Here is a 72,089-nt window from a genome sequence, read left to right on the forward strand (position 1 = left end):
ATTTGCCTTTTTTTTTTTTTTTTTCCTGGTGGAGAGTTAAATTATTTGTCAAATTCTCAAGTTTTCTATTTGTAGTACTTAAAAATCATAGCGATAATATTCACCTATCAAAAGGTGAAGTCTGTCTGTTTTTCCACCCCTTGAAACTGGTCTGTCCTCGGAATTGCTTTGACCTATAAAACATGGCAGAAGTGACATAGTGTGAGTTCCAGACAAAGGCCTCAAGGGATTCTCCAGATACTGCCTTAGCTCTCATGGAACTCTGAGACCACCTTGCTGTGAAAAAGCCATCAGAAGAAGGCCCAGCCACCTCATTCTTTGCAGCCGACCCAGCTGGTGACCCAAACATGGGAGTGAAGCCAGCTGAATACAGCTATATGAGGGTTCCTAGGTAAGACCAGCAGAACCACCTAGTCAAGCCACAAAATGTGAAAAATAATAATTCAGTGTTGTTTTAAACCACCAAACTTTAGGTTATGGTATGTGATGTAACAACAGATAACTGATTCACCAAAAATCTAATATACCTCAAAAAGCTGGATTAGAAGCAGAAAGTAAGTTTACTTTCAAATACTTTTTCCTTTGCTACTTTTGACAAATGTGTCAAAAAAGGAGACTCTTTATCAATGTTTTAATGGTATCTTTCTTCCAATCTCAAAAGGAGGCAATATTGATTTTCAGAAAAAAATGTGTTCTTTTACAAGGTTTTTGTAATTTTAAAAATACTTTTGTAATAATTTTATTAAATAAAAATGATATATAAATGGTTTTTTTGTTTTTTTGTTTTTTTGGTTTTTTGTTTGAGGTGTCAACATTTCCAGGATCATTTTGTCAATACAAGAGCTCATGGGCCTAAATCCGTATTCAATTTCTCTGGGTTAGGTAGCCGTTTTGCAGGTAATATTGGCTCTGCCCTATTATTCTTCTGAATTTTCCTTTCCCTTGATTTTTCCTCATTGGCTTGGAGAATTAAGGAATCCTTTGGGGGTAAAATTGATCTATACCATTGTAGGAAATAGAGCCCAAATCTGGGAAATCGTGTGCTGTACATAGCACAAGAATTCTCTATCTTAGCAGACTACAAACCAGGATGCAACTATTGCTCTTAGACTGGCAGTTACTTTATTTAGCTGCCTTGTAAGCTTATCTCCTTATTTCTCTTCATCCCCCTTGAAATACTGTCAGTGGAATTTCCTGACCCTCTCTATGCAAAAATGTATAATTTCCAATTTGAGCTTTTCAAAGCTATCATGGGGAAGGAGTCTCCCTCCAAGAAATTGATCATTTTATGTTCACTAAGTCTTGCCTCAAAAGTGGTTATGTATCTATATCACCTATTCTATATCTTCTTTGCCCTGTTTACTTCCAGTCTGAATGCATATGATATGAATTTAAATGTGGTCTAATCTAAGCAGAAGGTGATCGCAATTCAGTTGTCACTTATGATTTAAAGATACATGGTGTTGATTTTCAGCCCATGATTTATTCAACTGTTATGTGACATTAAAATACATAGCTTAGTTTTGCACACGCGTTTTCATTAAAATGTTTTTTAATCCTTCAGTTAACTTACCACATGGTCTTCTATTAGATTTTCATTGTCAATGACTTTATTGATTTATTATTGTGTGACAGAAGTTTGATAATTTTAAGACAAATTTAAATAAAAACGTCCCCCTAAAGTTTAGAATGTTAAACAAAACAGAACTACTTGGTGAATATCAAGTTGAGGGAAAATAATCTGACACCAATAAAATAAAATAAATCATTGACTTTCTCATAAGGCTTTCTCCCCAGGATTTAGAAGGAATTTTAACATTTTATTCTAAACTTCTAGTCCTTCTATCAATTTTCTTTGTAGGTGACACTTTTTCCTCAGTATGCATTGCATGATGAGCCATTTTAATAATGATATGCATATCCTGAAATAACGTATTTCCATACCCTTCTGAAATTCTTTCTTTGACAATCTCCAGCCCTGGTTTGCCTTCCTCCTTTACCTTCTCTATTTTTGTCACTGGGACGCTGAGCATTCCTAAAGAAAGTCACAAAATTATGCACATCCTGCTTTGTCTTCCTAATGAACTTTCTGTATTTCTTCCTACAGTAGAACCCTGATTTTTTCGGGTAGCAATGTGTCTAGCTAATATAATCTATTTCCTAGCTTACCTTGTGCAGTTCTGGTAAATTAGATGTGTGCTGAGAATTACTGGAAAACTTTTACTTTTCTGTGTACCCCCTATTCTCTACTTCCTCCTTATCTTCTTCCTGTCTCCAAGATAGAAGAAAGACATGAGGTGAACATGAAAAGCTAGAGGTAGAATGCCATGTTGAGACCATGTAGGGGGACCAACTGGTTTACTTGAGACTAAGGAGTTTTCTTAGATGTGTAACTCTCAGTTTTAAAGCCAGAACATTTTGGTCATCCTGCTATGATGTGACCATGAAAATGTCACACGCACTTAGGATAGCAAAAGAGAAAGAAGAGAAAGATAGAAGGGTGATTCCTGATGGCACTCTAAATGTACTGTATAAGCCACGCCATCCATCCAGGCTTCTATTACACAAGAGAAATAAGCCCTTATGTGTCCAACCATTGGATGTGGGTTTTGTTACAGAAGCTCAAATACGATCTCTAACTGCACTAGCTCCTTGGTGCACTCTGGTTTACATGAAGCACATGACAGTCTATCTGAATGGTGTCATCTGCAGTGGGGCAGCACACAGCCTATGCAGCACCAAAATTACACTTTTTTAAAGTTGCAAACCTCCTAATGTTCCAAGATGATTCTCCCTTGCAGATGATGCTGTTTCTCAAATACCTTCCCTCTCAAAATTTCCCAAACTATATTCCCTTTTTTTCTTCCATGTGATCTCTTAGAAAAAAGAATGATTTCTCCTTTTCAGAGTGTACCTCTCCAAATGTGACATTGGTAGCTTTCCTTCCCATCTCTTCTGGGGTCTTAATTTATCTGATTTGATTGAAAATATTTAGTTTTATATTTCTGTGATTGCAACAATAAATTTGATGAAACACTCACATAAAGACATGATCCTTGGGTAAACTAGTTTACCTCCATGTTAAATACTCCAGTGAAAAAAATGAAATTTGAAGGGGTGTTTGAGTGGCTCAGTTGGTTAAGCATCCCACTTCAGCTCAGGTCATGATCTCATGGTTTGTGGGTTCAAGCCCTGTGATGTCAGCACAGAGCCTAGAGCCTGCTTCAGATTCTGTGTCTCCCTCTCTCTGCCCCTCACTCACTTGTGTGCTGTCTCTCTCTCTCAAAAAGTAAATAAATATTTAAAAAAATTATTTCAAAAAATGAAATTTGGAATAAGTTATCAATGAGCTAGTTCACCTGAATCATCCAAAATTTAGATCTATATTTTTTGTATATGTTTCTTAATAATACGTTCTTAGCAAATATAGAATCCTCTATGAAAAAAGAAACAAATTAAACAAAAGCCCTTATTTAAAGTTAAAGCTAAACAAAAAAACCTTTTTCCTTTTAAATTTTGAATTAGCTACAAACACTCAGAATTTAAATCAACATTATTGCAATAACGTACTTCATATTTAAATTTTCCCTGCCTTTCCCAACATACCATCCTAGTGGAAAGTAAAACTTTAGAGGTAAATTGAGAGGGCATCTTCTAAATCTCATTTCTTATGAAGTATTATGCTAGAACCTGATGTTTTTATATATTTGGAAATGTCATATGGCTATCCGATAGGCTAGAGTCAGAGACATTCTTATTGAATGGAAGTTTCTAATGTGATAAGAAATATGCAATGGAGAGAAAAGACACTTGTAAATAAATATAAATTATCATTCGGTCCAATGATCTTAAAAGTTTACTTAACTTCTGTCTCATTTTTCTAATTAGTTCTCAAATGGATGGTGAATACACCACAGAAAAGTAGGATGGTATAAATGAAAGTGTGTTGTTTCAGTTCCCCAGAGTTATTTAAATTGCCCGAGAGACTAGATGAAGAGAGGGACAGGAGAAATCATATGCAGTATTTGTGGAATACTAGATTCATTTCTATCATATAGTGTTTTACTTATTGATCATTATATAACAAACCACTCCAGAATTTAGACGTGTAAAATAGCAATCAGGTTGATACCTCTTATAGTCTGCAGTTCCACTGGGCTCAGCTGGATAAATCTTGCAATGGGCCTACACAGGGTCCTTCATGAGTCATAGTAAACGACGGCTGTGGCTAGAGTCATCAGAAGGCCCAAGCAGGATGATGGGCTGGCTGGGCCTCTCTGATTTTCCAGAGGATCTCAAGGCCTTTCCGTGTTGCCTCCTGGTGTGGTATCTCCACATGGTCTCTTCAGCAGGGGAGCCAGACTTCTTGAATGGCGGTTCCCAAAGGTGACCATTCCAAGGCACGACACAGAAGCTGCCAGTCCGCTTCACATCTAGGTCAGCAGAGGGTATAGTGTCACTACTGCCTCATTACATTGGTTAATGCAAGTCGCGGGCCAAACCAGATACAATGTGAGGCAACTACTTAAGGGTGGAGAGTCCAGTAAGCATGGTTCCTTGAGGGCATTTTTGGAGGCTACCTAGGATATGTATCATGAATAGCTAAAAGGAAAGCATAAAAATGTTGCTTCCTTTTTCCGGTGTGGAAATCTATAGATGTGTCTTTTAGAAAATACTCTTGGGGTGGTAGTTTCTAGTTTACCAATCATCTCTGACAGGATGTTGTGTTTCATAGTTAAAAGACTTGTTATTTGGGTGCTCTTCAACCAATTCAGTTCTAGACTTGGGATGTTGGTCACGTTTTTCCATCAGATGAATTTTCAAAAATAGAGGAGGCTTATTCAAAATTATGTGAAAATAAAAGGAATGATCTAAAGGAATGATCACATATTAGGCTAAACTGAAGTGTGCTAATAAGAAATATGGGCATGTAGATAAAACTGACTAGTAAGGAAATTATGAGTTACCTCATGGAGGTCATTTACCATCTAGCCTAATGGAGAAAAAAACAAAACAAACTTTCTGGGTAATTAACCACCCTGCCACAGGCCTCTTGACACTACTATTTTACACGACTCTCCCTGCCTCCACCACTACAGCAAAATATAAATGAGTTCCCTGGCAACTTGTGTGGGATGAGAAGTGTGGGATTCACAGGAGCCTTTGTGACCTTAGGAAAATGTTTTCTAGGATGAGTTACTCCCACAGACTCTTCCTTCAGTTTATTTTTATGCTTTCTAGTATTAGTCCTCCAAATTGATACAACCTACCTCTCAGAGGTTGCTGATGCCAAAGTAAACTGGTGTAGCAAATAACAGAGTCTTGGAAAAAGGCAAAATAAGGTATGGTTTCTAGAAAAGCGGAGAGATTAAGGACAATAAATAAAATAATATCTCTCATTTACCAGGGGACCTATCAAGTTGACAAATTGTGTGCACCAAATGAAGACATTAATTCTCATATTTCACTGAAATTTTATCAAAGAATTCATAGTACATAGACATAATAAAATCAGGGAGGTCCATCTTGACCAATGGCATTTTGCATTATTTCAAAATTATTATATGTAATTATTGCCATTTTCACATATGACACAAAAGTCGGGAATATAACTTATTACTAAGTCAGTTTCAGCTGTTTCAGATATTTAAAATGTGGTTCAGAGAATACACAAATGACCTTTATCAGGATAAGAGATTTGATAAAAGGGTGATAGTGACTTTGTGGTTGGACCTAGGCATTTAAACTATGTATAAGCCTTTAAAATTAAAGGTAGGATAAAGCAGTTATGAGAATCCAAGGGAGGAACATATTTTAGAAGATTATAGTTTGTTTCTTTAAGCTCCTTGCTGTCTTTGGGAGGTGGACAAGGGTATGAACTTCAGATTCATACTATCACGTGTACTATAGGCATAATTTTAGGGTCTACCGAGAGTTTTCTGCTCTATCTAGGAGCCTGTAGGATAAGGTAGAGCATTGTAGCCAGCTACTCAGTAACCACAGCTAATGAGTTTTTACTCCAGTTAGCTTGTAAATCTGCAAAATATATCTTATTTTGGAGTTTGTTTAATCGCTTGAAGGAAAGGACTATACCTTACAAATCTTACAAGCAAAAACTATTTTTAGGCTTGTTTTCCACAACAGAAACAAATACAGCTGGCAACAGTAATTTTAAAACGTAAAGCTTAAATAAGCATTCTTTTAAAGAGTATTTAAGCAGACAGCCCCAGCTGGATATTCCTATCATTATGCTTACTATGTCAAAGACTTCTATAGTCCAGGGCCACATCAGGTCCATTTTAAGTAACGTAACTTGTGCATATTTGTGTAAACAAAGCACTGTTATTAGCAGTACTATTAAAATAGTCTGGGTGAGGTTTGGTAGACCTTCATATTTATTTGCAACTTCTGCTACGGTCTTGTTTCATAGTGCGTGAGATACATTATTAGCAGTGGACAGAGTTCTTTAAATTTGTGGTAAAATTTGAAAGACTGCCAGCAATAACTCTTTTCTGGACTCTTTCCTGATGCAACGGAACTAACCCCTTCCTTTCAAGGATAGTGTGCAGGATACCAGATGGGGGAAAAAAATAGTTTGATATGGGAGGCTAGGTACAGCCAACTCTTGGTCTTTGTAATAGAGAAACTTTCAAGCTTGCTGATCCTACCAGGCATTTTGGTACACCAGTCAGATGTGCTCTGGCCTGCTGCGGCTGCTGCTTTGACATGCATGAACTCACCAGGCTGCCACTTATGAGAATCAGTGGTAAATGTGGAAAACTAAAGGTAAGGTAGAGCTGAAATATGTGAAATAGAGACTGAGTTACTCTGTAGTACGGCATATAGCAAATAAGCTCAATGTTTGGGGCAGTAAACAGAGTTCTTTAAATTGTTGGCATTGTCTGAAGATCACCAGCGATGTTTATTTAAAGAATTACTTTGTCAACAAATCTGAATGACCTACATTAGTTAAACTAGAGGACTAAAACTAATCTTTTGAATATTCATAGCATTTCATTTAAAATCATCATAACTTTGGGGCGCCTGGGTGGCTTGGTTGGTTAAGCGTCCGACTTCGGCTCAGGTCATGATCTCACGGTCCGTGAGTTCGAGCCCCGCGTCGGGCTCTGTGCTGACCGCTCAGAGCCTGGAGCCTGTTTCGGATTCTGTGTCTCCCTCTCTCTCTGCCCCTCCCCTGTTCATGCTCTGTCTCTCTCTGTCTCAAAAATAAATAAACGTTAAAAAAAAATTTAAAAAAAAAAAAAAATAAAAAAAAAAAAAAAAAAAATAAAATCATCATAACTCTAAAATTAAAATATTAGACTTTTGCAACTTCTAGATATTGTTAATTATTGAAAACAAAAGTTGCAAATAGGAGGATGTTGAAATATACTTCTACCAATCAAAGAAGGAACCGAAGAGCACAGAGGTATCTGGGTGGCTCAGTCAGTTAAGCATCCGACTTCAGCTTAGGTCATGATCTCATGTTCGTGAGTTCGAGCCCCATGCCGGGCTCTGTGCTGACAGCTCAGAGCCTGGAGTCTGCTTCAGATTCTGTGTCTCCCTCTCTCTGCCCCTCCCCTGCTCTGGCTCTGTCTCTCAAAAATGAGTAAATGTTAAAAAAAAAAAAAAAAGAGAGAGAGAGAGAGAGACAGATTACAGATATTATCAAAGACCCAGTTTCCAAATTTATAATTGTGCTTTGGAACACCTCAATCAACTTGTGAGAATATTTTCATAGACCTTCTGTTTTTGACTGAATAAAATTCTATTTTGTATCCAGTGGATCAAAACTGAGAAGACCTTGGGGCACCCCGGAGGGCTCAGTCAGGTAAGTATCCCACTCTTGATTTGGGCCCAGGTCGTGATCTCTCAGTTCATGAGATTGAGCCAGAATTGGGCTCCACGCTGATAGCACAGAGACTGCTTGGGATTCTCTCTCTCCCTCTCTCTCTGCCCCTCCCCCGGGCACGTGTGCACACACTCTCTCTCTCGCTCTCTCTCAAAACAAGTAAATCAAAATAAATCAAAAAATGAGAAGACCTATAATTTTGCAGTATCTAAATCTAGTTGAAACTATCAAAATACACATAAAGAGAATGTACATGATGAGCTTTGTCTTATAAAAATGTTTGTGGAATGATGTTACTTTGAGTGAGGTTAAAAAGAGAACACACCTGTGAAAAGATTTGGGTTGAAAACTTTGCACATTTCAACATAAAGATTTTTAAATTGAGAATATATTTTATTTATTAGAGTTTGCTTTGAACTTACTAGGTACCTCAGCACTTACAGAGAAAATTAAAAAAAAAAGTCATTGGGGTGCCTGGGTAGCTCAGTTGGTTAAGTGTCCAACACTTGCTTTGGTTCAGGTCATGATCTCTCAGTTTGTGAGATCAAGCTCCAGGTCAGCCTCTGCACTGACAAATCCCAAATCCTGCTTGGGATTCTCTGACACATGTTAGATATATACATGTACACATGTCTAATATATGTCTAAATACATGTCTAATATACATGCATATGTGTTTTTTTCCCAAAAAATGGAGATTTCAGGATTTTGGTGAGAGAGATTTGAAGGCAGAAATATGGTCTAGAGGAGGTGGAAGAAACAGAAAACATCATTGCTTCATATCAAAAATTGGGGAGATAAATGGATATTCTGAAAAGAAAGGAAGGCTAAAGTAAACCCAAGTTTCCTTTGCCCTTCAACGACACCCCCAGACTTTAAGAAACTGTGTTCATCCTGCCACAATTGTGTATAACCTACCACTAAGCACAGCATAATGCCAGGTACATTGGAATGCTATAAATAAGTAATTGTCAGAATGAAAGAACAGACAGGCTTCACATGTAGGGAACCTTGCTAAGTGCTGGGAATGCAAGGCTGTGTAGGGCAAAGACCCTGCTCTTCAGAAATTTTTCTATTAGGAAAAGCCAAAAGCCATAAAAGTGTAATGTGAAATAAACTTTAAAACAAAAAAATTCTAAATGAGTCTGAAGGTTAATTAAAGCTCAGTTATCGTTGATGCTATTTCAACCAGCATTCTGAGATGGTTAGTTATCATAAAAAAAATAGGCCCACTAAACTAAGTTTCTGTAACTTCTCTATTGGGCAGAAATTATTTTAATTATTGTATTAGCAAATAGCTTAATGGAAATGATAGTTTAATGTACATACTTATTTAAATTTTTTCTCTAAACATATAATATTACAGCCATGAAATGTCATTGAAGGAGTCAATGACTATAAAGCTGCATGGCAAACAAGCTAAGTGGTAATTAAAATTGCTTAAGCAGGGGCGCCTGGGTGGCGCAGTCGGTTAAGCGTCCGACTTCAGCCAGGTCACGATCTCGCGGTCCGTGAGTTCGAGCCCCGCGTCAGGCTCTGGGCTGATGGCTCGGAGCCTGGAGCCTGTTTCCGATTCTGTGTCTCCCTCTCTCTCTGCCCCTCCCCCGTTCATGCTCTGTCTCTCTCTGTCCCAAAAATAAATAAAAAAACGTTGAAAAATAAAAAAATTAAAAAAAAATAAAATTGCTTAAGCAAATGTAAATCAAACTTGTAGTTTTTTAAAAAAATCAATTTTAATCTAATTCTGGAGAATTTATATCTTCTGCCTTTTTTGCTTGTGTTTTGGAAAAGTATCTCAGAAGTCACAAAAGAATGAACTAAATGTTAAGATAAACAAGCTTCAAATGCCACGGATAGGCCAGTAATAAACAGAACGGAAGGGTAAGCACAAGTACAATCTATTTGGTTATACGCTTTTCTAGTTAAGTGGGATAGCTATACTTGGCAATTCCAGAAAAACCAGATGGGAGGCTGGTTTAACATTTGGGAAATAAACATTGAAATTAATGGAGAACGGGAGATGGAGAACTCATGGCTTTAGCATAAATAATAAAATAATAAAGATAGCACATTTTCTACTCTGTCAGATGACAGTACATTTACCTTCCCAGCAGAAACCTGGAATCTAAATAACCCAGGTCCAAGTGAGTGCAAACAACTGGCCTGTCTTGTTCAACAGTAACTGCCTGTAGTCAGGCCCTCTAGGACAGTTTATCTGATTCTACAGTCTGACCTCGACCATGGACTCTTTCCCTTAGAGTGGCCTCTGCGGGTCATCCAAGTGTCCAGAAGGGCAGGAGCCTGAGACCGATTCATGACTGCTTTCAACCTCCACCTGGTGGAGGCCACGTCCTTTTCATGAGGCCGATGGGAATGTCGCGCTACAGCCCCACTATTTTTTATTCTTACAATATTCTTCCCAGTCCTTTCCTTGCTTCTCTCAGTCTCAGGCTGAGAAAGTAAAAGCATCACCGGAATTTAATGGATTGAAAGGGAACCCAGACGACTGAAGAATAGGACGGGTCTGGAGTGGTCTTTGGAACAAGGGGGTTAAGACGGCGGCAAGGGGCAACTCTCCCAGCTCAACTGCCCTTCGTAGGAGCCGATATGGCCCCCAAAGCCAGCGAGTCCTCGGCCTGAAAGACAAAGAAAGGCTCGGGGCCGAGTGGTGACGGGGTGGGTGGGGGCAGCGACTCGCGTGAGCTCGGGGACGTGAGAACGCAGCCCCCGCCCATTTCTCCTCCCCCCACAAAGGCGGGGCCCGAAAGCCACCCCCAGTAATGTTCCCCCGCGAGGCGGGCAGCGGGTCCAGGCGCCCGCACACGCCCAGGCACCGGCGGCGATGGGCCGGCGCGCAGGGGGAGGGGAGGAGTAAGGGGAGGAGCCGGCGGGCTAAGAAAGGCCGAGCGGTCGGGTGGGGGCGGGGCCTGGGCTGGAGGGCGGGGCCACGGAGTGGGGCGGGGCGGAGCCGGCCGAGTCCCGGGCTGCCTGAGACAGTCACTGCCCTGACGGCGGCGGCGGCGGCGGTTGGCTGGTGGGGGTTGGGAGGAGCACGACCGAGGCTGCTGGGGCAGCTGGAACTGGCAGTTGCCGGGGGCCAACAGGAGGATCCGGAGCTGAGAGCGTGCCCCAGGCCGGGAGGAGGAAGAGGCTGCAGTTGGAGTCCCGAGAGCGCTGGCGGCCGCGGATTCTCAGAGGAGCAAGTGTCTGAGGCTTAGAGTCCGCAGCGGCGGCGGCGGCGGCCACGGCGGCGGCTGGGGCCGAGGTAACCGAGGGGCGGCGTCGGCGCTAGAAGCGAGGCCCCTTCTCAGGTCGGAAGCTCGGGGGGCTGTGGCTGGGCTCGAGGCTGACTCACCCACCCACCCTTTCCAGTCTCCGTCCCCTTCGTTCCGCCGTGGGTCCGGTGGGGGCGGGAACGGCGCGAGGGGTGGGGGCGCAGAACTGGGCGCCGACTGGAAGGCGACCCCTCATCTGGGATTGGCAAGGGCGTCGGGCACCCCCTCCCCCTCCAAAAGACACACCCCAAAATCTCGGGGCGGGGCGTTGGGGCGTTCCCAGCCTTCTGGAAGGGAAGACCTCGGTGTAGAGGCTGCACCTCCGTCCGTGGCCTCTCCGAGGTGGCCCCCCTGTGGCTCCTTGAGGCTGCTCAAACCGAAGGTGGTTCCCGTCTCTGGGAATCCCGGAGTTCCTTTTGTCTATCAGCTGAAACTAGAGGCCGGAACTGTGGGCAAACACCCACCAGCCCTGAAGCATTCTACTCCTTATCCCTTTTCTGTCTCGGAAGGAATTCTCCCCGGCAGCCTTTTCTCCGGCCACAGTAGTAGATTCCATTCCTCACCCCCATCCGAAACATTTATCTTCGGCGCAGAGGAAGGAAGGATTCACGTTGTACTTGTATTTGGCTTTATCATTCGTGTTAAGATTATTCCCATCCTCCCCCTCTATTTTTTTTTAACCCATTCCCATCCAGCCGCAACCATAGTAATCATCCCCTAGATTTTGCAAACTATCAACAAAGAAGTGTGACTAGTCGAGTAAACAGAGTCCTTGACTGGCTGGACTGTGCAATTTAATAGAGCTTCCTTTAACTGGCGCTGTTCTACCAAGCTTGTCGGAAAGACCTTTTTGGCTAGAATTAAGGATGTTACTGTGTGCTTTTTTAAAAATCCAGGGTAACTGGATTAAAATGTAGCTGCTTGGGAAGCATAACCGTAGAGAAAGTAAAATACAGAAAGGAAAGTGGAATTATGATTCTGGGGGTAATTGTCCAACTTTTTTAAAGTGCCGAAGATGAAGTATATGGATTTTCTTAAAGTATATGGGTTTTTGAGATTATTTTAACTGGCAAATTATATCCTTTTGTAAGGTTTTAAGTAAGTAAGCTCTTAACATATAATATTATGCACTAAGATATTTTTGTTTTATTTGAGTTACTTGTAGAAATTGTTGATTTCCCAGATATCTTAAAGCTAGGAACCTGTGAACAGGTTCATTAAGAATCAGCTCTCCAAAAAAATGGCATTTTATCAATACTTTGGATTAAGGATGTGTTAACAGTGGCCTGTCCTTTCTGCCACATAAAAGACCCTAATCTAAAACAGTTCCCTCCCTGGCAGTTGCCCAGATGCCTGAAAATGGCAAGGTCTAGTACTTTGAGTGACTATCCTTCAACAAGAAATACAGAGCTACCTATCAACTGTATACGTGGGATCGCTTTGATGGCATTTACTGTAATGGACATCTTTTCTGCATCTAATTTTCAGATACAGAATTAACACTTGGAATCTGGAGAAGCATTTTGTACACATTGAAAGATTGGGCATTATCTTTAGTTTTCCAGATGTATTGTCTCATCTGCACACTTGAAACATCCACAATCACATAAACTCCAGATATAACCATGGAGTTATGTGACCCATCAAGATTTAGGAAAAGTATTGCCACGCTTTGGAACCAGGCAATTTTCCACCAGTTCAACAATTAAACTAATATATTTTCTGCTGATAATCAAGAGTAAAGAGCTAAATAAAGTCATGCACATTCGATTGGCAAATGGCATCTCTGGCTGTTGAGTTTTACTGTAACTCGTTACTGTATCATTCAGAGTCAACTTAATATGCAAGTTATGTCCTAATGGATGTAAAGACCTGTGTTGACGTATCCAGGATCTAGCGAATGTTGAAGATAAGAAACCTATTATGACTAATCCTTGGGAAGAGAAAGTCTGCAAAATGGCTCAAACGAGTTTACTGCAGGGGAAGCAGTTTTACTGTAGGGAGTGGGTTTTCCACAAGCTTCAGCATTGCCTCCAGGAGAAAACTAACTGCTGCAATAGTGCTGTCAACACACCATCCCTTGTAATGAATTCTGGGAATAATGCTAGTGTTGTCTCTGGAAAAGGAGCTGCCTGGGGTGTGTTGTTGGTAGGAGGGCCTGGCAGTGGCAAGACAGCCCTATGTACTGAGCTGTTGTGGCCAAGTTCACCTACGAGCTTGCAGAGAGGTTTACATCGCCAGGCTTTGGCCTTTCATTTCTGCAAAGCCCAGGACTCTGATACTTTGTGTGTTGGAGGGTTTATTAGAGGTCTAGTTGCCCAGATCTGCCGCAGTGGACTACTCCAAGGATATGAGGATAAGCTAAGGGATCCAGCAGTCCAAAGCCTGTTACAGCCTGGAGAATGTGAAAGGAACCCAGCTGAAGCATTTAAAAGGTAACAATAAGAATGCCATGATTCTGGTTTCTAAGCAAAAATTCACATGTTTTCTAGGTTTTTTGTTTGTTTGTTTTAGTTTTTTGTCTGTTTAAATTTTGTGGGGTACCTGTACTACTGTGCATTTGGGGATAATCTGTAGTTGTAAATACACGTGTTACTTTGAGTATCGAAAACAAAATTTAAGCTTTGAATGTTGCACAGGATATGAATTAAAAGTATGTCTTTTCTTTTACTTCTTCAGTAACAGAATATGAAACAGAAACTTAATTTTTATTTCAAACTTAGGACAATTGCTTATTTACTTATTTATTTTTCTAGTATTATCTATAATTGGTAAAGGATATTTCTTATGGTAGAAAAAACCATTTAGCTGCTTGGAAAATAGGCTGCATTTTCAGGGAAGGCATATTATAAATGGTGCTGAATTTAGAGGAACTCTCAGCGTAGAATCTAATCTTTTTTGCTTATAGTAGTCTTTCTTCAAGTTATTTTTGAAAGAGATCATTGGCCATTGAGAATCTGAAGAAAATCTATGTTTGGGATTTATTCCCCTATCGAGAAAACAAAAAGTTAAGTAGTACTTTTAAGTATATGATATTTATAAAATAATGAAAATCTGGCATAATTTTACTACTTTTAGTGAGTGATATGAAAAACAACTTTTTTTCTAACCTCAATTAAGCATTTTTCCTTTGGTAAATGGAGTGGTCTAGGAGGGGAGTAAGTTGCTTTTCAGAGTTGTTGCAGATTCAAAGTGTATTCAAGAAGACATGATGCCTTGAAAATAATTTTTTGCCTATCAACTCTCTGCTTGTTAAAAGAAGCAGGCAGATTGTTATTTTTGTGCTTGCTATTGACTCACTGCTGCTTGAATTACTCATTTTGTGTATACTTTTATTTCTACACAGTAAGTAGCTCTTAGCAGGTGGAAGTTTGTTCCCCAAAGATGTAGGTATACTGTGCGATGGAAGTTAGCATATGTGTGTGTATATGTGGCTGTATGTGTCTGTCTCTCTGTGTGTCTCTAGGAGTCTTTTGAGTAGGATTTGAATTGCTGTGAAATGAGTGATATTTATTTTTATGATGTCCTCAGATTTAATGGTATGAAAAACGTAAGTTTTAAGTGGTGTTGAAAATATTAACAATAATAGCAAACGCTATGTGTCAGTGTTCTAAAAGATTTACGAATATTAACTTACTTCATTTTCATCGCAATCCTATGAGGTAGGTACTGTTATTATTCCCATTTCATGGATGAGGAAACTGAGACACAGAAAGCTTTGTAACTTGTCCAAGGTTACAGTCTTGTATGTGGCAGGCAGAGCTGGGATTTGAAGAATGTGTGCATGTATACACGTTTGTAATCATAGAAATTCTTTGAAGGACTAGAGGGGGAGAGTAGATTAGAATTTGTGGAGGACAGGGGGGTGTGTCACAGTTGTGATTTGAGTGGAGTTTTCAGATTGCCCATATAAGTGACAGAGTAGTAGTCTGGAATGATCTTTATGGATAGTGGTATGGAATTCAAACGTGGGAGGGGTATATTAAAGTCAGCCAAAGAGATGTGTCTTTGAGAGGTGTGCTATTCTTGCAGATTTTTTAATGTTTAAGTGCAGTCCAGTAAAATTCAGGGCAAATCTCTTATCTTTTGCTCTTAGCCACCAACATCAGAGTTAAAACTATTCAATCATTTTTAAATAAGAAGGAAATCCGTTAGGTGATAACTGGTGCACAAATAGGAGATACTGGCTTCAGTGGACAGTTTTAAATATGGACTGTGTTTATTCAATAACGTAGTCTTCAATATGTAAACCTTTACCTTTTAAGAGACTTAAAAGTCTCTGGGCATAAGCGGCTCTTTTCCTATTGACTTCCTACTTTTTCTGAAGATACTTTCACTAGTTGAAGAGCTGAATTTTCATTTCTTATAATTTCATTTCTTAGAAGTTACTTGGATTTAACACCTTAGAAAATCAGTTTCAAAGAGCTTAGCTAACTACGTTAAACTTAGTCCAACTAAATTCGGTAATTATACATTTTATTTTATTGAAATTTATATGTAAATTTCTAATGCCTTTAAATATTTAAAATCATGTCTAATTGTACATTTTTTGCTATATTCTGATCTTGAGCAGACCTTTCTGTATGGTATCATAGGTTTTCCTGAAAAAGGTCCGTCTACTGAGATGGTCCTGGTTTTTTGTTTTTTTTTTTTCCTGTGTAAATTTTAGTTATCAAATAATTGAAGAGAAATGAGAAGCAATTAGAGCTATATGTGAAAACCACACCGGTGCTGATTTTCTGATTGACAGAAGGAGCTAACCACTTTGTATTCCCAGGCTGTACTTTGGTAGAGGAAGCACAGCCTTTCTTTTTGGACCATTTTGGTGATCTTAATCTCCTTCTGGATCTTTCAAAAGCCTGGGTTACTTTCTTTCTTCATCATTAAAGTAGTTAATCATTAAATAAATTAGGTAACTCTGATACTGTAACAACTGTTTCTGATAATTCATAGAGTACATTTCCTCTAAGACTCTGAAGCTTTCATATAACCATAGTCAAATGCAAGTATGAGAATACAAATCACAGTTAAAGAGAAATATTTTTGCATCGTCTATGGCATTAGATAATCTAAGCCTTTACTTTTGGATAGCCAAGATTTTATTGTAGGTTCTATTACAGTAGGTTCTATTTGTGATTGATTTTTGTTAAATAAGGCCTTAGAGATTTTTAATAGGAATCTTATTTTGTGTAGGCAAGGAGAAATGTAATTCAACAGGTAGATAATCATTGCTTTCAAGAAGTTATAATATTTTGAGAGAGACAGAGATCAAAGTGATATGATGGGAGATGAAATATAAACAAAGAAAAGTAAAATCTTTTTTTGCTTTTGAAAAAAAATTCAAAACCCACTTTATTCCTTTTTTAACATCTATCTAACACTTGATAATATTAATGGTTTCATATATTCATTTGTAAAACAATTTAATAGTAATAGAAAATTGATAAAGAGAAATCTTAGTTCTTGACAGATGAACAAAGTTGGGGAAATTGCAGAGAAGTGATTCCGTAATGAATGCATTTTATAAACTTTTCTTCAGTTTTACTTCCTAATTATTTACGTAGTTTTTATGTTTAATGATACTGTATAGAATACGTAGTGCCACAAAAAAACTTCTTACATGAAATCATATACCTACGTGGTAACTTGTTAATTGCTGGTGTATTGAAATCACTTTCTCTATGATAAGAAAAATGAGAGGAATGTCATTTTAATCTAGTTAAATGCTGCTACTTTCTTTCCCCTCTGACATGATATCACAATTCTTAGACATAGTAGTCACAAAATTTATTCTGACTTTCATTAATTCTTACAGCAAATATTTGAGAGCCTTTGGTGTTTTAAACACAGTTGAGCTGGAAATATTTATTGAGAACCTTCTGTGTGTTCAGTTCAGTTGTAGATAAATCAGTGAGTTGAACAGACAAAATACCCTGCCTTCATGGAGCTTAAATTCTTATTATAATATTTATCATATTTCTATAAAGAGAAATAATATTTGGGATAAATGCCTGTTACAGTGTTCATGCAACACATAAATGTTTTAAGACTAGTGTAAGGAATTATATGATCTGCTAAAGGGAATGATGAATGAAGACCTATTAATTTCTTTTTTTCCCTTTTCCATTTTTCTATCTTGATTAGTTAAGGTGCGAAGCTATTGTTACTGTGTTTAGATTTTTTTTTTTCTCATTTCTGTTGGTGGAACTAAGATGGTCTAATTGATGACAATTAACATTTTTACCTGAAAACCAAAGGCTGATTTCTTTCCTTCTGCCTTTCCCTTCACACTCTTATTGCAAAACTTTGTATATTTTGTGTATTTTCTAGAGTTTGTGTTAGAGTTTCCTGGTAGTCATATAACTGTAAGCCAAATCCCAGTTATTTTTGACAGAAGTATGAAGGCATCTAAGTTTAGGGAAAGTGAGAAGGAGTGGAGTAGTTTCAGATCTTGTGACTGGTTTAGAAGCACAACTGAACATGATTATTTCATTCAACTAGAAACTCCTTTCTGAATCTTACTATCATAGTTATTGCACCCATGGATCTTCTTGGAGATTTAAATGGATGTGGAACTGGGAAATACAAATTTTTGCTTCTGGTAGACACTATTCTCTAATTTTTATTTCTAGTTAAAATCTGCCAGACCAGGTTATTAGTTTTCAATGTGTGATGTCAATTTTCCAGATTTGAGTAAAAAGATTTTGTTCTGTGTAATGTGTAAGTGGAATAAAATTGTGATGAAGAATTAGGTAACTGACTCTAAACTTTGAGAGTTTAGCCAAAAAAAAGTTGTGTTGGTAGTGAAAGGCTTGTTAAGTGAAAGTAACTTGTTAAGAAAAGAGTTGGAAACTGGAAGACCAAACTGACATTTGTGTTTTTTGTCAAATAGGAACCCTCAAGTGGTTGAATCTTCTTTCTGATTTTTTTATTTCCTTCTCCTTGAACATTTATAGTTTTTCACTTGTATCTGTTTAGATTTTTAGCTTCTTTAGTTAATTATGCATATATCTTCTGTTATCTCTTCTATTAGGCATATGCTTCTTCATGACGTTATTCATGACTGATTAATTTTTTATATTTGTGCTTTGAACAGCACTTTGCATGTAGTAAGTGCTAAATGATTATCATTTGAATGAGGGAATAAAGCTACTTACCTATCTAGAATATGTTTGAACCTAACTGAAGGATAGCTGAAGCTCTTGCATAAGGAAGGGAATTGAAATGTTATATTGTTTAGGTCAGTTTTCAGTGTAGACCAGACTGGTATAGTGATTATTAATTTATTAACCTGCCGTTGTGTACTCTTTAGCATGTATGAATATGGCATTGGTCCAGATAGTTTTAAGTGGCCAGATGTCTATCTTCTGTCTCAACTGGCTGCAAGTATTTTTGGCTTACTCAACAAAGGGACTAACAACAGAATGAGATTGGAACGTGTGCTTCCTTTTTACCCTCCTTTGTGGGGTATTTTCAAGGCAAAATATTCCCTTTCCATTGTCTGTCTGGTATAACTAGTACTATTTAAGATAGCCATCATTATCCATTCTTCAATATTACCAGATTAAAAGATCTCGTAAAGTGTCTTTGCAGTTCACATTTTAAATGAAATAAATGAATTAATATAATTTTCAAAATCAAAATTCTACATTTCTTTTAGTCTAACATAGTCATTTTTCACCAAATTGTTGTTTCCAGCTTTTGACCATGTTATTTTTACTTTAAGATGGACTTCCATTCATTCAGAACCTCCCACTTTCCCTTCCTAAAACCTTTTGTTTCTACCCTTGATGGGTTCTTTTTTATGCTTCATATCTAAGTGCTGCTTCCTTTGGTTCCTGTTGCTCGTACTCCATAAAATTTGCTGAACCGTTCCTCAACCTTTAATCACTTATTCTATAATGGCATAACGTATTCCTCCATATTTATGTTATTTAGTATCAGTCACATTTTTAGTTCTGCTTGGCCATTCTTCCATTTACTTCTTAGTAACTCTGTTTGTGTTTTGTTTTGTTTTGTTTTGTTTTGTTTTGTTTTGTTTTAGACCAGAGAGAGTAAAGTTATTCCCTACAGGTTGAATATTTTTACCCAATTCAGGAAATTTCATACACACATCCAGATTTCTAGTTTTTCTCGGAAAAAAAGTGGAAATTTTGACAAAATTAGGTTCTCATTCTTTTGAATCAGTAATCTAGTGGAGCCATGTTAGCTGCTGTCTTCAGGTGGGGCCTACTTGCCCTAATTTGATTCATCCCCCCAACTCTGTTATTCTATTCCACGACCACTTTACCTGTTCATATGTGCCAGCCTGGCTGCTACTGGCATTTTCAAACACAAACGTGTTTCCTAGTACTCTGACAAAAAGTGTATTTTTTTTTATTTCCTACCAGATCTTCATATTATCTCTAATTTGTGTACGCAAGTCCTACTACTTATGTGTCACCTCATTTCTTAACTTACTGAAGTCTGACTTCTATATGTATATATTCACAGAAAGATGTTTGTGCAGAGTAGCTTCTGAACTCATTGCTCACTCTATCTTAGCCTTAGATGATACATTCTAGAACTTTTTTCATTATCTGTAATTTCTTCCTTTCAAAATCCTCTATGTTCTTTGGTCTCTCTCCCTCTAGGTACTCTCTCGGTGTTTGTCCATCGAAGCTTACTTAGATCTTCTCTCTTTATACATATTCCTTCAATAATTTTATTTATTTACATGGCTACCAGCGTTCATATCTAGTATGATAGCAGTCGAATCTGCACCAACATATCTAATATGATAGCAACCAAATCTGCGTCAACAGCTTTTATCCTCGCCCTAATCAACATGTATCTTTTCACTGGAGTGTTCTTCACTAACCTTGCTGTGTTTTTCAAATCAGCATCTCTTTCAGCATTTCTATTCATTGGCTCACTCATTTATTTCTGAAACATATTCTGCACCTGCTCTGTGCCAGATAAGTGGTCAGTGTCAGGGCTAAAGTTGTAAGCCAAACAGTTAAGTGGTAGGGGCAAGAGGGAAGTACATTGAACAAATAATCACAAAAATAAATGTAGAAATGCAGGCTTAACAAGTGCCAAGATGGAAGGATACAGGATAAAAGCATATAATCTGAAGCCTGATCATTATTTGGAAATCTGGGAAAAGTGACTCTTTAAGTTATTTCTTAATTCTTGTTTCCTAGACTCTGCTTAAAAGTGTGATCTTAAGATCAACATTATCAACATTACTTTTGGAGGTTATTAGAAATGCAGAATCTGAGGTCTGTTGAATCTCAGTCTGCCTTTTAACCCATTTCCTAAGTGAGTGAATGCTGTGCACATTGAAGTTTAAGAAGCACTGCCCTAGGCTTGTTTCTAGAGTTTGCTTTGATTATTTTCTCTTATATTAGTTTATTCTAAAGCATTTAATCCTTTTCTTGTAATCTTTTACCCTAATCTAGAATATTATTTATCTACTCCTAGAAGTAATTTTAGCCTATCTTCTAATTCCTTTTGTTCATAGTTGGCCAGTTTTACCATAGTAAAACAGTGGTTTCTTTAGGTCCTTCTTCTGAGGACTGTGATAACTTATACAACAAACTCAGATTTCTTTGCCTACCTCTATTGAAAGGTCTGGATAATTTCATTTTGTTCTTTTAGAGTATGTTTCGTGTTTCCAAAACTTGATTAGAACACATAAGTTCATTTATTGTTTCAAGAAACATTTTAAGCATATGAGGGAATGTTAAAGTCTTTAGGAGATATGAGAAGTAAGAATATTCTTATTTTTCTTAGGGTTTAGTAAGAACTTCATATATATAATAAGGATATAGATTTTTTTTGTTATGTATGTTACAGGTTTTTTTTCCGTTTTTTTTTTTTTTTAGCATTTTTGCTGTTTTTTTTTAAAAGATTATGAAATAAGATGGTTTCTATATGGTAAAGTGGTTTGATTTTATGAAGTAAAATAAGTAAATACTTTTCTGCCATTAAAAATATCTTAAAGGGTGCCTGGCTGGCTTAGTTGGTAGAGCATGCAACTCTTGATCTCGAGGTTGTGAGTTCGAGCCCCACGTTGGGCATAGAGCTTACATTAAAAAAATAAAAATATCTTTGGGTGCCTGGGTGGCTCAGTCTGTTAAGCTTCTGACTTCAGCTCAGGTCATGATCTCACGGTCCATGAGTTCGAGCCTCGCATTGGGCTCTGTGCTGACAGCACAGAGCCTGGAACCTGAAGCCTGCTTTGGATTCTCTGTCTCCCTTTCTCTCTCTCCACCGCTTCCCTACTTGCACTCTGTCTATCTGTCTCTCTCTCAAAAATAAATAAACATTAAAAAAATTAAAAAAATATATCTTCTTTTTAAATTTTTTTTTTTAACTTTTTTATTTATTTTTGAGACAGAGACAGAGCATGAATGGGGAAGGGCAGGGAGAGAGGGAGACACAGAATCAGAAGCAGGCTCCAGGCTCTGAGCCATCAGCCCAGAGCCCGACATGGGGCTCGAACTCACGGACCATGAGATCATGACCTGAGCCGAAGTCGGACGCTTAACCGACTGAGCCACTCAGGCGCCCCAAAAATATATCTTTGAAATATATTCTGATTGGTTGCCTGTTTACCCTACAGTTGTTCTAGTTATCTTTGACCATACTATATATAATTGTCTTAAATTTTAAATCAATTTGTCTTTCATGTTATTCTAATCTCAGAAATATTCTAATGTTATTTTTTTCTACTGTATATGTGTATAGTTAAGTATAATCATTGGTAAAAAGATAGGATTTTAAATGCTCATGTAATTGCTTAATAAAAATAAGTATTAATTAAGAGAACTAATTATATGTTACTTGTGGCTATCTAGAAGAATGATTTGGAGCTTTCCAGAAACTACTGACCTTTTACAGTTATGACTCATGATTTGAATACATGGAAACTGTGGTAGATTGAATTATTTGTTTTTGTTCTTCATCTCTCCGTGTATTCTTGGTCTTTGCCATATGATATTGGAAGTCCTTCTACTAGAGGAGAAGTATACTTCTCAGCCTTTTTCTGTTTGGGTCAACCATGTCATTTGCTTTGGCTGGTGGGATGTCAGTAGACAGGATCCAAACAGAGGCTTAAAATGTGCACGAGTAGTTGGGCTTATCCTCTTTGCTTCTAGCATCACCATGAGAATGACATGCCTTCTTGGCTCAAGAAGATGAGAGAGATGTGGAACCAATGATATGCCACTGTTGTAAAAATTGCTAACAATAAAAAAACTAAGGAAATAATATTTCATATCAAAACCCGTAATTTTCTTCAAAAATTTAGGAATCATCATTGATTCCTCAGTTTCACTCATTCACTACACTCAATCCATTAGCTACTTTTGTTTTATTTCAATGATAAAAGTACCTTCACTTCTCTGCATCCCCATTGCTGCTACTCCTATTCTTTCTTGCCTAGCTTGCTGCAGTCGCCTCCCAAAATGGTCTTCATGTTACTATTATTGTCCCTCTTATCTTTACAAAGTGTTAAAGTATCAGGTCATATTAGTTACCTGCTTAAAACCTGCCAATGGCTTCTGACTACTTTAAGAATAAAATCTAAGCTTTACATGGTCCAGTCTTTGCCTACCCTTTGACCTCAGCTTGTATCACTTTCATCCTTGCTCATTGTTCTGCATCCACATCATTACCCTTACCATGTTTTGAAATAGGTGACATTCCAGCCAGCAGATTTTTATATGGCTACTTGTCTGGTATCACTTAGGTGCCAGCCTTAATATTACCTCCTCAGAGAGCCTTTCCTTTCCATCAAGTCTTTGAGACATCTCCCCACCCAGTCAGTTTCTTAAATCAGATCCTCCCACTTTGCTTTCTTTATTTCTTAATTTTCAGTGTCTAGCATGATCTGAAGTTATTTTGCTTCATGTGTTTCTTTGACTTTCTGCCTACCTACTGGAATGAGCAGACTACCTACCTGACTTGTTCACTTTATATCTCCAGAACATAGACTATAGAAGACAGTAACTATTTCTTGAATTGAGGGAATAACTATGTTTTAATTAAAAAACATCATAAATTTGGTCACATTTATAATTTGTGTTGCTCTAACCACATTCCGTTTGAAATAGTACATGTTTTTCTGCAGAGTGATTTATACATATAGATTATATACTTATTAATGACAGAGATCCATTTGAACCAGTATTTTTTTATTTTGTTTGTTGTTTCTTACAATGCATGCTAAAATTAATTTTTATAAAATGGAAAACTTTTTAGCGGCATCCGATTTATATTCTATGATGTGAATCATGAGATCACGTTTTGCCTATCTTCTATAAATCCCTAGTTTCTTCTGTGTTTCAGAGTTTCATTCCTATAAATCTTTCTGAGATTATCATTTAAAATTTATATTCATTAGAAAAGAGAAAAAATGTTTGTAGCTTAAATCTCAGTTATGATGTTTATTAATTGCTACTTTAGCGAGAGAAACAACTCGCACACCATAGACTTCACAGGAATTGAAACATAAAAATTAATGACACCAAGTACAAGAAATGGTTGCAGAAAAAGAATTTGTGGAGAAAATGATTGTTCCTATCCCTGAAGTTTATCATTTATACAGGAAAATAAATAAAATAAGAAAACAAATATGCATCTACCTACCTATTTTGCTATATTTACTTTAAATCTAGATTTACCATTTTGTTTTAAAGAAAAAATAGGGGTGCCTGGGTGGCTCAGTTGAGCCTGCCACTCTTGATCTCAGGGTTGTAGGTTCAATTTCTACATTGGGTGTAGCCATTACTTAAAAATAAAATCTTAGGGGACATTGGGTGGTTCAGTTAATCATACAACTCTTGATATCGGCTCAGGTAATGATCTCACAATTTGTGAGATCGAGCCCTGTGTTGGGCTCAGCGCTGACAGAACTGGATCCTGCTTGAGATTCTCTCTCCCTATCTGCCCCTCCCCCTGCGCAGACTCCCTCTCTGTCTCAAAATAAATAATTAAACATTAAAAAAAAAAATCTACATTTGAATCTTCCCTGGTATCCCTTGCTAATTTTGACCTACTCACACCCATAAGATGACCCCTCTTATGGAGGCTGAGTGGCTCATTCGGTTAAGCGTCTACTTCGGCTCAGGTCATGATCTCACAACTCTTGAGTTCAAACCCCATTTTGGGGCTCTGTGCTGACAGCTCAGCCTGGAGCCTACTTCAGATTTTGTCTCTGGCTCTCTCTGTCCCTCCTCTGCTCACGCACTTTCTCTCCCTCTCTCTCTCTCTCTCTCTCAAATATAAATAAACATTTAAAAAAATTGAAATTTGAACTAATAAAATTTTAAAATAATGTATTAATAAATATTTAATAATAAATTCATTACATATGAACATAAGTAACATTTTAATGACAGAATTAATATTGTCAAAAAAAACAAAAACAATACACAAAGTTAAAAGAAGAACATTGTTTTTACCTTTTTTTCAAATCTTTTTAATATTAGGCTTAATATATTGGATTATCATCTCTGCTTTTGAATGCAGCCTCTGGAAAACTCCACTCTGTCCTTGAGAGAGAACTACAGTGAAAAAGCAAATCACATCTTAGTTTTATTCTGACTCTGAAATGCTCTAGGGTATAGGGTACCCTTAGGGACCCTCACACCACACTTTGAAAACCACTGTTCTATATAAATGGTGTTGTGTTGCTAGCAGTATTCTGTAATGTTTTCTGTGTAACATTTTTTTTTTACATTGTTCATGTTGTTACATGTTCTATATGATTCATCTTCAATATATAATTCCAGTCTGTATAATTCACTTGTTGTTGTCATGTTGATACTCATTTAAGATGTATTTAGCATTTTAACTTTTATGAAACAGTACTGCTGGGCTCCTGGGTAGCTCAGTCAGTTGAGTGTCTGACTCTTGATTTCCGCTCAGATCACGATCCCAGAGTCATGGGGTTGAGTTCCAAGATAGTCTCTGTGCTGAGCTCGAAGCTTACTTAAGATTCTCTCTTTTTCCCCTGTGCCCCTCCCCCCCCCCCCCAAAACAAGCAAACAAACAAAAAACCACAGTGCTGCTAAAAACATTCTTGGATACTCTCTTGGACATATACTAGGAGGAAAGTAGCAAAGGGTAACTCCAAATTGCATAGTTAGAAGTGAAATTTGGAATCATAGGGTATGTATATTCATCTTCAGCTCTGTGAGATAGCACTAAAGCTTTGACATTGTATCAGTTTGTCCTCATAGATGTGTGTAGATCACCAACAGGTGCTGTATTGTCATTGTTCTTTGTGTTTTAGAAAGCGAATGTGAAATGATATCTTACTATTTTAAACATCTTTGATACTTTGGCACTTGTCATTTTGTCTGTGAAAATTTTGTTTTGAAATGTAAAGAGTGAGTATTTTTTAGTTATTTCCTTTATGTTTTATCTTTTTTGGGTCTTAATATTTAAAAACGCGTTTTCTACTTGGTTGTTCTACTGGCATTTGTTGAGTGGCATGTGTTTCACTATTAATCTATAATACCACTGTGAGATACACATACATACATATGTATTTCTGAGTTCTTCTACATTGGTCTATTCATTCATTCATTCATTCGTTTATCAGTTATATATTGATGCTAGGAATGTACCAGATGCCATACTGGTATATGTTAGTAAGTAAAAATGGAAATGTCAGACGTGTTTATTGAGCTTACATTTTGAGGGTTGGAGTACGTGGCTGGTAGAAAATAAAATGTTAACAATATATAGCATATCTATTGGCAATAAATACTGTATGGAAGATCAAGCTAGAGTAAGGAGGAGAGTAGTGATGTACTGGGTAGGTTGTGGGAGAATTATTATTTTATATAGGGGAGATTAAGATACTGTGAAGGAAGTTTCTGACAAGAATTTCCAGACTGAGGAAGTACTAAGTGAAAAGTCCTGAGGTGGGAGTTGGCTTAATATAATCCAAGAAAAAAACAGGATTTTTTTTGGAGAGCCTGTGTGGCTAGAACAGAGTGAACAAAGGAGTATGTGTAGGAGACAGGTAGAGAAATAGGATTCATACAATGTATGCACTTCGAGGCTATTATAAGCACATTTATTTTTACTTTCAGTAGATTGGAAGACATCAGGTCTTTCAAACAGAGTAGTAACATCATCTGGTTTAACATTTTAAAGGATCACACTGTTTACTTTTTGAGAATTGGGTTGAAGGTGGAAACAAGGGAATCAGTACCTGGCCAGTACAGTAATGGAGGTAAGAGGCAATGGTGCTTGGATTTGGGTAAAGTGGTTGATTATTTTTAAGATTTATCTGGTAGCACATTGGATGTGAAGTATGAAAAGGAAAAAAGGATTAAAGGATGATTCTAAAATTTTTGGCCTGAGAAACTGAAAGGATAGGAATGCTCTTTACTGGAAAGAAGAAGACTAAGGTAGGAGCAAGATGAGGATTAGAGGTCTGAAGTTTAGGTTTTAATATGTTCGAGATTAGACAACTAAGCAGAGAAGTGGAGTAAGAAGTTAGACTCACAAGTCTGGATGAAGAAAAGAGGTGCTGACTGTGTATATAAATTTGGTTTCAGGGCATTAATAAATGTACATAAAAAGTGAATGGAAGAAGATCCAAGGTACAAATATTGACATATATTTCAAAATTGAAAGGTTGGGAAGCTGTGAAGAAGAGTAGCTAGTGTGGCAGGAGGAGAGAGCCACGTGCTAGGGGAGGAGGTATGGAGTTGGAAGAGCTTCACTTTAGCCTTACAACGTCACACAAATAATACAATAAGTTAATTTGAGAATGGGATTGAGGCTACAAAGAAAACAGTCAGATGGAGTCTTTAGAGTAACAGCAGTAAGTGATGATAAAGGCTTCTTAAGACATGGTGATTCGGAAGGTGCCTTTCAGGATTAAATTTTGTGTTGAAACATAAAGGATAAGAAATTTTGCCTGGGGGAATTCTAGTAGGAGGGAGTACCAAATACATCGGCTTCAAAACAAAACAAAACAAAACTGAAAGGAGAGTCATGTGGCTGGAACAAATGGGAGGATTCAGGAATGGATCCTAAGATTTTGGCCTAAGAAACAGGAGGATGATGAGATACATTAAATGACATGGGGAAGTCAGGTGGGGAAGAACTTATTTTGGGGGTAAATTGAAAGAGGATACGTCTTTAAACATACTAAATTTGAGACGCCTATGGGGCATACACAGAGATAGATAGCAGACAGTTTGGGAGATTTTTACTTTTGAGTTTAGGGTGAGGTCAGGGCTAGAAAAAATATCTCAACATTTTTAAAGCCATAGATTGGCTTCTGACTTATAGTATGACTGAGTAAGGCATGGAAAATAGCACAAAAACAAGAAAGTAAAACAATGAGAGAACTATAAACCAAACCTCAATAAAATGTGGAAGTTAATATCAAATTGAGATGCAGACAAAACTGGCAGAACATTTATTCTTTAAAATAAGTGTGTACTCTGAATATCATCAAGAGTATAAAGGCTCTTTTTTTGAACCATGGAGACAGGTTACAGACTTATGCTGGAAGTTCCCCTGGACCCAATTAGGCAGAAAGGAAGAACAAAGAAGGCAGGGAAGAAGGAGTCAAACATTTGGGGGGTAGTCCGGGAGGGGTTTGTGGTGAGAAATCCTGCCTTATATATATCCCCACAGCTTCTGATCTTAATTGGCTGGGGAGAAGTAGAAGCTCAAAGAAATTTTTCATGCTTATAGCTCTGAGTCATAAGGAGAATTCTTACAAGCCTGGACCTTGGATACACTAACCTGCAATTGCTGATCCAGAGGGAACTTAATCTTATTGAAGAGCTGTCGTAGATATATAAAAATGTATCTCAAGAACAAAAGGAGGAAGGAACACAGGAAACACTCACCAGAAAAATGTTGCCCTGGAACAAAAAGAAATCTGTGGCCAAATATATTGCCTTAAATGAAAATGTAATTAATAAGCAATTGCTTGAGTTAAACAATTGCATGAAGCAGAAATAAAAGTGCTTGGAGAAGAGATGGTGAGACAACAGGAGGAGATGAAACATGCCCAAAATATATATGAAAGCTTACTCTGTGAAAAGAGATATTTCCAATCACTAGGAGAAAGATAATTTCATAAATAGTTTTGGGATAACTGTGGAGCCATGTGGGGAAAAAAAAATGTTTAGGAACCATAGTTCACATCTTTATGCCAAAATTAATTTGATTTAAAAAATAAAATTAGGGGCGCCTGGGAGGCTCAGTTGGTTGAGCGACCAACTTCGGCTCAGGTCCTGATCTCGTGGTTTGCAGATTCGAGCCCCACGTCGGGCTCTGTGCTGGCAGCTGGAGCCTGAAACCTGCTTCTGATTCTGTGTCTCCCTCTGTCTCTGCCCCTCCCCTGCGCATGCTGTGTCTCTCTCTGTCTCAGAAATAAATAAACATTAAAATAAATAAATAATAAAATTAAACGTTCAAAGCTTTTGAAGAAAACATGAGGAAATGTTTTTTAAGCTGAGAGTTGGGAAGGCCCCTCAAAAATGTGACATAAAACTCAAAAGTCATAAGAGAAAAAAAATTAATTTTGATGTACATAAAAATTAAAAAAAAGAAACTGCTGCCAAAAAAACCTTAAAAAGTCAAAAATAAAAATAACAAATGGTGGAAAAATTAACAACAATGTATTTTCTCTATACTAAAGAGTACCAAGAAGAGAAAAATTGATAATCTTTTGTAAAGTGGGTAAAAGGATATAAAGACACATTTTAAAGAAAAAAAGAAATATGACTCCTAGGCATATGTAAATGTGATTGGCTCATGAGAAACAAATGTAAATTAAAACTATAGTGGTGCCATTTTTATGTATCTGTGGAAGAAGTAAATAGGCATTCTTACACAGCTGTTGGGAATGTATATTTATATAATTTTTAAGGAGAGTATTTTGCCAGTTACTACCAAAGTATACACAGATATGCCCTTAACCTAGCAACTGTAATCCTAGTAATATATCTTACGGATATACACATTGCAAAACATTGCAGCTTAACACATTGCAAAATGATATGTATAAGAACAAGGTAGGTTTCAACTGAACTATATCAATAATCACATTAAATGTAAATGGTAAATATCCTAACTAAATGAGTTTGTCTGATAAAAATATGAGATCTAACTATATGTTGGCCACAACAAATATACCTTGTATATAAAGAGACACATAGTTAAATGAAAAAGAATGAGAAAATACATACCATGCTAACCCTGATCAAAAGGAAAGACTTGTATAGCTACATTAATGTCAGGTGATGTGAATTCTGAAGAAAAGAATATTACCAGGATAAAAGAGGATCTTTTGTAATGACATAGGGGTCAATTTCTCAAGGATATAGCAATCATAATAATTGTTTATTCCTATAATAACAAAGCTTCAAAATATCAAAAACTGATAGAATTGCAAGAGCACATAGACAAGCCACATTTATGTTCTGATATTTTAACACTCCCCTTTCAATAATGATAGAGCAAATAAACAGCAGATCAGCGAGTACATAGAACAGTTGAAAAACACTATCACCAAATTGACCTAACTGACATTGGTAGAACAGTCTACCCAACAATAGCAGACAGTACACATTCTTTTCAAGTGCCCATAAACCATTTAGTAAGATAGATATATTCTGGGCCACAAAACAAATCTTAATAAATTGAAGGGTACGTAAGTTATACAGAGTATGTTATCTCATCACAGTTGAATTGAATAATGATAACACAATAACATAAAAAAACCTAAGAAATCCCCAGATATTTGAAAGCTGTACAACCCACTCCTAAATAACCTATAATTTAAAGAAGGAATCAAAGGGAAATTATTTTGAACTAAATGGTATTGGAAATAGTAGGGAATTCATAACATTAAGGGATTATTATTAGAAGGAAAGTGTGAGGGGCACCTGGGTGGCTCAGTCAGTTAAGCATTGGACTTTGGCTCAGGTCATGATTTCATGGTTTGTGAGTTTGATTGAGTCCTGCATTGGGCTCTGTGCTGATAGCTCAGAGCTTGGAGCCTGCTTCGGATTCTGTGTCTTCCCCTCTCTTTCTGCCCCTCCCCCATTTGCGCTCGCGCTCTCTCTCTCTCTCTCTCTCTCTCTCTCTGTCAAAAATAAACAAACATTAAACAAAAACTAAAAAAAGAAGAAAAGTGTGAAACAATTATTTTAGTTTCTAAGAAACTAAGCAAAGAAAAACAAACAACCCAGAGTAAGCAAAAGCAATAAAATCATCAATTTCACCCACCAGATTTCCCTCAACTCTGTTATAATATTTGCTGTAAGTATAATCAGTAGACCCTAGTAGATAAGAGTGTAGACTAATGTGACTGACTGCCTTGGTTTGCCCAGGACTGGGGGTGGGGAGTGGGGATGAAGGACAGCTAGTTTCTAGGACTCCGTGCTTAAAACTTGGAAAGTCCTAGGCAAACCAGGATGAAGGGTCCATCCTTACCTAAGTTCTGGAGTCACAGCTTGGACTTGAATTCCTTTCTTTAACTGGATAAATGACTTATCTTCATGTGCCTTGATTTCCTTATCTGGAAATTGGTATTATAATAGTACTCATCTTAAGTTTATGTGAGAATAAAATGAGTTAATTGGTATGTAAAGTACTTAAAGCATGTAAAACACTGAATTAAAGTTAGAAGTGGTCCCCCTGCTTCTCCCCTTGCCCCACCGTTTTTTATAAGCAGTGGCCTCCAATCTCACTCTTTTCTTCTACTTACCTGCTTCAGGCTTTCCTTCAAATGTAGCCAGTTATCTTTCTAAACAGAGATATAAATGTATCAATTCCCTGTCTAAAATATTTCAGTTGACCCCTTAGTTACCCTTAGGTCATAGCCCAAATTTCCTGATAACGTTTATAAAACACAGTATTTACTCATTTTCCTAACTCTTCTCTTCCAGACTTTGTTCACAAGTCTTTCTTTTCTTCAAGATAAATGTGCTGTTGCCTAAACTAGATTTTTTTTTTTTTTTTTTTTTTTTTTTTTTTTTTTTTTTTTTTTTGTCCTATGTGTTGTCTTTACCCTAGCTCTTTCTGTTGGCTAAGCTTGTTTATTTGGCTTCCCTCCCCACAACTCCCATCCCTATCAAAAGTAGGTTCTGTGTACTCCCACAGCATTGTGTGTTATTTATCAAGTGGTAGTGATCATATAGTACATTAGTATATCATATACTATAGTGTATATATATTACTGTAGTACTTGCTTTTCATCAAACTTCTTTGTTTTCATGATAGAGGAAATATGTACAATAAGGTACAATAAATTGTTTTCCCAAATTTAGTATATTCCTTCTGCCAAGATTGCTCTGCTTTCCTTTTATTACAGTTTATTGTAAAATTTTCCCAGTTCCTGGAGAATAACTGTTTCTTCAAAACTTAACTCATCTTGAGCACCTAATATTTGAATATTTCTCTGACATTCTCTGCCTTTCCTGTCTACCCGTCTTGAGTTGGTCATTTCTTATCTACCACATTAGTAATTTTACTGCTTTTTATCATAACACTGAGTATACTGCATTGAAGTTATTTGTTTTCCATTCTAGAGTACAACAATGTCAAGTCTTCATTTAGGATCTACTATGGGCACAGCACTATGCTAAGTCCTGGGGTACACTCATGAGCAAAACTGACATAGTCCTTGTGTCTTGATGCTCACAGTATAAAGGAAGAAATAAAAATTAATGGCATTAAATTAGTAAGTATAACATTGCAAATTTGCCACTGCTACGAAAGAGAAATATTTAATACAATGAAAGCTTACTATAGGGATTCAACCTTTGGAAAGTGACTCTCAAGCTTACAATTAAAGATTAAGGAGGAGTTAATTACATGAAGAGAGAAAAGAAGCACATTTCTGGCAGAGAAAACTGCTAATGAAAAGGTCCTTGTGTAATTGTATCTAATAAAAGTTATTGAAAGAAGGCTAGTGTGGCTGGAGTAATATTCTAAAAAGGTTCTTTGGCTGCAGCAGGAACTCTGGGGAAGTGGTTGGAAACATGTAACATACAGAGCATACAAGTGATTGTGGCAGTCCAGGTGAGAGATACGATGTTACAGACTGAGGTGGGTTTGAGAGACATTTATAAAGAAATGTTGGTAGGACGAGGTGATAAAAACGATCGTGGTTGCTATGGGATTGAAAGTTTAAGAAGAGAGTTGTAGAAAGGATTATCTGTAAATTTTTGGTATTAATAACTATATGGATCATGTCCTTTTCACTATTGTATTTTTTAGTGCCTTATTCACCACATGACATGCTCAAGTAAACATTTGAAGAAAATGAATGAGCATTGTTTCAGTTTTGAAAAAGTTATATTCAATTGCTATGTAAATTTTGAGTAGGAAATGCATTGTTCTGTGGAATTAAACCTAGAAATTTGCTCTTTACATTGAAATTTGAACATATATCAAATGGGACCTAGGTTATAGTAATTTATCTTTAAACGATCTTTTAAAATAAAATTTATATGTGACAAGCTAGTATAGCCTGCAGTCATTTTGTAAGAGAAATGATGATAAAACATTTCTAAATTCTGTAGGACCCTTGGTATTTTCTTTTTATTAAAGTGATCCCCAAAGTTGTTTTCTTTTTCCTTTGCAACACATTTTAACTTGGTTATAAGCAACTCAAGCTTTTTATTGGTGACTTAAAAAATCAGGAAAGGAGTATTGAAATCTAGTTTCCTAAAGTTCCTACTATCCTTCCCCTTAATTATGCTGACTTACTAATACACACATACACATACACACTCATGCACACCCTTTATTGTGGAAAATTTTGTTACTGAAAATGTGAACTATTTGGGACTAGTATTCTTAAAGTAAGGAACTGAAACTTACACAATATTTTTATTCTAAAACCTAAATTTATTTCTTCTTAAAACATTTATAATCTATATTACTAATATCTGAATGATAAATCTTAATAACATTGTAGCCAGTAATATTGAGAATGCTCATACAGATGTATTTTACAGGTGTGTTCTACTCCCTCTTTTGGGAATGAAGCCTCCCCAACAAAGCCTGTATCTACTTGTTGACTCTGTGGATGAAGGGTGTAACATTACCGAAGGTGAACAAACATCTACCAGCTTATCTGGAACTGTTGCGGAGCTCTTAGCTGGTCACCATGAGTTCTTTCCACCATGGCTATTGCTTCTGTGTTCTGCCCGAAAACAGAGTAAGGCTGTTACTAAAATGTTTACTGGTAAGTGTAATTAATGCCTTGTGTGTACTTTCTGTGTGTTAATAATCTGTTTCTAAACCGTGTGTCATGTCTTCTAAACTATCTGCTGGCATTTGGTGTAAATGCCACATCGATTTAGTATTTCTATTTTTTTTGTTGTTGTTGTTCAGTTATTTCCCAGCCCTCTTTGTCACCAATATTATTATTCTAAATCATATTTTTACCTTTATTCCTCTAGATTGACTTTAATAGCATACTTTTAAAAATTGGAACTATTAATGATATAAACCAAAGAATTATTAAGTTTGGTTAAAACTTTTAATTTAGGAGAAGTTTGAAATACACACTTTCTTTCCATCCATGAACATAGCATATTTTTTCTTTATTCAACTTTTTTTCTTAGATCTTTTTTCAGTTTTCCTTGTATATGTCCTATACATTTCTTTCTGCTTTTTGCTAATGTTTTAAGTTGAAATATATGGGTTTTGAATTGAAATGTATGTATTCAGAATTGAATTTGCAAGTATATCACTACAGGGAAAGAACATTAAGAGTTTTACTGGCTCTAAGTAAGTTTCATCTACTCATATCTGAGGATTTAACAGAACTAGTCCCTGTTCTCACAGATTCTTCAGGATAATAAATAATTGCAGCGAACATCAGTTTATAATATTGGCACACATCCTATCACTGTCATTCTGTCACCAGCACTGAGAAGTTCCATCCCGAAGAGATATTTTCAGTAAGAATACAAAAGTGGTTCAACAGACATATGGTCCAACATTTCAGTAAATCATGTTTTTATTCCCCTAAAAATTTTGAGCATTTTTCAGCCTTTTCTTATAAAAAAAATGGCTAAAAGTGTTGTGATACCAATGTATTAAATTGTGCATATTCATACTAAGGGAATTACATGTATAGGGATTAGAAGTTGCAATTTTAAAAAAGTAATTATTTTCAGTAACTTTAACTCAGGATATTCAGATTACTGATTAACAGATATTCTTAGTTCTGTTTCAATGAACAGATAACTATCATGAATGATGAACTTTATAATTTATTCTATCCAGGAGCACCTGGATGGCTCAGTCACTTAAGTGTCAGACTCTTGATTTCTGCTCAGGGCATGGTCTCATGATTCATGGGTTCAAGCCCTGCATCGGGCTCTGCATTGACAGCACAAAGCGTGCTTGGGACTCTGTCCCTCTCTCTGTCCTGCCTCCATGTGTGCATGTCTCTCTCAAAAATCAATAAGCATTTAAAAAAAATTTATTCTATCTAAATTCATATTACGAAGCATTTAGAGGTGAAAGAGCTTTATTTTCCAAATCATAAGCATTTTATATGTATTCTTTATGAAAGTACATTTACAGTGGTAATTTAAAGGCAGTGACAGATGATACTCTAATTGGATGTAAATATTCAGTCCCATAAGTAAAGCTAGCGTATATTCAGGTATGTGGATGGAAATATATACATTTTTCATGTGAAAAAATCAGCTTATAAAAACAAACAAGTATTGTTGGTTTTCTCTGGCAACTTTTTTTCCTGGTCATTTGGGACTTCAGAAAATCTCACCAAGGTGCTTTTATGGATACGCATGTAAGACTGTCCTAATGCTGAGTTTAGTACCCCTTATCACTAAAGTTGAGCAGAGCTCTGAGCCACTAAAAGAATAAGAAACAGTTGCATTCGTAAACAGAAAAATGAAATAATTTATCTACCTTTAATGTGTTTACAGAGGGAAAAGAGAACTGATTTGTATACTCATAGGTGTTAATTTATTGGTATTAATTGATTTGTTATCTATTTATTTGCTTATTAGTTTATTATGTATTGAAGATATCCTCTTTGAATATATGGCAACTTCTGTGATCATTTTCAACTGATGACACCGACTTTTTTCTCTCTGTAGGTTTTCGAAAAATAAGTTTAGATGACCTTCGGAAGGCATACATCGTTAAGGATGTTCAGCAGTACATCCTTCATCGTTTAGATCAAGAAGAAGCTTTGCGACAACATCTCACTAAAGAAACTGCAGAGATGTTAAATCAACTTCACATTAAAAGCAGTGGATGCTTTCTTTATCTAGAACGAGTTCTAGACGGAGTTGTAGAAAATTTTATTATGTTGAGAGAGATTCGTGACATCCCAGGAACTCTTAATGGTCTGTATCTCTGGCTGTGTCAGAGACTTTTTGTAAGAAAACAGTTTGCAAAAGTCCAGCCTATTTTGAATGTGATTCTTGCAGCCTGCCGGCCTTTGACCATAACGGAATTGTATCATGCAGTCTGGACTAAAAATATGTCATTAACCTTAGAGGACTTTCAACGTAAGTTAGATGTCCTCTCCAAACTTCTTGTTGATGGACTAGGAAATACTAAAATACTGTTTCACTATAGTTTTGCAGAGTGGCTTCTGGATGTGAAACACTGCACTCAGAAGTATTTATGTAATGCAGCAGAAGGACACAGAATGTTGGCTATGAGTTATACCTGTCAAGCCAAGAATTTAACACCATTGGAAGCACAAGAATTTGCATTGCATTTAATTAATTCAAACTTGCAGTTAGAGACAGCTGAGTTAGCTCTCTGGATGATATGGAATGGTACACCTGTCAGAGATTCTCTGTCTACTTTAATACCCAAGGAACAAGAAGTGCTACAGCTGTTGGTTAAAGCTGGTGCGCACGTCAACAGTGAAGATGACCGCACATCATGCATAGTCCGACAAGCCTTAGAAAGAGAGGATTCCATTCGGACATTATTAGATAATGGAGCTTCAGTAAATCAATGTGATTCAAATGGGAGAACATTATTGGCTAATGCTGCATACAGTGGCAATCTTGATGTCGTGAATTTACTTGTCTCCAGGGGAGCAGATTTAGAGATAGAAGATGCTCATGGACATACACCACTTACCCTAGCTGCTAGACAAGGACATACCAAGGTGGTTAATTGTTTGATTGGGTGTGGAGCAAACATTAATCATACTGATCAAGATGGTTGGACAGCATTAAGATCTGCTGCTTGGGGTGGCCATACGGAGGTAGTTTCTGCACTACTTTATGCTGGCGTAAAAGTGGATTGTGCAGATGCTGATAGCCGAACAGCCTTGAGAGCAGCAGCGTGGGGAGGTCACGAGGATATTGTACTGAATTTGCTACAACATGGTGCTGAAGTCAACAAAGCTGATAATGAAGGTCGAACTGCATTGATAGCAGCAGCCTACATGGGACATAGAGAAATTGTGGAACACCTGCTGGACCACGGAGCAGAAGTGAATCATGAGGATGTCGACGGCAGGACCGCTCTCTCTGTAGCTGCACTTTGTGTGCCTGCAAGTAAAGGACATGCATCGGTTGTCAGTCTTTTAATTGACCGAGGTGCTGAAGTAGATCATTGTGATAAAGATGGCATGACTCCGTTGCTGGTAGCTGCTTATGAAGGACATGTCGATGTGGTTGACTTGCTTCTAGAAGGGGGAGCAGATGTCGACCATACAGATAACAACGGTCGCACACCCCTCCTAGCAGCAGCTTCTATGGGCCATGCGTCAGTTGTAAACACACTTTTGTTTTGGGGTGCAGCAGTGGACAGCATTGACAGCGAGGGCAGGACAGTCCTCAGCATAGCTTCAGCCCAAGGAAATGTGGAGGTAGTACGTACCCTACTGGATAGAGGGTTAGATGAAAATCACAGAGATGATGCTGGATGGACACCTTTGCATATGGCAGCTTTTGAAGGTCACAGATTAATATGTGAAGCACTTATTGAACAAGGTGCTAGAACAAATGAGATCGATAACGATGGACGGATACCTTTCATATTAGCTTCGCAAGAGGGTCATTATGATTGTGTTCAAATCTTATTGGAAAATAAATCCAACGTTGATCAGAGAGGTTATGATGGAAGAAATGCGCTGCGTGTTGCTGCGTTAGAAGGGCATAGGGACATTGTTGAATTACTTTTTAGCCACGGAGCTGACGTTAACTACAAAGATGCTGATGGTAGGCCTACGCTTTATATTTTGGCCTTAGAAAACCAGCTTACGATGGCTGAGTATTTTTTAGAAAACGGTGCAAATGTAGAAGCAAGCGATGCCGAAGGAAGGACAGCACTTCATGTTTCCTGCTGGCAAGGCCATTTGGAAATGGTGCAGGTTCTGATAACCTACCATGCTGACATCAACGCTGCAGACAATGAAAAGCGGTCTGCCTTGCAGTCTGCAGCTTGGCAGGGCCACGTAAAAGTGGTTCAGCTTCTGATTGAGCATGGCGCCATAGTTGACCATACGTGCAACCAAGGTGCGACTGCCCTCTGTATTGCAGCCCAAGAAGGGCACATTGATGTTGTGCAGGTTTTGTTAGAGCACGGTGCTGATCCAAACCATGCCGATCAATTTGGACGCACTGCTATGCGGGTTGCAGCCAAAAATGGACATTCTCAAATAATTAAATTATTAGAAAAATATGGTGCATCTACTTTGAATGGCTGTTCCCCGTCTCCTGTTCATACAATGGAGCAAAAACCTCTACAGTCGGCGTCTTCAAAAATGCAGTCATTAACAATTAAATCAAATAGTTCTGGCAGTACTGGTGGAGGGGATGTGCAGCCTTCACTGCGTGGTTTACCTAATGGGCCAGCTCATGCATTCAGTTCTCCTTCGGAATCTCCAGATTCTACAGTCGATCGTCAGAAGTCGTCATTGTCAAATAATTCCCTGAAAAGCTCAAAAAACTCATCTTTGAGAACTACTTCATCTACAGCAACAGCCCAAACAGTGCCAATTGATAGCTTTCATAACCTGTCATTTACAGAACAAATTCAGCAGCATTCATTGCCGCGCAGTAGAAGTCGACAGTCCATCGTTTCCCCGTCTTCCACAACACAGTCCCTGGGACAGAGCCATAATTCACCGAGTAGTGAATTTGAGTGGAGTCAAGTAAAACCCAGTTTGAAGTCAACTAAAACAAATAAAGGGGGGAAGTCAGAAAATTCCAGCAAATCGGGGGCAGCTGGAAAAAAGGCTAAACAAAATAATTCTTCACAGCCAAAGGTTTTAGAGTATGAAATGACTCAGTTTGATAAAAGAGGACCTACAGCCAAATCTGGTACTAGTGCAGCCCCTAAACAGACGCCAGCAGAATCTCAGTGCAAAATTATGGTACCTTCAACTCAGCAAGAAATTGGTCGATCTCAACAGCAATTTCTTATTCATCAACAAAGTGGGGAGCAGAAGAAGAGAAATGGAATAATGACAAATCCCAATTATCATCTTCAGAGCAACCAGGTCTTTCTTGGTAGGGTTTCAGTCCCACGGACAATACAAGACAGAGGGCATCAGGAAGTGTTAGAGGGATATCCTTCCTCAGAGACGGAATTAAGCCTTAAACAAGCCCTGAAGCTTCAGATCGAGGGTTCTGACCCTAGCTTCAACTATAAAAAGGAAACACCATTATAAAAGGTAACATTTCATCAACATAAAGAATAAAATATCAAAAGTATGGTTCCCTCTACTGAGGATACTCTTTCCCCTAATAGTCATGTGGCCAGTTCCCTCGCCTAATCAGTTCAGATGACATCCTCTCAGCAGCACCTTCCCTTAGTGCCCTTGTGAATTTGAATTGCCCCACACCACCAGCATTCTCTTTTTGCCTTTCCTGTTTTTTTTGTTATCCAAAGAACTTATTATTTCACATACGTTATATATTTATTATTATGTTTATTATTTGTCTCTTCCCAACTAAAATATAAGTTCTGTGAAGGCAGGGGTTTTTATCTGTTTGTTCTCTGCTATATTCCATGTACTTGGAATACTGTTTGGACCTATATTAGTTTTTCAGTAAAAATGTATTGAGTAGGTGAACGGATGAATGAATATACTACTTATGAATCTCAGTAAGAATTTCTTCTTACATAGTCATTTCCCTTCTTAGAAATTCTTTGGTGGCAATAGAGGGAGAGGAGAGGACCATTTCTGTAATACTCATTTTTTGGTTTGAATAAGATAGTATATGTAGTGCTTAGTAGATAGGTAGTCAGTGTTAATTTCCTTCCTTTTTCACCCTGGAAGAAGTCAAAGATTTAATCAGCTAAAAGTAATTTTTACTATGGCAGATCTCTTAAGAATCTTCCAAATAAAATTTGCACACACCAAGAAGAGGTGAGGAAAGATGTTAAGTTGGATGTATGCACAAGAGGGTATTTAGAGCCCACTATATTTACACATAAGAATTACATGTTTAAACCTCAAAATAAAATTAGATTTAAATACAAACATTTTTTTTTCTTTCCACCACAATGGACACTTCACTAATTACATAGGGGAATTTAGTGAGAAAATATATATATAATTTTATATAATAGATACTTTTTCAGAAGCACATCTCTCTCATTAGAGATAAATCCAATGGTTTCATTAGGAATCTTTGCTATTTTATACTACAAGTATATTTATCCCACTTTGCTTAATCATTTTTCATTCTTTAAAAAAAAATGTACTCTTTAGCAAACTGAAATATCCCTTGTCTTTCTGGTTTGTTTTTCCTTCTTTCTTGCTTTCTTTCTTGCTTTCTTGCTTTTTTTTTGTCTTTGGAGATATATTTTAGGGGTATTTTAGGTGAAACATTATAAATTGTAAATTTCCTGTGCTTTCTAATAGTAAACACCTTTCAATCTGAATCGATGGATGACTGGTCAAATCTCATTCCGAAATAATTTGTATAAAGTAGTTAGTTCATTCTCCAATGTGACTTATTTTAAAAATACCTAGTGATGGTACAACCCTCTAACTCTTGTGCTATCTTTTGTAAAGGCAAAGTATATGTATATATTACACAGTAAAACACATTAATGAAGGTAAACATTTTGTGGATTCTTTAAAAGTGATTGTAAGTTAAATAATGAATCTCTAATAGATGTGTCCACTTTATGTTTTATATAGTAAATACATAAATATATATAATTATATAGGGTCTTAAAACTATATGTAGTTATATAATAAGTATAATGTAGACATTAATTTTTTTTTTAACTTTTGCATTAGTTTCCTATTCTGTGAAACAGAAGACATTGTGATTGGAGTGGTTCTTCAGCTACTGGATGAAAACATAAAATGCCTGTTGATTTGCTGAAAAAAAAAAAGTGAAGAATGTGATATCTGCAGTACAGTTACCTTAATTACTGTCATGTGCCTAAATAGTAAGGCTGCCTTCTCAGTGTAACCCTCTGTGCTTAAAAAATTTCATTTTGTGTGCTTTGTATTCACTACATAAGAATAAGCACTTTTTTGAAACAAATGCAGATGTATACTGCAGTTCCCTGATAAAAGCTGAAAAAAAAATTTGCGTAAAGTATTTTAAGTTAAGATTTGATAAATGTGCATGTGCCATGATCAAATATATACAAAAAGGCAGTGTCCTTTGTATTTATTTTATTTTTTTCTTTTTGTGGCAAATGAAACTTAAGCATATTGTTTCACATTTGCATCGTTGTAGTGTATGGCTTGTTTCTTGTATCTTTAAAAATGTTGCTCAATAAAATAAATCATGCAACTATTTTATGTTCAGTACACCTTCGGCATTGGTTGAAAATGTGTTTCTATTTAATGCCACACTGAAGTGAAAAATGGTTTCTTGACAGATTTTTTGAAAATAATCCTAGTATTTTAGGGAGCTGCTCTAAGTAGTTTAAATATGGATTTCCCAGTAGAATCCTCCTGATCTCTGGCTAAAGAGGAAAAAAAGAAAAAGAGAGGAAAGGATGAAAGGGAGAGAGATAGAGGAAAAAACACACTATAGGCAGAACAAAGTTCTGTTTCATTCACTGGGATGCAATTTCACCTTCCACTCGCTTGTCATTCCACCTCCAAGAAGACAGACTATCATTTCTGAGGCATAAAAATTCTCAGGGACAAAGCCATGCCTCAGGGCGTGTGTATGTAGAGGGAGATGCACCTGTCTGAGGGTAGATTTTTGATCCCTGAACAATTCATCGACTACACTTACCTCAACTGTCCAGTGAAGTACAATATAATTTACCAGTGTCAATTTTAATGCTGGCTTTTCTCTCAGTCCTTTCTATCTTATAAATCACTTCATGACCCAAATAGCCCCAACTCAAAAATCAGTGGAATCCATTTTAGTGGTTAATTGGATAAATATTTTTGATGAATGTGTAATATGTGCCATCCTTCACAGATGACGCCATTAACCTGTCAGTCATAGCACGTGTGTATTTTTTTTTACTGGTATTTGGTAAACGATAGTGATGGATTTGCACTTTTCTGTCCACATACTCTTTCCTGTTTTCTTCTTTGGACAATTGCTCACAGGATAACTGGATGGCAGGGTTAAAGGTGAAGTCTGTGACAAGGAACACAAAGTTGACTGGCTCAGATGACCATCAGACCCACGGCCTGGCCTTCTTGATGGACTCTAAACCAGTGGAGCTGGCTTAGATGGGCCGTGTGTATGTCCGGAAAGTCTGGGATTTATTGTTAAGAAGCCATGGTTCTGAGTCTGATCTTTGAATAAGCCTTGTAAATTTTAGAAAGCCCAGAAATTCTGTTTCCCATGTGCTATTGATAAGAAAGAGAAATGAGGAAAGAGAATTTGGAGATTCAGCACAACAACATTGCCACTACCGGAAAAACAATCTTTAGAAAATGTCTTAGTTAATAACAGAGGTCAGTACTGTCCTCTTCATACATGAAGGGTACATGGGATACATTGTTCACAGGAATAGAAACGTGTGATTAGTTGTGATAAGTGTCTCACTTGAATCTTCGTGTGAGGCTTTTGTTTTTATTTTTTAAAGTCATCAAAACACATTCTGTTTGTGTCATCAGTCATAATCAGGAATAGGAGATAAGGTCAATCGATACTAAGGTGACATGGCAATATTGATAACTCAAATGTGAATGTTTCAAGTATTGAATTTTTGTCCCTATGGGACATTTATTAAATACACTTAATAGGACTCTTGCAAAGTAGCCTTAAAAGTGTTAATGATTCTATTGATAAATATGAATACATACTATTATTAGAACCAATGTTACTCATATCTCAAATACAGTACATTTACATTACTGTAGAAGATGAAGCTCTAATTTCTTATTAGGTGTATTTTTCTTTAGAAAGAGAACCCTGAAAGCTGCCAGTTTTTCTATTAACCTTGAATTATTGGAATTGTATTTATTTAATTTTATTGTTTTTTACAAAAATGCACCTTGTGGCCAAAGGGCAAAGATATGACTCATTACATAAGGGATTTATGTTTTTCGAAGAGCTAAATGTTTTCGTATCCATATTATGTACACTTGAAACAGTTGGTAGGAAGAGAACCTGTTGGAAAAATATGATTTTCAAAAGTAAGTAGTCCTCTGGGTGTTTTTATATTCATTGCGTTTTGGAATAGGACAGAAGAGGTTTTTAGTTAGGATAAGGATGATTAAGAGTGCTGGAGATACCCTGCTTTGCCTACTTGTTTCTTTGGGGATTTAACAGCATGACTGAAAACAGCTTTTGCTTCATTAAGAAGAGTAAAAACTAGTCCCCCCAACTTAAAATGCCTAAAGAGCTATTTTAAACATCAAAATGCTTCAATTTTGTAAATCACCTGACGTCACTACACACATATGATGCCGTGTGCTTATAACTTTTTAACATTCCGCCTGTGCCCATTCCCTAAAAGTCATGAGTTGATAATAAGGGAAGCGATTAAAACAACAACAACAACAACACTAATGAAAAATTAAAATCTGAATGTGTGTAGGAAAGGTTTTGGAAGGAAAACTGACTGGCACTCCGCATACTGCAAGGTGATGCCAGTATCTTTTGTCCTCCTTCCTCACTCCCCACCCCTACTGGAGTCCTTACCAAAAACAAGTCACTACTTAGAAACAAGAGTAGTTTTCTCATTATTGTTTGGCTATGCGAATGTTCGTTTTGCTTCATGTTGCTCCATTTACACTTCTCAGCAAATGTAGTTGCAGACAAATGGTTTCTTTTTATTGTTTCCTTGGTTTGGGGTATGTAAATAGCCTAAAATGTACATTGAATTTCACATTGTAAAAGTTTTATTTTATTCCTTGTATTATATTAAGCAAAAATCCCTATGTATATGAAAGTGCATAATAAATATATTTGCTCTCTAGAGGATATCTTGTTTTAATTTTACCCTTGAACCACCAGAATGTGCATGACATGTTTACAGTAGAAACAACTATTAGTTTTAAGTTGTTAGCTTATTTTAAATAAATACGGAGTACGGAGAAAATGAATTTGGGAATATTCTACCAAAAAAGAAAAAAAGAAAAGAAAAAAACTAAGATGTAAAAACTTCACAGAGGAAGGTAGAAAACCAAAAAGATCTAGACTTTATGTCTCTGAAAAGTTTCTGTAAGGACCTGGTGTTCTTTCCCTCCCCACCCCCCGACTGATCACCGTGTAACTGCTGTACCTCCCCATGTCTGGCTTCATGACTCTGAGGTTGCGTAACCTGATAAGTTGTGTGCGTGCGTGCTCCGTGATCATCAGAACAGTATGGCCATCTCACATTTGATATTTTGGAGTTTATTGCAAGTGTGGTCATTCGTTTTCTAAACAAATTTCTGTGTATTCTTCACTCGGTAAAGCTGAATCGCTTCATGTTCTGCTTTTCCCACCAGAACACAACATCCTGTACATGTATGAGCGTGTGTGTAAATACATACAGTATATTATTCGAAAGAGAGGTTTCTGAAAAGGCCAGCTAGGTATTATCTGTCAATTTTATGATAATTACAGAGTTCTGCAGTAATTACCATACATTCTTTCTAAATGTGTTGTATTAATAAGAATCCAACTCAAACTTTTTAATAACAATGCTTAATTAAACACAAATGGGTGATGAAAGTAGAAGCATTTTAAAACAGACTGGTTGACTAAAACTTTTATGGAGTTTTCTAGCTGGTGGTCCAAAGACATAACTGTGAGAACTTCGCAATGACTAAGGTTTCCATTCCTTTGCCCTAGTAGTTGGAAGGATTCCAACTAATAGTGATATACACTCTGAAGGCTTAGATTCCTGGATTTGGGGGAAATTTTCAATTATCAAGCAAATATATGCACTAAATCTTATTTCAGGATAGGGGCGCCTGGGTGGCTCAGTCTGTTAGGCGTCCAACTTCGGCTCAGGTCATGGTCTCAATCTGTGAGTTCGAGCCTCGTGTTGGGCTCTGTGCTGACAGCTCAGAGTCTGGAGCCTGCTTCAGATTCTGTGTCTCCCTCTCTCTCTGCCTCTCCCCTGCTCATGCTCTGTCTCTCTCTGTCTCAAAAGTAAATAAAAACATTAAAAAAAAATTTTTTTTTTAATCCTGTTTCAGGATAGGGCCTCTGCTTACCCATCTTGCTAGTATAGTAAAATTAAAATTATCCAGTATTACAATGGAGTCATTTGAAACTTACTGCATATTTAGATATACTCCTTCTTTTTAAGTGTTTCCTTTTTAATGTTAATTTATATTTGAGAGAGAGAGAAAGAGCACAAAAGGAGGGGCAGAGAGAGGGAGAGAGAATCCCAAGCAGGCTCCTCACTGTCAGTGCAGAGTCCTACACAGGGCTTGAACCCAGGAACTGTTGGGATCATGACCTGAGCTGAAACCAAGAGTCAGACACTTAACTGACGGAGACACCCAGGTGCCCCTGGATTACTAGTCTTAAATGTACATGATCATTACCCATACTGACAAAATTTAGATAACAAGAAACGCATTCATAGAATAATATATTTGTAATGTTTAGAAGAAGTTTTACTTACAGCTTTTACTTATTTTTGGTCTACTTGTTGAAATGTGATCTAATGATAGGTCCCAAAAGAATTGATGTACATTCCTCCCATTTTGTTTGTAAACTTACACTGAATGATAACCTATACAGGAAAATATGCAAATCTTAAGGCACGGTCCTATAATTTTTTACAAACCGAACATATCTATTTGACCATCACCCTGACCAAGATGTAGGCCATAACCACGTATCTAAATATAAACCTCCTGTGTCTGAAAATAATATTTATTGTGAAGGTAGAGGTTAAACGAGACCATTTGATTTTATGAGATTTGATTGTAATTTAATAACTCCATTAGTACATTTTAGTAGGTAGACACAACAAGCACAAACACTTGTATACATTAAAAAAAAAAAAATGCTGCTACTGGGGCGCCTGGGTGGCTCAGTCGGTTAATTGTCCGACTTCAGCTCAGGTCATGATCTCACAGTTTGTGAGTTCGAGCCCTGCGTCGGGCTCTGGGCTGATGGCTCAGAGCCTGGAGCCTGCTTCGGATTCTGTGTGTCTCTCTCTCTCTCTCTGACCCTCCCCTGCTCATGCTGTCTCTCTCTGTCTCAAAAATAAATAAAACATTAAATTTTTTTTTTAATGCAGTAATTGTGATTAATTCTCCTATGGAAAGGCAATTTATTCATTTCTGAATACCTGCCAAAAAGCCACAGGTGTATTTTTAAAGACACTGTATGTTCAGTATATCGAAACCAATAGCCATCAACTTTCTTACCTAAATATCAGCTCTGTTCTTCTGTGAACAGAGTTTTCCATTCTACTTTAAAGAAACTGACATCGGATATTGTGGATGAGCTGTATGGGTATGGCTTAGACATGGAATTGGACATGAAAATCCCGAGGGAGACCTTCTTGGCAGAAAAGCCTCTGGTCCTTCCTCAAGAAATTCACCAAGGGATGCCCTGCTATACGTTTTAAGTTAAAATACAACGTGTTGTGACTGAAATTTTAAATAATCAATAGTTTGATTAGAAAACCAAATACCCATCCCAGCTGAATCACTAAGAGGGCTTCTACTTCCCACATGACTCTCTCAGGCACGTAGGTTTAAAACTCCAAGGTAACGTTACCGCACTTGGCTCCCAAAATGCGTGGCCAGGTCTAAAACAGATTTTAATGCTCTACTAGGCTTCCCAAATGCCGTGTGCTAGTCTCCTCTCTTGAGCAGTCAACACGCATATTATCATATTCACATCTCTGAGACGTCCTTCAGGAAAAAATAAGTTAATTTAACTTTGCATAGACTAATGTTTTGTTCTCTTTTGCTTTCCCAAAAATAAATTGTGAAGAGAAGAGTGGCCCGCTCCACAGTCTTTTAAAGAATTCCTGTTAAAACATGGGTTAGAAAATGCACGACAGAGTCATCTTGCCTCAGGAAGCAGTCCTTACTGGGGGACTCTAACTCTTAACTCTCTAGACATTCCTATTCTTGTGCCTGTCTCTACCATCATTGTTTAGGGCCTCACCTGGTCTGCCAGAAGTCCCTCCAGCACTCCTCTCCTCTGTGCTGTGCCTTCTCCAGCCATGCAAACTGAGATGCATCTCTTAAAGCATGGCCCTCTTCTGGTCACAGACTCCAGCCAGCCTTCAGTCTGTCTCCTCAGCGGTCTGTCCTTCAGGAAGGCGCCAGTGATCTTTTGAGAACGTTGCTCTGAGGACGGTTTGCTCCTGGAAACCAAGATCTATCACGTCTTATAGAATGGCACAGAAAGCCTTGCACAGACTCTCTCTCACCTGTCTTTCCTGCTGCTGCTGCTGCTGCCTCCATTTCTGCTACCACTCACTCCCTTCCCCCTGCCCCCACCTGCCACTGGCCACACACCAAACCCTCTGCTCCCCAATCCCCACAGACTCAGTTGCTTTTGCTAGAACCCTCTATGCTCCTCCAGAGCTGTTTCTCTGCTCACATTGATCTTTGTCCCAGTCTCTCAACCATAGAGAAGTGCTTTTTAAATTACTGTCGTATTTCATACTTTTATGGTTCTTTTTCTGCATTATGTGAAACATATTGCCTCCTTTTCTCCCACTGCAATCTTCTTTCAGACAGGAATTGAGTCTTACTCATCTTTGTATCTTTTGGGTTATCTCATACATAGTAAGTATTCAGTTACTATTCCTTTCATGGCACTTTCTTTTCATTCAGAAACAGCTGTGGGAGAAATATTTAAATTCTGCTATTTTGGTCCACTTGTTAAAACATACTGAGCTTACCCAAGCTCTAAGAGTGATCAAACTCAGTAAAAAATAGTATGTATTCTCTTATCACTGCTTTCCCATCTGTTCCATTCACTTAGCGTGTATTGAATATAACAGAAAAACAAGCCAATTATTCAACATTTATTAGAACATATGTGGCTGACTGTTGGATTGCTTTTAGCTGATAACCTGACCTGACCTCTTTGTAACCAGAGACAGCTAAGTTGAATTCAGTTTATTCTTTTAAGAAGAACTTAGTAATTGTCACTAAAATCGAGAAAACTTATCTATTTGTCCTTTAATTATGTAGCAAACCTTTTATCAGTGGTTTTCAGGGAAGCAACAAGGTTAAGTGTAGGCTGTCAGCCCTGCTCCACATCACAGATACGTCACTCCCTGACCCTTTCTCTAAGAATCCACCAGAAGTTCTCCTGGTACAATAATAACACACATCTGATCTGAGACCTGGTAATAATTCATTTGATGTAGATTTTAATAGAAAGCTGCAATAAAAACAGTTGGACATGTGAGAAAAAAAGCGCACTAAAAATGAAATAAAACTGATGACATAAAATTTAAAAAATGAGTACCAGAATGAAAGACAAATGAAAATATGATCTTAAAACAAAAATAGAGGCTCTAAAAGAGAAAGCAAGATGAGATTGTATAAACTAATTAATGAAGACTATGATTTTGCCTTAAAGTTCTGAATTCTATTTCATTTGATTTGTGCAAAAAATGCCATTTATTTTATTATTTGCATTTCTCATACTTATTATTTGTTCTCTTTAATAGTAATCATATTTAGTTTCTAGTAAATTCTTATTTAATAAAGAATGACTTTCAGTGTCCATCAGACGTTGAGAATTTGTCAAACTGATACTAACTTAAGACCTTTAAATTACCCTCATTTAAATACAAAGAGAACTTTATTTATCCCTTCATCCCTTTGGGTTCTAATGCTCTTAGTCTTTGTCTTGGGCAATTATTTGTGACCAAAAATGCAGATGTTTCGGTGTTAGCAACTTCTCATTGGAAGTGAGATTTGTGTATTTAGTCAGTAAATATTTGTCGGACACTTAATAACTAGTCACCAATAAAAGTGATAAAAAACGCACAAGGTTTATGCCCACAAAGGATTTATATTTTAACAGCCTCTTTTTAAAGAAAGAGTAAAAATGGGATATAGAATAGAATAAGATTGTAAACTCTATGAGAAAAGAGACGTTTTCTCTTTTGTTCACTGCCATATTCCTAGCAGTTTTTGTATAAAGGAGGTGCTCAGTAGATACTAAATTAATGCTTTGAAATAAGTTTGTAGACAGAGAAAAGATCTACAAAATCTAGAAATTTAGAGTCCTTTATTCTTTTTATTTATGTGTCTAATATTGTCTTGTTTCCAAATCCCAAACTGTAGTGAAGGGTAACCATGTTGTGTGAAAAGGCAATCCTCACACATATGAAACACGTTATGACTTCCAGGGTGCTAGACCCAGGCTGCTTCTTCTAGAAATCTTTGGTTGAAGGAAACAGAAGTAATTCAAGCCAAAGGAAATGTATGTGGCAAATATCAGAAATTCAAAAAATTCATGGGAAGTGTCACAAAACTGGTTAGGACACAGGCAGAGTTCAGGTTATCTATAGATTTTAGGAAAAGGATATTCAGAAATAGCAGGAAGTATTTGTTTAGGGAGTTGGGATAAAGAATGCTAATTGTTTTCATTGTTTCTGTCATTCTGTTTAAGTTTCAGCAAGTTTAGCTTGGGTTATGCTCCCATCTCTTAGGTGGGAGAGGACAGAACATCAAATTATATTCCTCAGATAGCATCCGATAGGGAATACAGAATTCTGAAGAGGGAATCAGGGTGAAATTAGGAAAAGGACACAAATGCTAGGAAACCCCAGCTAGAAAATGCTAGCCACAGTGCTTATGTCAACTGAAGCATATCGAGAACTGTAACATCACACTTCACCCCACTTACAAGCTCACAAGTCAGCGTGCCGCAGTTTCATAGACACGAGCAGAAGACACAAGACTTTAGGTCAGGAACAAAGACATTTATTACTCATAGAACAGCAGGCATCATGGGCTTCGCGTTTGCATCGGTTCTCCTTGCCCCAGGCTCTATGGGAATGATGCAGAAGCAGACCCAGGAGGACCCTACATGCACAACTAAGGAACTATGAGCCTAGGACCCTCCATCTTATTAAAGTGCCGCTAGCAGACTTGCCCAAACTTTGTTCGGGAGAAAGCCATTGTTTTTATCTTAGACGGCAAAGAAATCTGCCCTCTGCACTGAGGGGAAATACTATATTTCCAAGGCTATTTGCTACACAAACATCCTCGAAAAGATATTCCAGACAAATGATGTCACAAGATGGGCAGAAACATGAGGGATTCATGGGGAGTTGTCTACCAACAAGGTCAGAGGATGAGTTGAGGGGGGCAAAGAGACATTGATAGATGCAAGTATGATTCAAATCATATGAAGAGAGAAACCAATGGCCAAGACATTAGAACTCAAGTTCGAAGGGACTAGAGGGTAAAATAAGCTGAGAGCTTTAGGCTTTGTAGGTTCAGAGGGAACAAGGCAGCGAAGCTGGTGCTACTGTTGGGAGGTTTCCTCAAACCCCGAAGGTCGTTTGTTGCTGGAATGTGACAGACAGGCTGACAACACCAGGAACTGGATGGATCTTTTTGCCAGTGTGTGCCTCCGTCTATTTGGTGGAACTTGAAGAATTATATAAATGTATTTATGAAGAAGATGTGAGAACATGTGGAGATCAGGCAGAGCTGTTTGGGACTCAATCAAGAGATCAGCTTCATGTCACTGCCTTAGTGACTGGATACTTACACTTCACTCAACAAGCTGTCCTTTGGTATTCCCAGAGTAGTGTCGAGGCCTTTCTTAGCCTCGACCCTACTACTGTCTTGGTAGTGTCGAGGCCTTTCAGCAGAAGGGAGAAGCCCACTGTGGCCACATCATGCTTGGCCACATCCTAAATATTTACCCCATCAAACCTTACTCTGTATGATATAGGCATCTTCTCTGTCCAAACTCACAGGTACTTCCTGAAAGAAAAGAAACCAAACTCAGTCATTGTAGGTTCCAGCCCTTGTCACAGGGCAGCGATGACAGTGCCCAGAGTGACACCCTTAACCTTTGTGAGAGAAGAAGGGCAAGTGTGGGCAATGTCCCCCTAGTCATCTGCCTGTATTTGGTTCTCCTGTAATGTGTCTCTCAGGAATATTCAGAGGAATAGTTTAAAAACATGTCAATGGCTTCAGGGTAAGAATTAGTGTTAAGGAAAAAAAAAAAAAAAGGGGTCTTTAATTAGCATTAAAGAAAAATATTTTTTTTTCCTTTTTTACTGAAGTACATGCTAATATAGATTGAAAAGAGAGTAAAAACTTCAAGTAGTTACCCCATGGAGGTGGTAAACAATTTAAAAGATATATTTTAAGGGAAAGAAAAACTGGTCAGTCATTTTTAAACTAAATGAAAAGCTAGAGAGAATATAAAATAAAGCTTACAATAAAGAAATGTGTTATTAGTTATAAAGTCAAATAGAGGCTTTATCTGAAGTATTTCCTCCTTTTTTTTTTTTTTTTTGTAGTGACCCTATTCAGATCTTGAGTAATGAATTCCTTCATGATAATGATGTACTTCAGAAAATCTCAAAGAAAATTTTGACTTCATGGCACTAAAGCTGCTATTTAAGATATATTTCAGTCAAATATACTCATAGGGGAATGCTTAAGAATAAAGATTGAAGGTGATCCAGAATTTCCAATGGATAAAAAGCAATTACAATTAAGAATAACTGTTTCCCTAAGGTCTGAAAATGAATTTATGAGTTGGTTTAAGAACTCTCACTTTTTCAATCGGTTGTCAGATAGGGATATCACTATTTCTGCAATGGATATTGTTACAGTCCTGCTTAAAACAATCATTTCTGATGTAAAATTTATCTTGGATTGGTGGCTTTCCAAACCCAGCCAGCCACCTTAGCAGCTTCTCAGTATTATCTGAAAACTGGCCACACTTTGTAAAGTGCTGCCTTGGGCCATCTAGTTCAACTTCCTCCTTTAATGAACTGACACAGAAAAGTTAATCTCAATCATGTGACAGATCTTAATCCAAGCAGAATGGTTTCCCATTCCCAGGTCTCCCACATCAACCTCTAAGATTTTACACTTCACTTTTTGTATTAATTATTCTGACATTCTTCTTTCCCCATAAGAGAATGCACAGTGAAGTTTGATTATTTCAAAGAAAAGTGGATCATATTTCCTTCTTTAACCTATCACACTACTGAACAGAGATGCCTCTATTTTCCCATCGAAGATCAGTATAGAAATCAGTCATACATATCCCAGTTTTGAGAAGTTTTTTATCCAATTTTTCAAGTGAAAGTAACCATGTTATATGAAAATACAACCATGACATAATGAAACACATATGAGTCTTGAATGTGCATAGACTAAACAATATTATTGGGTTTCCTACTACCTATTTGTGGTATATCTAAATATCTGGAAGGTCTAAGTTTCTATAGGAAGAAATAGATCTAAGAATTAGAGCAAAAATTTGCTCAAATGTGAGCAAACTTTTTATTTTACTTGCAAAAATGATTCAGGGTTTTTGTGTACTCTTCACCTGGATTCTCCCAGTGATATTACATAATCATAGTACACTTACTAAAACCAGGAAACTGACTTTGAAAAATACTTAAAAAAAAAAAACCCACAGGCCTTATTTGTACTCCCCACGGTTTTTTTTTTTTTTCATTTTTTAATAGTTCTCTGAAATTTTATCACAGACATGGATTTATATAACCACTGCTACAATCAGGATACAGAACAGTTCCGTCATCCCCCAAAAACCACATTATCAAACTCTCCCTTAATAATCACACTTTTCCCACAAACCAAGCCCCTGGCAGCTACCATGACAAAAGAATTCACAAATAATTTAGTTTTAAGAACTCCAACTTTATTGAGCCAAATGTACATATCAAAAAAGAATTGTTTAGCTTTGTGTTGAAAAGCCAGTGACTACTTCTAGTATAAACATGAAGGCAAGGTAGCAATTTCCCTTTGTCTTTCTGGATTTTATGCAAGACTAACAAGATGGACATTAATAAAACCTGTATGCCTCACTTTCAGTGAAATCAGAAGACAGACATAATCCACACATTCAAATAAAAGGGGAGGGTGTGCTGTGATCAGGTAAGAGTACCTTCTAAGCTTCTTGGGATGAAGGGCAGCAAATATTGTTTCAGGGGAAGGGGGACAGCAAGACGGCCCGATAGCAGCAGCACTCAGATAACAGAAGAATGAAGCAAAAACATACTTTTTTAAGGTGAACGATCAACCTGAAGTAACCCATCTATATTTGGTGCATACATTGAGATCTATTTCATGCTGCTCAGATAAATTTGAAAACCTTGAAGAAAAATGATCATTTTCTTAGAAAATATAATTGACCATTACTGACCCCAGATAAGATTTTTAAAACTCTAAACATCTTATTTCCATAGAAGAAATATAGCTATCTTGGGGCAGGAAAAAAAAAAAAAAAAGAAGCAAGAATAGATCATTTCACGGGAGAATTCTGAGACAGGGCTGAAAATTTTAATGTCCTTAAAACTGTTCTAAAACACTGTGGAAAAAACAACTTTTCAGACACTTTGTATGCAATCTTCATAATGCATGAACTTGTTATTATAGTTTTGTTAAATAACACTAGTCCCTCAACAACAGGGTTCAAATTTCAGTAACCATGATGTATTAACCATGAGTAATTGCATAAAGTAAACACTTCACTGCTGGCTCTCTGTCCACAAATCACTGTGTACATAACAGATGTGCATTATGACCAGTGTCCATCATGTCACCTCTTTCAAAGTCTATTGGTGACGGGTCATCGAGTATCTGTCATTCGCTTTACGCACAGAGAGCAAAACATGAGATCGTGTTGTTTCTTGTTTTTCCAATGACAAACCCATGTATCGTTTTACAAGAATGGAATATTGAAAGAGGAAATTGGCCAACAAAGGTTTAAGTGCAGCAAAGACATGACAATTGATGATGCTGGAGTAGAATTGGATACAAGAGAAGATTTAAAAGGAGCAACAGGGGTGCCTGTATGGCTCATCAGTTGAGAGTCTGACTCTTGATTTCCACTCAGGTCATGACCCCAGGGTCATGGGATCAAGCCCCACTTCAGGCTCTGCAGTTTGGGATTCTCTCTCTCTCTCTCTCTCTCTCTTCTTTCCATCTACCCCTCCCCCACCTGCCTCTTTCTCTCTACAATTAAAAAAAAAGGAAACATAGCAACAGCAAAGCAAAGATAAGGTGAGATCCAAGTCTCCATGAAGTTACAGTGCGAACCATGTCAGCAAAGTTTCTTAAATATAAAAAAAGCAAACCAAAGTTGTTTCAACATCTTTTAGTTAAAATGTGCTGAGGACAGGAAGCCACTATGGTTGAAACTATATACAGTGATTATGAGGAGCCTGAACTTGACTGCCGGTAAAAGTTGGTTTCATTGTCTTAGGAGTTGGCATGAATTGATTAACGTTATTTGGTGAAACAGTTAACACAACTATGGGCGCTGCTGGGAAACGTCTGCCCAGATTTCAAAGGTTATTAAGACCCCTTTGCATGGTTTTGGGGGCATGGTCATTTTTACAGTTTCACACTACAGTGCAAAATGAGGACTTCCTGTGTAAATTGGTACAAAACATGGCAAAAATAACATGAAAAAGAAAATAATGGACCCATAGACCTAACTAGCTTATCATTTTTTATTAAAAAAACCCTGAATATCAGCAACCAGAAGCCAACACTACATTAAAAAACATTTTATCATGACCAGTGGGTTACTCCTGGAATTCAAGCACAGTTGAATATTGGGAAAGCTATTAATATAGCAGTTCTTTTAATTACATACCTAAAGAGAAATATATATATCCTTCATGGATTCTCAAAAGACATTTAATGAATTACAACAATAGTTCTTGATAAAAACACTATAGAAACAGGATACAATTTACTCCTCAGCATAAAAATCATTTTGTGCTTAATAAAGAAGAGGAGATACAGCCGACTGACGTCAAGGTTAAATCAAGAAAATTCATTATCACCATTATTATTTAACATTGTTCTGAAGTTAGTAGCCATTACAATTAGAAAAGGAAAAAAACAAGGAATGAGTTTGTAAAGAAAGGTGACGCTATCACGCTGTGCAGACACTGTCATCATATACTTGGAAAAGTCCCAGTGAATCACCGGAAAAACCACCATAAGCAACTAAAGATTTCAATAAAGCGGTGAGGTATACAATCAACACATATTTCCAGCAGTTTTCACATATGCAAACAACAACCAAGGGCAACATACAGTGGAAGAGGTATACAAAAATGACATTTTTGTCTATCAGAAATGTCTATCAGACAAAGATCCCCAAATCTAATTGTTTAAAAACTTCTTTTCTGAAAGTCCACGAGAGAACAGGCATGCTCCTACACCGCAAAAGGGCATACAGGCTGCTACAATTCCTCTGGAAGTGATTTACTTGCTAGGTAATAAAATCACAAATTCATTTTCTCTTTGATCTGGAAATCCCACTTGGAGAGTTTACCTACAGATAGGCCTGGACATGTTTGAAACGAAGAAGGTACAAGTTAATTCACTGAAAGAGACAAAAATGGACACACGGTAAAGAAACAAAAATTGAGATGGCAAGAAATTTGAAAAGCATGTCGATCAATAGGAAGGAGACTCATTAGATATATTCTTGTGTACCTATGCATTTCAGCAGTACAACTGGCAAATGCGAGTGGGGAAGCTTCACCAGGCACTAACACTGAGAAAGCCCCACCACATGTTGTCATGGGAAAAAAGCTTGGTGCCCAATGATGTGTATCTTATGCTACCTTTTGCATAAGAATGATGGCAGTAAGACCTGCATAAACAACAGTTCACATATGGGAGGAAGAGGATGGGCACCGGGCCCTTGGGGCCAAGGTAGATGCCCACTTAACACTGGACAGCTCTTATTCATTTACCCACTGAATGTGTTCCCAACTCAAAAAGAAAGGCCAACGAAATGGGATAATTTAATACTCATTTTCCAGGTCAATATTTTAAAATATTGTTTATTCATTAGGGGCCCATTCAATCTTCTCCCCTGTACGTTAAGTGGGCCCATTTGTCGATTTGTCCACTGGCTGGAACTACCCCACGATGACCCAGTACAGCACCTCTTCAGTTTGCAGCCCCTGTTTGCAGCCCCATGAATTAGTGAAGGATGCCAGACAGGTTTCCTACCTGGGCAGCAGGCCACGGATAAGGTGTAAACTCTTTTAGTCAGAGTTCATTTCATATCCAGCATCTCCCATTTCCTAGCAAATGACTTCACCCCTGCTAGCTTCAGTTTCCTTTTCACAAAATGGAGATAATAATGCCTTCGCTGCAAGGTGGTGAAGATTAAAGGAGCTGACTCACGTAACACACCTGTTGAGGCACGGGACAGGTGCCAGTTGCCTTTTTTTTCCCACCTGACTTGTTAAGTTTAGCAAATGATACTCTACGTTAACTGACTTCAATCAAATAACTATCCCTTCTTCATTCATTTAGAATTCTTGTGGTCATTGATCTGCTTTAGCGTGAATAGCTCCGACTTAACTCTTGCATCACACGAGCTGTTCTGCTTTTCTCTGGTATTATGACTAAGACCATAGACACAGCCCATGGATGTTCAGTGTAGGTTGCTAGTTTAAATGAATAGCATATTCCTTCGCAAAATGCTGACTGATTGCTGGCTCATAGATTTCTTGGGGCAAGTTAATTCCGTGAAAACAGCTAAATGGGGTTTTGGGTGCAGACTTTTTTTTTTGTTCCTTACTAATCAGGATTAAGTGTAGTGGATGCAGCTACATGCTTGGATTTAGCAACTAGAGGTAGCATAAAATTTTATACCTGATGCCTACCCTGTTAGTAATGAAGGTAAGCAGCAGTAAATAAGAAATAGATAAAAGCAAATTAAAAGCCAAATTAACATTACCAACAAGCTTTCTCTTCAAAGACTAATAAATACTCTGAAATATTCTACTTAGGAAAATGAAACCGTGAGTTATGTCCTCCAGTGGGAACCTGTGATTTATTTGGGATTTCCCATAAAGACTGTGTGTGCCTTGTAGAAACTAGATATCAAAGGGATGGCATTTGGTTTCACAAATGAATTTCTGGAAGAGTTTTCTGAAATTTCATGTCATAAGCAAAATAACCATATTTGAGAACAATCTGTAATGAAAATAGTGTTGAAAGATTTGTAGTTGTATTTGATTTCTCACAGTATTACAATTTGAAAAAAAGAAGCTGAAGGACAATAAAAATTGTAATGTGGGTCAAATGAACAATGCAGGCTTCTCCTTCTCATCTTACCTTTATTGGATGAAGGCACTTTCCACTAAGTTTTGAGAAAAAGAGATGTCTTTAGAACTACATTGACCAGGGGTGCCTGGGTGGCTAAGTCAGTTAAGCATCTGACTTCAGCTCAGGTCTCTATCTTACAGTTAATGAGTTCGAGCCCCACCTTGGGCTCCACACTGACAATGAAGAACCTGCTTGGGATTCTTTCTCTCCCTCTCTCTCTGCTCCTCCCCCACTTGTTCACTCTCTCAGAATAAATAAACTTAAAAAAAAATACATTGACCAATAATACCACATGTGGTCCCTGTCATTGTCCGTAAAAAAATTATTTAAAAACTAGAATGGAGAGAAAGGGACAGGACCAGGGCTAGGATTTCAGTATTCTTTTATTTGTAGTAAAAGCTCTAATTTTTTTCATGAGAAGAACCTTCCCTTGATGTGCATATGCAGTTGTCATTAGCCTTTTACAGGGGCCATATATCCCTGTGAATTCTTTACATCAAATTATAGACAGAAAGGTCATAAGAAAAAGAGGAACCCAGGGCGCCTGGGTGGCTCAGTCGGTTGAGCTTCCGACTTCGGCTCAGGTCATGATCTCAAGGTCTGTTAGTTCGAGCCCCGTGTCAGGCTCTTTGCTGACAGCTCAGAGCCTGGAGCCTGCTTGGGATTCCGCATCTCCCTCTCTCTCTGACCCTCCTTCATTCATGCTCTGTCTCTCTCTGTCTCAAAAATAAATAAACATCAAAAAAAAAATTTAAAAAAAAAAAGGAAAGAAAAAGAGGAACCCTGGCATGGAGCTTCTCACAGAGCTCACTGTTGAGAGACTGACCTGCATTTGTGCTCTCCCAACCCACAGGCAAGAACTTCCATCTACCTTCCCACATTACAGTATCAACTCTTTGGAATTACCGGGAGGAAATGTAAACAGTCTCTCTCAGTTTTCTACAACATTGAATTGAGAAGTTGTGTTCTTGCTTGTTCATCTTAACAAATTTGAACATTGTCTTTTTCCCCAATAAAAGGAGACTTCTTTTAAGACCCGGGTAGTTATACTGGAGATGTGAGGAGATGATCGGCAGGAGGTGGCACCCTCGCTGCTCCCATGTTTGTGGGAAGTTAACCCTGTAATGGCTTTAGGGGACTGAGCCATCTGGTTTTACAGTTCATTACCCTTTCACTCTCAGGAGCAACACATTCTGTAAGGAGTTGCTCTTTGCTTGCTGAGCAGTTTAGAATAGAAACTAACAATGGGATTAAGTTCATTCTGCTTCCCTGCAGGTTTCCATCCCCAGGGTGCCCTCAATTTGAAGAATAGTAACATCAGTTCTGGAGTTGGGGAAATGAGAACAGCAGGCGGAACATAGGGGTGTAAAGCAATCAGAGTATACGTTTGCAAAGAAATAGCCTACTTAGGATGAGGCCAGTAGGCAAAACCAAAAACACTGTCCATCCCTGCTAACACCATTGCAGTGGATAGTTAAAAGACAGACAGCATTTGTGAACTGACCAGCGTGGGGAGAAAATCCTTTCCTTGGAATCCATGAATTGTGGTAAAGGCTAATTTAGTGGTCCTTCCTACCTTCCTTCCTTCCTTCCTTCCTTTTCTACAGAGAAATATCTCATAAGTTATAGACCTTCCCTATGCTCCTCTCCTCTGCTTAGGAGCTACAGAGAGCATACTATCTACCACGTGCTTACATGCACTGTGCTAAATGCATCGTATACAATTACTTTGCACTTAATCCTTACAAAATTTTATGAAGTAAGCTTTACTATGCATATTTGATCAATTACGAAAATCATGTTAGAGAGCTTAAGTAACTTGTTCATTGTCAAAAAAATAAGTGAAAACACAGCGCCAAGATTTTGTGTTTGTCATTACTATTAAGTAGAAGGAAAAGCTGAAGAAATAGGTGACAATATAAGGTCTATGGATGAGTCACAGAAACTGAGACTGGAAAATATGGAAAATAAAAGGTGAAGGGTGACTCAGTATTATTTCCCAATTCATAAAATCAAAAAAGAAATTTTTTAATTAAATTTAAAATTTTATTTCCAGTATAGTTACCAGGAAAATGTTAAATAGTTACACTAGCAGGAAAATGTTAGTTAAATAGTTTTATACTTACATATAGAAGAAGAAAAAAGGTCTTAACTCACATTCAAAACAATGTTTAATATTAATGAATGATCTTTGTAATAGGAAGAATTTAAGTTAAAGGTAACAATACTTAGAAAATATTAAAAAATAAAAAGTTATATGATTTTGATGGAGAAGATCTGCCTATAGGGAAGATTTGAAAAGAAATGATTTCTTAATTATTATCTCTTATTATCTCTTTGTTATGAGATGGGCAAAGATGACCAAACCTGATGATGCATCAGTGGAAGTAAAAGAAGGGCCAGATGATCATATGAGTTTCTTTTTCTTTTCTGAAATTTGTATGCAGAGACTTTCAGTAGTCAGGAAATCATCCATGAGGATTCTCAGCAAGGTTCAGAAAGTGAGAATCTGGTTCGTTGTCAGCATGACTTTGAATGTATAAAGAGAGGAATCATTGCCATAGGCATTTGGTTATCTTTGAGTATAGGAAAGAACTAAGTTGAAAATATGATAAGCTATTATATATAAACTGATTTTTTTTATTTTTGTTAATTTTTTTTTTAATGTTTATTTATTTTTGAGAGAGAGAGAGAGAGAGACAGAGAGATAGAGTGTTAGTGGAGGAGGGGCAGAGAGAAACAAGAGCACACAGAATCTGAAGCAGGCTCCAGGCTCTGAGCTGTCAGCCCAGAGCCAGATGCGGGGCTCAAACCCATAAACCTGCGAGACCATGATCTGAGCCGAAGTCTGTCGCTTAACCGACTGAGCCACCGAGGTGCTCAGACTGATTTTTTTTTTTAAGTTTATTTATTTATTTTTGAGAAAGAGAGTGAGAGTGCATGTGTGCAGGGGAGGGGCAGAGAGAGGGAGAGAGAGAATCCCTAGCAGGCTCCATGCTGTCAGCACAGAGCCCAACGAAATCATGACTGGAGCTGAAACCAAGAGTCAGATACTTAACTGACTGAGCCACCCAGGCTCCCCTATATATAAACTGATTTCGAAGCAGGATCTTGATACAACCTTAAAGCCCTCATCTAAGCAAAATGAGAAAGCAAAACAACAAACACCTTCTATAAAAACAATCCACAACTGATTCATTAAAACTATGACAACAGCAAACTGTGTTCCTACCTTTTCACAGAGATCCATCAATTAGCAAGGATAAATATGGTATTGTTACCTTTTAGTAAAACTTGAGGATTAATGGGATTGAGATGTCTGTTGCCATGAAACATAAATTCCATCCAGTAAGGATTCAAATGCTAAGTTGGAAAGTCTCTCGCACCTACATGTAAGCTTTATTCTTGGCAAATTTATCTTCAGCATCAATGTTAATGTATGTAGAACACTTCAAAAAATTAAAACAACAAAATTTCATTTCATATGTTTCTATAGAAACTGTTTCACTGCTAGTATGATATTTGGAGATTTTTTTTTTTAATGGCTTGTGTTATGTTGGAAAGAGCACTGAGTTTCCAGGAGACCTGAAAAGTTATCTCTGCTTTGCTGTTCTTTGTTCCATATTGATTCCTGAGACACTGCTTTATCATTTATAAATTAGAAATAATAATTCATGTTCTTCTAGCTCTTCATAGGATTATATGAAAATATTTTACAAGAGATATTATATCTAGATTTAAAATACTGGTAATTTTTAATTCTGGAGACTCAATGTAATATTTCTAAATTTTGATAAAATTAAAATCTTCAGAATTAAATTTGAGTAGTCATAAATTCCAGTATATTCCCAATAACAAGGTCACATGAAATCTCGAACATTTGCAAAGAAGAAAACAAGCAGGCTATAATAAGAGAGAAAATTTGAAATCCATATTCTAATATTGTAAGAGATATTTCACTTACTGATAGTAGTTGGCCATCTGTTTGCATTTTGTTTAGCTTAGCCTCCCTATAACGCTGGGCTGTGGTGGCAATGTTGCCTTGTATTTTCTGTCCTGTAACTGACATTTCTTAACCTTTTGGAAAGCTATATGATCAATGGATCCCTAAGGTTAACCCGTCACTTCTATTTTTAATTCCAGGTTAAACTTGAGCTCCATAGTTACCCTTCACATGGCACCAAGTCCCAACAAAGAGTTTCAAAACCCTCTGTAATTTTGATAAGACTGGAATAGGCATATGTTCCCTAAAGAAGTTCAGTCAAAATAGGAACAGCCAGATTCTTTAAACAGCCTCTTTTTTCCAAAACATGCATGTATCTCCTTTACTATGAAATAGTATATTTCAGTTAGCAATTGACATAGGATTCAAGAACATATCCTCCCCCTCCCAAAGAAGGTTCTGATGATACTTCCAATTTGTGAATAAAAAGGTGAGAGGAAATTTGAATTTCTAGAACCAAATAGCCTTGTTTTTAATCTCCCAAATGAGCTTTTTCATATTGGTAAATTTCTCTTTATAATAAATGCATTGCAGGCAACTCAGAGGGAAAAGTACATAAAAGGAAGAGACATGCATTTTGCCCAGGGCACTTTAATTGATCTAAACAAAGGCTGGGCTCCAAGCAAATGTAACTTTGGAGATCAGAAGATTGCATCTGCTGGCAAATAAGTAGGTTTTGGGAATTCATGCTTGGGGAGGCCTGCTATGGCTGCTCAGGCCCCTTGCATTTTGTCAGTGGTTTATTGAGCAATCAAAACATTTAGAATTCTCATGGAAATTTGCCTGAAGCAGGCATGAACAGACTAAGGTGTAAAGTAATGATTAGTTTATGAGTAGAGGTGTTGCCCTGTTTTTTTTGTTTATGGTTTTTTTTTTTTTTTGTCCGTTTTGGATTACCCTTCATGGGAGCAAAGAACACAAAGGATTTTCTGAACATGTACAGAGGTGTATTTCTCATGGAATATTTGAACTATCTCCTTACATCAGAATCAGGACATGGGCTAGGCTGTGAGATTGGAGTTCTGTGACGTGAGCTGCTAAAAGTCCCTGGTTGTAGACTCATTACAAACTTCACATTTCGATTTACATTCATATATGACTGATTACAGCACTGGGCTTCAGTCTGCCCTACCCCTCACAGATGGACATTCATCATAAAATTAATAATGAACCAAAATGCCTCCTGTGCCCCAAACCCATTCCCATCCTACAGTCCTGAAACCATTACATTAAGAATGCTCTTGTATATTTACCTGTAATGCCCTGAGGTCATTTGTACATAAGTCCTCTTTGATCAAAGTCCAAATTCAAATCAATGTTGTAGGGCCTGGAAAAAGATGAAACAGGTGCACTCATACCACACCTAAATGAACTTGCTATTTAGCCAAGAGGGCAAGACTGATGTTCATAGATGCTTCATCAGAAAACGCAAGTACAGGGGCGCCTGGGTGGCTCAGTCAGTTAAGCATCCGACTTTGGCTCAGGTCATATCTCGCAGTTTGTGGGTTCAAGTCCTGTGTCAGGCTCTGTCCTGTCGGCTCAGAGCCTGGAACCTGCTTCACTTTCTGTGTCTCCCTCTCTCTCTGCCCCTCCCCTGTGTTCATATGTTCTCGTTCTCTCAAAAATAAATAAACACTTAAAAAAAGAAAAAAAAGAAAAGAAAACACAAGTACATATAGGTGTAAGGCCTTCTAACCTGGGTAATAGAGGGACAATTTTTGTTTTAAATGCCTTCTTAAAGGAAAAATTATTAAATCTTGAAGTATCTTTGAAAACCTACTACCTAGGAGAAATTCTCACAGGACAATGGTGGTATATTTGCTTCATATGGTTTCAGTAAAGTCTTGTAGAAAGGTCATGCCAGCCAAACAAAGGAAAGCTAAGGCCTGACCAGGCCAGATTTAGGATCTCATAAAGGGAGGGGGGATTCAGTGGCCACAGGAGATAAATATATTCATTTTGAATCTTTTGGTTTGCAAGTAATAGAAATCCATTTAAATTCTTTCTGGCAAGGAGGGGATTTTATTGAAAAGCTGGATTGCCTAGCCATTGAAGGGCAAGATGCAGCTTGACCTAAGGGGTGACTAAACTTGGAACATGACACCCTCCTGACCGTCAGTCTTCTGTTTGTAGATCAGCTTCTTTCAGAGGTTGGCAATCTTCGAATCACATAAAGCTGTCACTAGAGAAGGATTTCTCTTCCCAGGGAAGAATTGAGATTGGCTCACCCTCAACTTTGACAAGGAAGGTAGGGTCCAATCAATGTGAGCAGTTATTAAAAATTCAAGGTTAAGTAGAGAAAATAATAGCTTTGAAAAATAAAAGGGTGAGATTGCCAGAAAAAAAGGACTAGTTTTGTGCAGCTGGGTGTAGGTAATGTACCTGAGAATGAGAAGAAAAATCATCAGTTATGCTTAAGCTGAGGACGCTTGGTTAGAGGGACCAAGGACAAGGAAGCAAGAGCAGAAATTAGAATGTGTGAAGAGGATTGAGACTAATACTTCCAAAGGAGAAGAACCAGGAAGTATCCTGCTCAAGTGACTGTAACAAAAGCCTAGAAAATTACCAGGCAGGGAGGTCAAGAGCAACAAAGACTGCTCTTTAGAAATACAGTTAAGGCCAGTGAGAGATTCTGGCTTTGAAACTCAGCAACTTCAGGACTCTGAAACCACTACTGGTCTTCAAAGGACCACAGCCTCAGGGCTGGTGGGGCCCTCTGCTGGGTCCTGAAAGTATTCTAGCTTGTGGTGTTACTGCCACTGTTGATCCACCTTTGTAAACATTTCTGGCTGAGGGTACAAGAATTTCCTCATCAAGTCAAACCTAGGTCAGAATTTGTTTTCAGCAAATTCAACTGATTGACCAATGCACAATTCTTTTTCTTTTCTCTTATGAACTGGTGAAGTCTGAAGACAAACTAGAAGGCAAAACAAAACAAAATTTCCTGAGAACTATTTCACAAATTTCTTCTCATCTAATATTGAATCTTATTAACCCTGATTTAAAACAGACAAACCAACAAACCTTTTATTTAGAAAAGGTAGCAAATACATGAGACTGATAAAAAAATTATCTCTAGGTAGAGGACTTGAGCAGACATTTCTCCAAAGAGGGTGTACAAATTGCCAACAAACATGTGGAACGATGTTCAACATCACTAGCCATTAAGGAAATTCAAATCAAGACCATAATAAGGTATCACTTCACACCCACTGTGGTGGCTATTATCAAAAATACAGAAAATAAGTGTTGTTGAGGATGCAGAGAAACTGGAAACTTTGTGTCAGTGGGAATGTAAAATGGCACAGTTACTATGGAAAATAGTACGGTGGTTCCTGAAATGATTAAAAATAAGATTACCATTATGATCCAGCAATTCCATTTGTGGGTAAATATCCAAAAGAATTGAAAGTAGAATCTTGAAGAGATATTTGTATACCCATGTTCATAGCAGCACTGGTCACAAGAGCTAACGGGTGGAAATAACCCCAGAGGCCATCAGCAGATGAAAGGATAAGCAGAATGTAGTATATTATTTAGCTTCAAAAAAGAAGGAAATTCTTATGTATGCTACAACATGGGTTAACCTTGTGGACATCATGCTAAGTAAAATAAGCCAGTCACAGAAAGACAAATACTATATGACTGCACTTACATGAGGTATCTAGAGTAGCCAGATTCATAAACAGTAAAATGGTGGTTGCCAAGAGCTTGATGGGGAGGGGAGATTAGGGAAACTGAGAGCTGTTCAACGGGTATAGAACTTCGATTCTGCAAGATGAACAAGTTGCAGAGATTGGTTGTACAATGGGAACATACTTCACACTACTGAACTGTAGTCTTAGAAATGGCTAAGATGGTAAATTTTACATTACCACAATAAATATGCAAATTATGACCAGATTTTTTTTTTAATTTTTTTTTTTAACATTTATTTATTTTTGAGACAGAGAGAGACAGAGCATGAACGGGGGAGGGTCAGAGAGAGAGAGGGAGACACAGAATCTGAAACAGGCTCCAGGCTCTGAGCTGTCAGCAGAGAGCCCGATGAGGGGCTTGAAATCACGGACCGCGAGATCATGACCTGAGCCGAAGTCGGACGCTTAACCGACTGAGCCACCCAGGCGCCCCTATGACCAGAATTTCTGATGTGAACAACATTTGGATTCTTTTATCTAAATAAGAATGTTTCCATTATGAGTTGATTTGATATAAAAATATTTTTTCTTTCCTGTAATTTATACCCCTTTATATTGTATGATGTTTTCCTTTTAAAATTGCATTTGGGCAATTGCGGATAACTTTATAATTATTGCATTAACTTTAATGCAATATAATGCAAATTATACTAAGATGTTTATAAACACTAGTAGTTTTAAAATTAAAATTTTCCCTGTAATCCAGCTCTTAGGAAATCAAGAATAATGTATTTTAAGCAGTGTTTAAACAAATCATAATTAATTATGTTTCAAGATACATCGACTAAGCTGGACCTTATAATTAGAGAGCAGATTGTGTTGAAAATGCACTTGCACCACCCCCCTAGGCTTGTGCAGTTATTTCTGGGCTCTAATTTAGGCATGTAGTGTTTATTTGCCACTAGGAAACACCTGATAAAAAATACTTAAGTAACCCAAAGACAGTTATATATACCTATGAAGACCTGCAAAAAATAGTTTTATGTGAGAAAGACGATTATCTGCTTATGCTTACAGTTTTGAATATTTTCTTTGATTTTCATGTGTGTTTATTATAACCAGGCAATATAGATAGCTCTTACCACAAATCTAGGCTGCTAAAAGTTCTGGTTTGGAAAAAGTAAGGTCATGGTCAAGCCTTCACATATAACCTCTATACTAACGCACAAAGAGATATCAACTAGGTGACATTCTGCAGTTGAGAAGTTGAGAGGTGAGAAGTTAGAATACTTAGCTTAATGCCACATAGACTTAAGAGGTGTCGACAGCCAAGTCTTAGGGAGGGGTGGAATTTAATACCGGACCTGGCACAGAGCAAGTAGATCTTCCAGGAGGTGGCTTTGGGCCTCTGATTTTTTTCCTTTGACAACAGAAGTCCTTTAATTTTGTTAAATTTCAGTTCCTTCAAGCATTAAGTAGAGCCAACCAACACCTGCTCCTTGTGCTCTCCTAAGGATACTAAAACAACGCCAACAAAGCAAACAAAACCCTTCCGTGTGTCTCCTTAGAAGAAAACAAGTTGTTTTAGGAATATTTAGGATTCCTTTTCATGAGCACAGAGGCAACGATCTTCTGTGCAAGGGAATACTTTCAGTGGAGTGGTAAGAATTGGTTCTGTTACACTGTATAACCAAGGGGGAGGTTGTTCAAAAATTACACATAAAGCTTCTTCAGAACACATGCATAAAGTGAATTTTTGTATATTCATTTCTGAAAATCAGAATCTCTCATAATTGTGTTTAGACATCTTTAATAAAAGTGAGCTTATACCAAGTAAAGCAGTACGGAGAAATATGATATATAAAAACACAAAGAAAGTGTGTGTGTGTGTGTGTATATATGTGTATATTATATATGATATTTATATATACTATGCATATATATATACTATATATTTTAAGAGATTAGACATGAAATTAAGATGAGTCAATTCTCTTTTTTATTAAATATAGAACCACAAATCAAGCAATAATTAAATTTCTGTGATAAACCTTTCCTATACTGAAGCACTATTGTCACTTCGGCCTAAATGTCCTCTAGCATCTCGCTATGAAATTATTAATTCCAAACAGACTGGTAATTTTGAATGTCATACTTTAGAAAAACAGAAATATTAGGTCAATAAAATAACCTCTGCATTTTCTAAATCCTTTGGCATTATAACAATTTGGCCAAAAGATATAGATCTGAAAATGTATTTGTATATTGGATTACAAAAGTCAAAGAGCCACTTACTGTTTAGACTTCTTAAAAAAAAAGCTTACTGATAATTTTATTAATTTATTCATATCCATTGATTATTTCTGCTCTCCCAACACTGAGAAGGCTAGGAATTACCTTTAGATATAATTACCATTAGAATATTTGCAGAACTATGTTCATCTTTAATTATTTATGTTTTCCCATTGAAAGTAATCCAGATCAAAACATGTTAGTGAGAAAAATGTCACTTACTTGAATGTTTATGAAGTTCTTACTGAAGAAAAAATGTGGACAATACATTTTTTTCCTTTTGCCTCTTCTTTTAAATCTTTTCTCATTCTCACCCAGCTCTATTTTCTTCATTTCTCAAGTTTTCGGTTAGGTACGTGGGAGAAAATGGAGTCAAACCTTTCTCTGGTCACTCTGGGTCCATCCTGCTGTGAAGTTCTCATCAGTGATCACAAGGATGAGAAACAAATGGCAGGATAGAGTCAAGGACACAAGAGTCTAGTCATGGAGCAAAACCTACAGGTAAAAACTTCTGTGTTCATTCAGAAGGCTTGTTGTCACCAATTCTGCATTCCCCATTCCCATCACTCTACTCCTCAGAACTGAGGGAGATCTGATATCTCTTATGCCCAATTTGTGAAGCTTTATTTTTTAAAAAATGTCATCAAAGTAGATGTATATTCAGATAAAATTTGGTTATAATATTTTGACAATTTGCAAACTGTGAGTCTCCACATTGTGGCAAAACTGGAGTGATTTAAAGAGTTGATGACTAATTCACTGCAACTTAGTGAAGCTGCCAAATGATATCTGGGTCATTTTTTTTTTTTTTTAAGCTCCCTGCTGACTTTAAGGAGAGTTTTGAATAGTTCTGTTGTAGTGCAAAGAGATTTAGCCTTTGAAGGACAAGTGATATATATCATGCTTAGAAAACATATCTCATTTCATCAACATTCATAAAATATACATTTAACATGTATTGAAAACCCAATATATCTATAACATAATTACACATATTATATATACACCATTTTTATACAAGAAAATATAATTTTCAGTTTACACTTTAGTGATATACACACATTGGATATTGAGTTAACATGATTGCAGCATAACTGCATACTGATTTTCCCAAGAAAGCCTATCAATACATTCTAAATGAGTGGAATGACAATAGCCCATGGAGAAAGGAAAAGAACATCATGGGATAGGACGGTTTCTTTTTGGAAGTGCCAGAACTTGAAGGGCATGTGGGCCATGGCCTCAACTAGCATCTCACCATGTTTTCTCTTGCTCTCTTCTCCAGTCAAATGGCTTTCTTTCCCTTAATATCTGAGATTCTTTTTCCTCCCTGATTCTGTGAGTTAGCTGCTATTTCTCTTTCATAACTACTTCAATCATCACTTCCTCAGGAAATGCCTTCCCTGCTTTCACTCACAATGAAAAACTAATATGGCAAATGATGGTTGTCTTTTGTTTCTGTTATCTATGACCGCATAACAAATCACCTCAAAGTTGCATGATCTGAAACAACAATGAAGCATTATCTCTCAATGGTTGTGTTGGTTGCCTGGGCTTAATGGGCAGGTAGGTATCTTTTGGAGTCTCTTATATCATCTGCAGGTTTGATGGATAGATATCCAAGATGGCTTCTTATGTCAAGAAGAACATCCAAGATGTTTATATGTCTGGAGCCCCTGTTCTCCTTGGCCTCTCAGTCTCTCCTTACAATATTTTATCCTCCAAGGCATCTCCAGGTAGCTGAGATGCCACAGAAAAAGAGTTTCACTTCTTGTAGCAACTGGCTTCTGAGAAGCAAGAAGCAGAAGCTGTCATGCCAGTTCAAGTCTTCCCCCAGAAGAGAAACGATGTCACTTCTGTGACATTCTATTAGTCAAAGCAGTCCCAGGATTTAAAGGGTACAGGAATGCACTCTACTTCTCCATGGATATGTAGAGAAGTCATATTACAGAAGAGCATAAAGGGCAGGAGTTCTTGTTACAGTCACCTTTGGATATATAATGTGATATACATATACATATGCATACACATATACATATATACTAGCCACATGAATTTTAGATTGAAGAGTAACATATACAAGCATGCTGCTTGGAAAGAAGGGGAATGATGAAAGATGGAAGGAAGCTCTGGTGAAAATGTGAGGGCAAAGTGGATTTTACCACTGGTTATTACAAAACAAAAAGTCAGAACAAAAAGAGTCAGGAATGAGTTAAAGGCTAATAAAAGTGTCTTTGAGAAAGATCTAAAAATAGGAGGAAATAAGGGGTAAAAAAAACAGGTTCTTGAGCACCAGCACTTGGTGGCACTCACAGAAGTAGTGAGGGAAGCAGTGTGTCATCCAAAGCCAAGAAGAGAACCTATTTCTCTAGCTCCTAATGTGTTTGAGCCATAAATACAGTCCTCGGCTGGAAGATAGACTGTACGGACAGCATGGTAAGTACAAGTGCTCTCATAAAGAGGCTTATGGACTAAAAGCATTGCTCATCCAGGGTTGAAGGGGGATAGTTGAAGGCTTTAACCATCTGTCTTCATTTAAAATGTACTGTCACGGGTATAGTTTGAATTTTTATAATAAGTTTTCATTTCAGCCCAAAACTCAGATGTTTAAGAAATAAATTTTTGAAATATTTTCCCCAACTGATATGTCTAACATAAATCCGAATTACACTAGGTGACTATCCTTCCACCCACCTAAAAAATTACTCACTCCCTCTTTTCTCAGTTGTATCTGTAATATTTCAAGGAGCTTGCAGAGTGCCAGGTGACCAAGGACGGCATCTGTTCTGGGTAGCTGCTGTCTTCCCTCCCTGGCATCTTCTGAAGCAGCCTTGTTCAGTCTGGTCGGTGTGTGTTTGCCCATGCAGATTGCTTCCGTGACACCCTGGAATCTTGGCTGGAGGCTCCATGGGTCACGTTAGGACTCAGTTAATGCTTGGGTCCCTCTTGGGTGCACAGGAATCATGCTGTTCTTCTTGTCTATGCTGAGACCACAGAAACTCTGTGAGGCTTCATACACCTCTTCACCCCTTCCTGATTACTAGAGAAAAAGGAAACCATCTACTCCTAGTGTAAGGAAATTGTGAGAGGGTTTCTGGACATATTTGAATCCAGACTTACTCTGAGGACTTTTCCTTTTCTTTATCTCCATCAGGAAAAATGAGGCAAAGCTTCCCTCTACACATGTTGCCCTCAAAATATTTGGAGTTCTCTGTCCTTCAAGACTTTCTTCAGCAGAGCATGGATATCTCTACCTCAGATCCCACTATATCTATTCATGTCTACAACTCTTTCTCACTCACTTCTTCCCCCAATTTTTTGTAGTTACTTTTCATCTTGAGGTTGGGAAAGATGAGAGAGAAAGGGACAGAAGCAGTGAAATTTCACCTGAGTAGTCTAGTATGTTTTTGCCTTGGGTTTCCCTTGTTGGCTAGATTTTGCCCATGAAAATGTAGGCTTTTGGTCCTCAGCAGGCTGTTCTTTGATTCTTTGAGTACATTTCTTGCAGCAGTTGATAGATGCTCTATAATTTAGCTTCCCTAATGCCAGAGGGTCACAGGGTAGCATAAAATATAAGGGATACATGCTGATTAATACTTCAAGATGTTATTCTACCACAGCACTGAATTCCCCAACCTCTGGGTGACCCAACTTTTTGCTTTGATGTAATAAATAGGACAGGGAAAAGATTAGTTTGAATTGTATGAAATTGGTACTAGTGGACAATTTTAACCAGAATGGCAGAAAAAGATTGCAACACAGAAGCATGGGGTCTGGTGTATTTTTTTCTCAGGGTCTGGCCCACGTATCATCTGCTTCAGAATCCAATGCAGTAGACATAGTGGGAAGTAACAAAGTTATTAAAGTGGTGTTAACTGCACCTTACTCCAGCTATTCTAGCCAGAAACTCTAGAGGTGAGGTCTGTGATTTTGCAATTGTAACTAACATGCCAAATGACTGGGATGTGTTATTTGGTACACACACCAACCCCTCCTTGGGAGTTTTTATTTCCATGTGGTGCCAGGGAACAACCAACCTGAGTCGGCGGCAGATGATAGATCTTTTTCAGGGAGCCATCCTTCCGTTTCATTGGCCTCAGCCATGGTGGACTCACGTCGCTTTGTCACATATGTTCACTAAACACTTAATCCATATTTTTATGTCATTGTTTAGTGAGGGATTCATTTCACTTGCAGAGAAGAGAAAGCTATTCTTCCTTAGGAAGGCATATTTTACGCCAAAGAAAAACACAGCCGAATCAAAGAGAAACTCAAAACAGCTTCCTTAACCATTGTTTGTTTAAATACATGGGGATTGGGTCTATATTGAGCAAAGAAAAAGAAAACTTGGAAGATGTAAGTTGCATTTATGTAAAATAAAACCAGGATTGAAATTTTTCCTCATGAAGCTGAAATTACTTATACAACATAAAGTGAAAGATGTAATAATTGATGAAAGGATTTGAATTCACATTACATATGCCATGTGATAAATTAGACTTTTAAGATATGAAATGTTAACCCAACACTTTACATTAAAATTTTAAAATACAGAAAAATGACTAACGGAAAATTTCAAACACTTAACTACTTTATTATAAGACGTAAGCTGGGGGCTATATTTACTTGAATTTAATTATGGACAAGAGGGAAAACCAACACAGTACCTGGAACAGCAAACCAAGGTGCTACGTAAGTTGGTTACAAATCAGCAAACAAAAAAATGCTGAAGAAACTGGAACTTACAATTAAAATCATGTTGGCAAAAGGAAACTGTCATTTTTTCATGGATTGGTTATTTAACCACTGACTTTAATGCAATATGTGGCCTCAAAAGAAAAGTTAACCAAGTTTATGTGTGTCATTTTAAGAATTTTAGTTCAAGTGTAGTCAATCTTGATTAACTTTAACCCATCTAACTGGAACCTTTAATTAGTGTTATTTTTTTTCCTTAAAAAAATGAGGTACCACACACAAAAAAACAGCTTTTTTCAAAAGTTTACTTTAAAAATGTCCATTAAAAACTCCCAGAGCATTTTTCAATGTCACTGTCTATTTAGAAAAACTTTTCCAATCCACTGTTTTCTTTATTATATAATATTGTGATATACATGCCCTGAATATTAATACTAGACTCTCAAAAAAGAGTCCATTTTATTCAATATAATATACTTCCTAAGACAGCAAAGTAAACTAATCTTCATTATAAAAAAGGATAAAGAGAATTTCAGGAATTCTCTCACTTGCAGTTAATAAGAACACTGAATAAATCTAGAATCATCCATTTACTGAACTTTTTTAGTTATTAAATTTGAATTTTAATAGCTGGGACACTTTA

The 72,089-nt window shown here is 37.3% G+C and overlaps 1 protein-coding gene across 2 annotated transcripts; it reads left to right on the top strand.

Annotated features, from left to right (window-relative positions):
- The first annotated feature begins 11,003 nt into the window (after positions 1–11,003).
- ANKRD50 (ankyrin repeat domain containing 50) lies at positions 11,004–43,494 on the top strand. 2 transcript variants are annotated; one of them, XM_019419138.2, is made up of 5 exons: positions 11,004–11,117; positions 12,616–13,562; positions 33,129–33,358; positions 35,253–38,803; positions 40,385–43,494. In XM_019419138.2, exons 2-4 carry the CDS (start codon positions 13,051–13,053, stop codon positions 38,798–38,800), a joined length of 4,290 nt encoding a protein of 1,429 aa, XP_019274683.1. In that variant the 5' UTR covers positions 11,004–11,117; positions 12,616–13,050; the 3' UTR covers positions 38,801–38,803; positions 40,385–43,494. The 2 variants fall into 2 exon arrangements, with proteins under 2 accessions (XP_019274683.1, XP_019274691.1); XM_019419146.2 differs by lacking the exons at positions 11,004–11,117; positions 12,616–13,562 and adding an exon at positions 31,328–31,846.
- Positions 43,495–72,089: the final 28,595 nt, after the last annotated feature.

The sequence above is a fragment of the Panthera pardus genome, unplaced genomic scaffold (genome assembly GCF_024362965.1).
Source record: "Panthera pardus isolate Hobbes unplaced genomic scaffold, ASM2436296v1 HiC_scaffold_13, whole genome shotgun sequence".
NCBI lineage: Eukaryota > Metazoa > Chordata > Mammalia > Carnivora > Felidae > Panthera > Panthera pardus.

Bases quoted from the DNA above. Each gene is read 5' to 3' on its own strand.
- ANKRD50 (XM_019419138.2), top strand. From the start codon at position 13,051: ATGACTAATCCTTGGGAAGAGAAAGTCTGCAAAATGGCTCAAACGAGT. The intron at 13,563-33,128 runs GTAACAATAAGA...TGTATTTTACAG, and splicing joins CCAGCTGAAGCATTTAAAAG to GTGTGTTCTACTCCCTCTTT. The intron at 33,359-35,252 runs GTAAGTGTAATT...TTCTCTCTGTAG, and splicing joins TGTTACTAAAATGTTTACTG to GTTTTCGAAAAATAAGTTTA.